The sequence below is a fragment of the Vidua macroura genome, chromosome 19, assembly GCF_024509145.1.
Source record: "Vidua macroura isolate BioBank_ID:100142 chromosome 19, ASM2450914v1, whole genome shotgun sequence".
Taxonomy (NCBI): domain Eukaryota; kingdom Metazoa; phylum Chordata; class Aves; order Passeriformes; family Viduidae; genus Vidua; species Vidua macroura.
This window is the reverse complement of record NC_071589.1, coordinates 8,984,121-9,055,516: the sequence shown is the minus strand read 5'-3', so window position 1 is coordinate 9,055,516 and position 71,396 is coordinate 8,984,121. Positions and strand designations below refer to the sequence as shown.

Sequence of the window (71,396 nt, the reverse complement as noted above, 5' to 3'; positions counted from 1 at the left end):
AACATTTAATTGGAAACCAGTTTAAAAGTCTGTGATTATATGTATTATTTTCCTTTCAGGGGATTAATTTGAATTGCTCAATCCTGCTGTGTATGTATACACACAAACACACTCATCCCATTTTCTCCTGCTTATGGATAGACTGATGTCAAGGCAAATGCAAATAAAAGATCTTGGGATTCTCTGCAGCCTCAGCAAGGGAGACAATGGGTTTTATGACTGAACTGAAGTTTCTGCCAATACTTTACCCACTTTCTTCTGCAGCTTGCAACCCATGGAATCTTCTTCAGTGTAATAACAATGACAAGAGCAAACCCATGCATGTTCAGAGCATTCAAAGTTGATTCCTACCATAATAAAATTCTTTAATGTCACAGATCAATGCTTAGTAAGTCTAAGAACGCATTTTATGTAAACCTTTTACAAGTGTTTGGATATATAATACTATCATTAATACAAGAGCATTCTGCTGATTACTCCCATTTTGTCACTTCATGATAAAAAGACATGGGGAGCAAATTCAGATCACATTTGTGAAAGAGTCAGGGACAGCACCAGTGTAGCCTCCTGCATTACTACACAATGTTAGCCCCCAAAAAAGCCAAAATAAAACAAAATACCAATGTTTTCCCCCTTATTTTAACAAAGATAGGTATTTTCTCTGTTTAATAGAGATTTTAGCGTCCTATACAGGACATTTACTATTTTCCCATTATTACAAAAGCAATACATTTTTTTCAGACTGGCAGTGAGGCTCAGATTTGATGATGACAATGCGAATTTACAAGAAGTGAAACTCTACTCAGGAACCCTTTTTCAGGGAAATCTTGAACTGTATCTAATACAATAAATCCCATCTTCTGAACTGAAAAATAAACTGCAGTAAGTACTGATGTCCTAAAGAGCCTGACCTTGTTATGCTAATCCAAAGTATTAAGAATAGTCAGAAAAGGAATTCATTAGTGGCTTCTTGAATCAACTGCTTTTTGTCCCAAATGTGAACATATCTCCACAGTCAGAAATTACCTACACAGTGTGATTGAAGCTTATTTATTTACTTACATATAATAAGCAACTGAACAGCTTGCAGCGCATGAAGTGAGGCTATGGAAAAGTACATTACAGTGCTCCTGCTTCAGGGCCCTCTCAGTCAGAATTTCAGTATATGTGCCTATTTTCTGTTCATCATTCAGGTAAAAACATTGAAACCCTATTCCCTCAGTCCACTTAGTGAGCAAGAAAAGATTGCCTGCCTTATATAAAATGGCTTAGGAGGAATTTTTAAAACAAATATTTACAAAGCTCTAAAAATATTATCTTGTTTTGTTAAGGTTAAGTGTGTAAGCACTGTACCTGTTACAAATATACCTCTTGTTATGCAGTGGAAGAGAGAAGGCAGATGGAGCTGTTGATAGCCTCAGTGACAATAGTGCAACATGCAGTTGCACAGGAACCAGTATTCACCTTATAAGGAGAATTTTTCATATTCCTCAATTTTTTTTTTCAGTCTCAAGTTAGAATTAAAATTCCGACATGAGAAATTTTCCATAGGAGGGTCATATTTAAAAGACCCTCTATATAAAAAAACCCCTTTACTTTGAATGAACTGACATGGATTTAAATGACCTGTGAGAGTATGTGTACGGTTGTATGTGCATGTATAAGGTTTCTTGTCCACTTTTGAGAGCCCAGACTCCCATCCCTCGTGGCAGTCTGCCAAACAGGCCAGGAACGTGAAGAAACTTGACTTTCTGGCACTGTTCCATGTGAGATGCCGGGGAGCTGAGAGCTGGGAAAAGCGGGTGAGCTGGCAGCAAACCAAGAACATTTCCATCAAAAATTTCATTGGAATAGACATTTTCATGCAACGTGTTAGGTTTTGGTGAACTGGCATTAGCTGAGAGAAAAATGTTCCACTGGAAAGTTTCCAGTTTGTCCTAGTGCTAAGATCTTGATGCTTGGACCTCGTATATTTCATTCAACTGAAAAATAGATTTTTATTTCCTGGTGTCATGCACGGAGACAGAATGTAGTTTACTGTAGTACTGATTGTCTAAAATAATTTCTCCTGATACTGTAAAAAGAAGCTTTATTTTGCCATCTGCAGTGAGTGCTGCTATCTCATGACTCTGTGATTTTTTGCCATCTCCCCATCCCTCTTTATCTCATCTAAATGGATCACAAGAAGGAATGTCAGCAGGCGAGGGACTCAGTTGTGAGAGCACCACTTTGTACTCAGAGACAGATTTAAATAACTATGTCTTGAACAAGATTTCCATCTTACTTTCTATATTAGCCTCAGTAGGAAAAATAGTACATCCCCACCGTGAAGTGTTATTGAAATTCATAAATATGGATTATAACAATAAACCTGGTACAGTTCTAAGAAATGTATAAAATATAGTAGCTTCAACTACTAAACTGCAGAAAAGTAAAGTATTTAACATTATATTGAGTACAGATGGCACAAAAATTGTGGCAGAAAACTGAAGTAGGGAAGGCTACAGGACTGGATGAATAGTCAACTCTATATTGAATGCAATGCACACATTTGATTTCACAGATTCTTTGACACAAAAAAAGTGTATGCAATATATATAATTTAGTTCATCTCATTCAAGCTGCATGTGTGACAATTCTGAGCTTATTGGAAAACTTGAACAAAATTCAGCTTTGTCACTGATGGGATACAACAAAGCTGGGCCAATTCCATGTGCTCAGCTTTTGAACCTGCCTCTCAGAACACTTATTCATATTGTACCCCATTCAGGAAGTGATCTCACTGGAAAATCTGAGCAAAGCATAGGACAGATTCCAGATTCAAAAAGCTAAGGAATGTTCTTTCCCCCCCTGCCACTTCATCCTCTTTTAAATGAATTTAGTCCTTGTGAAAATAATTGGATCAACAGCCCTAAGGACCAGGGCTCTTGTGGACACACAAGGACACATTTCCACTGTCCTCATTTCACATAAATGAATGTTCACTCTGAGCTCCATGTTTAACTTCCCATCTTGAGCATCATAGGACTTCACCCAAAACGAGTGCAGAGATAAGCACAGGATTCTTCAGCCTGAGAATAAATAACTTTATAATCACAAATAATCATGCAGTAATTCACCCTGTAATCTTTTGAGTTCTCAATAGCAGAAACGAAAGCGAAACCAATTTTCAACTGAGCTGTAATACATAATTGTTAATACTGGTACTGTAACAGTATCCTTTGGTCACTAGCTCTCTCGATTTTAAATATGGGCACCAAATTTGAGCTAAACCCAGCATTAAACACATACCTATAGGATTTCTATCTTGCTTTTCCTTACTGGTAATGAAAGAAGCATTAATGCAGTTAAAAAGTGTCGTGCAAGCTTGAGCTCGGTAAGTAGACTATATCCAAATCCTAGACATTGTACAGCATGTCTTAAGGAAGCCTCTGGGCATTCCAGGAGCTTCATGTGGCAGAGTTAATTCAACTCCGTGCCTCCATTTTACTCCTCAGAATTTCTTCTTCTGTTTGGAAGAGTAATCCCCCCCATTTTCAAACATATGAAAATTCTTCATCTCCATTTCAAGTTGCTGTCAATATTTCCAGGCTGTGTAACCACTTTTCTCAAGTGAAATTGGCAAAATTGACCCAAATAATGAATTAATTTTTCAGCAGAAGAAAATATAAAGTATTCCAAGCCTGCTGAAATTTATGTGAAACTATGAAAAAAAGTATGTGCACAGAATTAGCAATGCAAAAGTCAGACCTGTGGATACATGTTAGTTGATATCTCAAAACAGCTAAAGAACTCCAGCTGGTGTTTCCTGCCTCTACCTGACAATGATGCACATTTTCCACCTCCTCTGATAAGAGCTTCAGTTTTATCTCTGCTGTTTATTTCTGTTCTTTAGAAAATACAGATTCAGAAAGTTCTGCCACCCACTTGCAGCAAATTTAAATATCTAAACAAGAGTGAAGTTCAGTGATAGCACTGTGAGTGAAGCTGCTGAAGCATAATTATTCTCTTTACCATGAGCAAGTCTCTCATTCTGTGTGTAAGTTTGCACATAGAGGTAGACACACATACATTCAGATTAAATTTACTGTACTATGCTTGATTTGTCTTCACTGTAACTACTTTCTGTGCCATCACTGAAGGCATTTCCAAGGTATATATTTGCTCTGACACCTCTAGATATCATCATGTTCTCTCGTGCCCTTGAATGAGATTGACTCACTTCCATTTCTTCTGTTGCTGTGACAAAATAAACAGTAGCCACAAAGCTGTCAAAGAATTGGATTTCTTCTGTCTGCTTTTAATCCTTTTATCTATATACCCGAATTAGCTTGTTCTATCATCCAAGTCATATTCATATTTTACAACAACTCTTGCCCAATATTTTGCAGAAACTTATACCTGGCCCTTGTGTTACTTTCACCTTTATTAAGCCAGAAAAAAGAGCAAAATAAACCTGACTGACTACGTTTAATGCAGCAGCCATGACAAATTGCTCAGAAGTAAGAGTTTCAGAGAAGCAGGCCTTCTGGGGGTACTCCCGTCATCGAGCACACACAGGTAATACTCCTTTCTGTGTCTCATAAAGCAGAAAGAACTCCTAAAATTGAACTTCACCCACTCCAATCAAAATGCCACTCAACTGCTGATTGAAATATCCTTCATTCAAATCAGAGTGAGTGGCTTTAATGGCTACCCAAAAGGCTGTCAAATTAAATAAGAAACAAAATGCAAATAAATTAGCATTCCTAGCTACTGATATGCTATAAATATTTATGAGGAAAAAAAGATGCTGTAATTTCAAATGATACCACAGGCCTATTTTGTACAAACAGTTAAAACAGTTATACATGCAATACTGTACTTTGCAATTTTTTTCCATTTCACATCACCGTAATCACCTAATAAATATTTAAATGGACCCATTTGCTGTAACTATAAAAGAACCGTGTAAACTTGTTGTCATCTAGACACATAAGCCGCAGTGGAGTCAATGAATTTCAACAGTCACTTAATATTGCAAGCCACAAGCTACCTTAAACCTGCCAGCAACTGTCTGCCAGGAAGCTACTGTAGCACCATGGCTACCTCCTCCAACCCAGGACACGAGATTCATTATGAATGCTAGCATTGCTACTCTAATTAGGCCTGGGAGAGGTTTAACAACCATGCTACAGTCTTGCTGCTGACAAATATAAAAATAAAGCCTTGTTCAAATTAGCAATGTGAAGTGAGAAGGCCTAGAAGCAGCAACTGTCTGACCAGTAGTGAAACAGTTCTAATCTATAGTGAGGTTATTTTGCTTCATAAACTGCTAGTATGTTACCTGCAGGAGGTCTCCCTGTAAAATGAATTATAGTAAGCTATATGTGATAATTAACCGTGCATTAGCAAATATCTTGAAACAGGGGGGCTCTGTTTTCTCTGTATTTTGACTAATAAAAGCATGAATTTGTTCAACAAATGATCATTTAGGTTGTGGAATGCTAAGCATATTGGAAGAACACAGTAAGCAATAGAATATTGTAGGTGGACTAACAGTTTCCTTACAAAAACAGGCTGTTTAATAGGCTGGCTCCATACTACGTTATTCACAGTACTAAAAACCACAGTGTTGGGAAGACAAATACAATATACATTTAAAATAATATAAACCTTGTACTCATATTTACTTTTAAAATGCCATGGATGTGACAATAAAAAAAAATCCATAAGCAAACGTTTATCTCAGAAAGAGAAAATCCCAAATGACTCTTTCCAGAATGTAAACAGATAGTGAGGCAATTGGTATGGTCATCTTCTCTAGAGGAGAGAAAAATGTGGCTGAGTTTAAAATGTGAATCATATTAATGTGAAGCAAGGCAAAAAAAAAAAAAAAAAAAAAAAAAAAAAAAAAAAAAAAAAAAAAAAGAATTATGTATAGTGTTTAACACAATAAAAATAAAGTGGTGCTATAATTTTTTAAGCTTCAAAAGCATCTTATGAAAACATATCTAACTATAATGCTTTATAGAGCTGTGGCTGTACCAGCTCCCTCTTGGCTGTGAATCAGAGGTCAGAGCCACTGCAGCAGACACAGATTGACAGTCTGTGCCTCTTTATTCATACCATATGGACTGGAGCCCAAGATTCCAAACATCACACACCAAATTTCGTTTAACTACAGGTAATCTATCAGCTTTAGCCAGGCTCCATGTAGTAATGACTCATTATAGGATTTGACTGTATCATGGGTGGATACCCAGCCCCAGTGTCATGGGGATGAAGCACATGTAAAAAGAGAAGTTATTGGACAGTTCATAAAGATCAGCATTCAGAAATCTCTCAAAATATTGAATATCTTTAAAACATCAGAAGTGTTCTCTAAATATAAGACAAAGCCAAGCTCAGCTGTACCTCTGAGCTGTATGTGTCCATTTCCTTCTCCCAGCACAGCTCTCACCTGCCCTGTACCAAACTACACACCCCAGTGCCAGGTCTGTCCCCGCAGCACTGAAATAACTCCCTGATTTCTGAGGCAGGGAGCTCCCAGTGAGATACCAGAGCTCTGAACATGCAGCAGACATTCAGTCTGAGAGCATGGCAGGATACTCACATGGTCTGGAGACAACCACAGGGCTGGGACTGCAGCCTCCTGTGCCACACAGTCACCAGCAAGAACGCTCCTCACCAGCTTCCTGCAGCCTTACTTCTGAACATCCATTTAGTTCAGTCAAAGGATATTGGCTTGGTGTTGGCTTTCTAATATCTGTTTAAATTATTTTGGGGATATTTCTAATATCTGTTTAAACTATTTTGCAATCAAATTACAAAAGATGGGTCAAGAACACATTGCTGAGGAAGCATACAGAAAGTAAATAGGCATTCTTCTTGCAGAAAATGTTCTATGAAGTAAAAAAGTTCCCACAAATTAATGGCAAGCACATGGCTACAAGTTATTTCTTCTACTTCACTACCGAAAGATAAGAAATTATAAAACAAAATTTTCATTCCTCCAAGCTAGTATAGAGATATGTCTCAAGTTTGTAAGCACCAATCATCTGGTAACGGAGGATGAGTTTGAGATTCTGTTTTCCCCTCAATCTCCAGCATAAGCATGTTTGCCTTATGTTCATAAGCAATTTAAGTATATTAAGTTTTAATGTATCTCCCTCTCAACAACATGATTTTTCCCTCTAAGTAAGGGCATTAGATAATTTTAACCATCATAATCTGAAAGTGACCACATGTATCCATACTGTTGCAGTTAATGAAGTTTGAAAATCCAGTGACACTTTTAAAATTTGCTTTTCAAAGAGAAAACCAAACCCTTAAATGTTTTTACCATTGCACTAACCTTCAGCTCTCTAAGGTAAATGAGAACTTAGAAAGTAGTGTGCTGTATTTTCTTAGTTGAATTATATTTATAGACTTCCAGGCAGAGGGTAAGATTGCCCCCTTTTGGAATTTTTCAGAGTAACAGTCCAAATAAAGAATTGGGTGCAAAGCATTCCTAATCCCTACTCAAGATATGCATCTCATCAGGGATTATTTCTGCTTCATGCTGTTGTGTTCTCATGTTACTGTGTATGTGGCTTCACATTTCTTATTAAAGCAACAGGCACGAAAGAATTCAACTGCCCTTGCCAGCAACCACAAAGGCACAAAATCTGAAGTCAGATAAAGGTAAACATATGGAACATTCCAAGGAATGCAGTAGTAAAGATGGAACATATAGCTGAATTCTCCCCTTCTCTGCTCTGTAGGACAAGCTTTACAGACAGTAATTTGTAACTACAGTGTCCCATAAAGCAGCATTCTCTGATAAAATTCACAGAGACTGTAGCATTCTAAATAAGAAATGGAATGACTTAAGTGCTGGAAACAATCAGGACAGTTCTTCTGATCCCAGATTTAATTTAACAGCAAATTCATGCTTGGTGTACTGATCTAGTGGTTGGGCTTTTTTTTTTTTTTTTTTTAATTGTCAGCTTTAATGCCTAAATTGTGGTCATTAATCAAGTAAATTACTCCTTTAAAGAGATTGTTCATGAGCACAGGCAGACCATGCACAATAACCTGGAGTCTGAATGGATATCTGTATTTTCATTAAAATTTTATTTTTATTATTATGGTGCCATAATGCCAAATATATAAATAATTTGTTACTGAAAACGATGCAGGTTAGTTCTTTTAAATAGTTCATAATTAGTATTATTTGCAAATGAACATCATTGGTCTGTTACTTGACCTGCATCTTCTTCTAGTTTTAGAAAGCTTGTCTTTATATAATGCACAATTAATTGCATTAATTTGCATATTTTTGTTTCAAAACTTATTTCCCAGGGATGATACCTTTAAAGCTCTTTCAATTACCAAATTCCATTCATTCTCATATGAACCTGGTGGTTTAAAATTAGAAAAGAGTTTCATCTAAAGAAATATATTAGTATAGCTTCGACTAGAAGTGGTTCAACAGCCAGCTCCCCAAACATGGAGAGATCTCCAAATGGAGGCAGACTGATAGACTGACATGAACCAGCAATAAGATAGAAATCAGGGAGCATTAGTGGGAGCTACACTGATGTATCTCATCATAGCTGGAACAAGATGTCTGCTCAAGCAAAGTAAGAAGGACAGGCTGTCAGTGCACCACATCAGACATGGAGGAAAATAGAATATTTAAGGTGTGCAATTCTCTGAAAATCTCATTGCCCAAATTGTGTGGGCAGTATTAAATAACTCCATCCCATTCATCTGTTCCAGTCACAGATTCTATGGAATACAACATTTAGTTTTCCATTCTATTACAATCAAATGATATCACCAAAGGCTATTGTCTTCCAATAATTCAAGTATAGTTCAGTGAACTAAACCAAGATTACAGTAGTTCATAGGAAACAGAATACTTGAGTGTCACTACTGATTTTGAGCCCTACAGGACAATACTATTGAGCACTATTCATGTGGATGCTATAAAAACGTCACTGTGCCAATAAACTTCAAAGCAAGTGCCTCAGGAATAAATCATGTCACTCATATTTCAGTTTTTAAAAATTTTAAAAGCCATCAGTAACATTTTTTCTTGTGGTTAATATTTTAATATTCTTAATCTCTGAGATACCAAACTTTTAAGAGTGATGAAAACAATCCTTATCCCTTACATATGTTTTATCTTTTCTTCATGGTGAGTAGATTATCACAATAAAGAAGATTAGGCATTGCAAACTTTTATGTCTCCATAAAGAAGCTGAAGTCCCAGGTTTACTGAGTGGAACTCAGAGTAAAAACCACTATTACACATAAAGCACCAAGTGTAACAAGATGAACCGCAATGTAACTTTCCAGACTGTTTGCCCAAGCTGTTTCATGCCCTGTGTATTTCTGTTGAGGGAAAGTGAGAGCTTAAGTTGAATTATGTCCTTGCTGCTTTCAAAATACTTTAAACAGTTATTCAGACTGTAGCCAGTGTGTCATGCATTCCAATACAGAATATAAGGATCTGTGTATTTAGTATCACTGTAAGACTTAGAGTTTTCCTCTCAGTGCTATGGAGTTAATCATAAGGAAGGAATGCACATTCTGATCATGTTAATTAGCTCAGTGAATATGACTTCTAAAGGGATCACTTAATTAGTCCTCAAGGATGATGAAAACCATTTTATTAAGAGAAATGCTTGGTTTCCTTTACTGACACATTCATTGGACCAAAAGGCTGTCATTAAGTAGTCTGTAGCTGTCTTGATATCTATATATGGACAATGAAACCACTGCAGAAGACACACTGTAGATTTAATAACCATATTTTATAGCCACTGAAAAATATGAGGATAAGGATAGAAGCAGAATAGTCACTTATGCTTTCAGAAAATATAAATTTGAACTTCTTAAGGCATAATTTTTTACATATAAATGACATGAATCAGTGCACTGGATTGCTGAGCTTAATTCTGTGCTTTTATTTCACTTCTTTGCCCTTAATGAAGGACACAAAGAAGCAATGCCAACTGATATAGAGTTTTGATCATGGTTGCAAAAGTGCTTAAAAAAATTGTCAAATGCAATAAACTTTTTAACTGCTCCCTTAGGTTAAGGAAAAATGCCTCTGGGCTTGACCATGGCTCAGAAATTTTTAGGATATGTTCTTATCTTTGCCATATTTGATTTAGATTCATCTCATTGTGCCACCAAGTCCCTTTTTATGGAGTGGGGACTCAACATAGCCAAGGTCTTAATTCAGTTATTTTGCTTGGGTGGGAGGTTGGCCAAACATCCCCACCTACTGCTTCTATGAGGTTTTCTCTGCTCATTCTTCCAAAAACATGAGAAACAAGTTCCACCTGGTAAATAAACTGTGGTCTTCACTCCTTTTCTGTGCTCTACGGAGGCGTGGAAGGCATTGCACTTGGAACACATCCAGCTTCACTGCACAGCAGTTGTCAGAAAAACAGTGCTACTTGTAGGACAGGTAAGAATTTTTTTCCTTTTTAGAAGGAAAAAAAAATACCACTGCATCTTTAGGAATCCCTTCTGGAACCTGACTGAAGCACGTGCATGGGCTGATACAACGCCACAGAATCTGAGCATTTATAACAAAGAATGATTTGAAAACAAACTCTTTGTGAGTGTAGGAGAGAATGCTTATTATGTGCTTCCATAATCACATCTTTCATCCAAAATTAGAATATGTTGAATAAATCCCAAAACAATTAAGGACTTCTCTAGAGCAATTCCCACACTTCCCAATTGTTCTTCAGGCAGCTTAAAGGCCATGTAGCTCAGAATCTGATGTAGGCTGCAGAATGTTTCCATCTGACCTTCTGATGAGTTTCCACTTTGTTTTTTCAAAGTTGAAAACAGAGGATCTACTACTGGACTCATGAATACATCCAAATGCTGGAGACTGGGTATAAGAGATATCATAAAAGGATCGAAAGCTGTGTTTTAAATACAAAACTTTCTTGTGTCTATTAAACATCAAAACAGCTACTTGCCTGTATTTTTTCCAATATTCCCTGTATTTTTTTAATACCACTTAAAGAAGTCTAACAGTGTTTGCAACAAATCATATAATCAGCTGGGCCATTTAAGCAGTACATTTGGGTTGCAAAGCAGAAATTCTGCATAAGTGGGTGGGGAACATAGTAGAACAACATTTTTGCTTGTTTTTTTTTTGATAAACCATTGGGAAGTTTCACACTGATTCACCAATGGCTTACAGTTGATAAAATATTGTTCACCTAAAAATAAACTAAGCTAAAATGTAGCTCTAACTATATGAAAAAACAAATTTACAATCAGTGTTTTCTTATCCTTGTCCTGCCACACATCAAAGCAGTGCTGGCTAATACTGAGCCACACAAGCACTGGAGGCTGAAACAGTCAGAAGCATAAGAATGTTTCTCCAAGTTTAGTGAAAGTCTGTCATTTATGCCAGAATCACACACAAACACATTTAGAAGTATCATTACCCTGGCAATTCAAATGATCTCACACACCTGAATCCTGTTTTCAAAAATAGTGCCTTGAAAATGTAATACTTTTCATAATAAATGGATCTTTTCAAAGAGAATGAAACCTAAGCCCCCCTATTTCTTAGAGAGAAATCATAATCCAGATACATAGATTTTAGTATTAAAATGGAGAAATTAATTAGCTGTGTGATTTCAAAATACTTGATCTCCCAATCAAATATTCCACAAAGGTTTTTTCTGCCAATATCTATCTAATCTTTGCTTTCATGGAGGATCTGGATGTTTTTTTGATAGCTTCAGATTAAAATAAACCTTAAAAAAAAAGAGCAAACCCCAAAACTATGAGGGAACACTAGATGAAAAATTGTTTCTAGCTTTGATAGTCTCAGTTCTGTAACAAACAAAGCTTTAAAGTCTCTGAAATGTTTTTACAAGGTACATTCAGTTGCACATGGAACACTGGAACTGGAGGTAAACACATCACCAAATTTGGCACCTATAGAAAGACTTTCCCTCCCTAACAGAGGTACTGAAAGGGCATTGACAAACATTAGAAAGAGCAAAGAAACAGGGAAAGAATGGGTTTAAATTGTGGATAGAGCTTAGTTAATCTACTCAGTTGTGAGTTTAACCCTATCTGATCATCATTACTGATATTTCTTTTTTTGATAAATGCAGAGGCCACGAGAACACTATTGCAATGATAAACAACAATAGAACTTGCATTCAAAAGATTAGCAATTCCCAATTCCTTCACCTTAGAGAGTAATTAGTTTTCTACATCAAGTATTATTGAGTTTATGACTAACACAAAATTAACACAGTTGTTGTAAAAAGCTTTTTATATGTACTCCACAGTTTCACTGAATGCATTGACTTGTTCTATAGGTACACACTGAAAAAACAGTTTAGGGTTCAACAAGAATTTTGCATGGACTAAACTCTGCAAAATATCCTAAATATAGCTAACAGGTAAAGTTTAATATTATTTTATATAGGAACTTTTTCAGTCATAAATCCGTGGGGAAAATTGTTGTCACTAAAACAAAAATCTGTCTTATTTTATGGGAAGACCAAAAAGACTTAAAAAGAGCTGTACTTTTTGGATTTCACAGTAGAAGTACCAAAACCAATTTGATTTTAGGGGAAAGGATTTCTAGTCAGTCCTAATAATAGGGAAATTTCTCTGTCATCATTCAGTTTGGCTGAACAAGAAGTCCTCAATTTATTCTATAAATGCAGAAAGTACTTGTAAGAACCTATATTTACAACATCTAATAGCATCATCCGCTAAGTCTACATCAGGAAAGCTGCAGGAACAATAAAGGCAAGAAGTGCAAGAGAGGACCTGTTGAGATTAGCAGAGTAATTGGACATGCCGTCACATTGAAAACAAAGGAAATGGGTATGAATTCCTCAGTGAATTACTGGCTACCCTTCTGTCATTGCTTATATTGAGCTCAGTAGAAAGGTTTAGGTAAGTGCTGTGGAAACTGTTTAGTTACATGAATCACTCTTTATCTAGAGCCTCTGACAAGAGACAGTCAAATCAAAGTCTTTCAGAGAAGACATCCATGCAAACTTATATCCCTCTTTTTCACTTCCAAAAGGCATCTTAATCAGTTTGTGAAACATGAAAAAAGTCTAGCCTGTTGCAGTACCACATAAATGTTGTAAAAACCTGAAGTGCTGTTGCTATAGAAGGCACACGAGCTTTGAATCTGCTGCTAATAAACAGTGCTTGGAAAACATACTGAGAAGTGATTGCAGGTTAATAACCAGGTTTCAGAAATTCCAAAGGCTACTCTTTTATTCCATGTGTCATAGCAGTTTGAGTGTGCAGTACAGTGCAATGTAATCTTAATTAGCTTCCTTAATCTTCATTGGTTGGAGTTGATTGGTTCTTTTCAAAACTGGTCCCCTAAAGTTCTTGATAACTCCCAAAATTACTTTTTCTTTTGTTATCACGAACACACCCAACTACACACACACACACCCAACCTCTACATTTTTGTAGAGAACCAAAGGAAATAAGAAATTTTCCTTAAAAATAAACCCCAGTTTGTCTTGGACTATCATAAACTCTATGCATACTCATTCCAGGTTGCCAGTTTTTAGTACTGGCTTTGCTCATGTGTAAATCCAGGTAAATTATTGCTATTAACACCCTCCCATAAACTGACTCTTGAAGAAAACTGTAGAAATATAAACAGTTTCATAAATAGAAATTATGGACACCCAGTCTTAAATACGATGATTACTGGCTTATAAGTATGTCCCATTAAAAGGTATTGACCTCATAGTATATAGTATCAGTATCAGTATCATCACCATCATAGTATCAGTATATACTCAGTTTAAAACAGTAGCATTTACTTGGAAGGCATAACAAAAGGCATATTTGTTTTCTCCCCAACAAATAATTCAAATTCCATTCTTCATATAAAATATTCTACATATTCAGAGAACAGCAAAGAAAAAATCTGCTCATGCATCACATTAAATGAAATGCAATTTTTATTCTTCAAAGATGAAAAGTGATGTCTAGAAATGCATGTGGTATTCTGCTCATCAGGTAAGTGAACTGTCTAAGAAATTATTTGAGAATACTTACATACAGTGACTCCAGTGTGCTTTGCCCCTTTCTACTTCTGCTGTTATTCAAGCCTCAGCTGAAACAAACCATCTTTGACAGTTTGCATTTCCTCAGAGCTGCTCTGTCTGTCTGCAATTCCTGAGATGGACACTCTTCCAATAATTTATATCCCTATCAGAGTTCTCCTGCTCCCCAAGCAGAGGCAGCACAGTCGCTCTGTCATCTCCCACTTGCTGAGCTTCTGCAGCAAAGAAACAATAGAGGGGAAACCGACAACTGATAGTGTCCAACTGCTCAAGGAAAAGCAACCTGAGACCAGAACGTAACACATTAGATGGTAAGAGTAGACTGAAATGTGTCATCTGTCCTCCAGTGGCATTTTGAACCCTCAGAAAAACTGTAAAATACTGACAGTAAGCTTGGGAGGGAACAACAATGCTGGAAAAAGATTTTAAAGCAATCATTCTCATGAATATAATGGTATTCAAAAAGCAGATGTTCCTTTAAAATGAAATTATATCTTAATAAAAGGAAAAATTCTCAATTCCTCTTTACCAGGACAGCAGCAAAGGCTGCAATACTTCTGACAGATTCTATGTTCCCTTCAATAAGTTAAATGACACTGTTAATATTAGCACTATCACATTGACAATTATGTTGCAAGAGAATTAAAAGCAGTGTAACTATTTAAATAATAAAATTTCTGTTTTGAAGAAATAACAAGAAATAATTCTGATATTCTGATGAAGGGCCATCTTTTTAACAGTCTCTTAAATTTATTCTAGTGTATGAGCTACCTTAATTACAATAACTTCTGTGGTGAAACAAGTGAACAGATGAATTGTAACATGAATCTTCAAGGCAAGCTCTCCATCAAAGAGGCCTCCTCCTCAATATTCAGTTATATGAATCAATAATCATTCCCACAAGCCTACGTATTCAAACAGCGGTAAATTTCATTCTATGTACAGGAGTTCACAGAAATTTTATCAGATAGTACTGAGGTTAAGAAAGCATTCAATTTGGATGGACAGTTTGGATTAGAGTTTAAATCTCCATTGGAACATAATTAATGCACTAACATCTATTAATAACCACAAAAACTGCTAGAAGAGGCAGTTCTGTTACTACTTTTTGAGAGTTCAGTAAAACTCATTTTTATAGACAGGACTAAACATTTCTAACACTTACTTTACAGCCTCCTCTGGGATGGTATATACTGCTGCCAACTCGACACCACTTCCTGACACTTTAGAGAAAAAAGAAAGAAATATTAAGCACGATGGCAGAAGAAAAGTTTAAGTGCCTTGATTAATGTTTCTGCATTGGAATCTGGCTGAAATAACACAGTTTTTATAAGAGGGTATTACCTTTTTGAATTGAAATCAATGAGTTGGGATTTCTGCCCCCCACTCTTGTTGTAGAATGCACAGAATCAGAATCTTGACATTTGGATCATTTGTATTATTGGGAGGAAATAATAACTTAAAGACGGGAAACACATAAGGATATAAATTCAACAATGTCAGTACATTCTCAAGAAAATATTCCTATCTAATAGTCCCCAAACACAGTGCTCAAGTGCCAGAAGTCCTTTAGGACATAAAGTGAAGATATTAAGCAGCTAGAATCACTTAATACCATGACCTCATTCACATGGCAGTGTTGGAGAGCAAGGAGACAAAATAATTATGGTCACAAGGGTTTAAGTGTGACCTTCTATGGAAAAGTCTTGCCAGTGACAGGCTGTTTTCATCCCCTGGATACATAATAGGCAAAAGGGAGAAGGAAGGAGAAAGGAACCTGGTGGAAATGTCACTGTATCCCTTGTTTGAATGAAAGATTTTCTGGTGCAATCCAAAGAGAACCTATTTTGCTATAAATCTTTATTTCTTATGCCTCATGCAAATAACTGATAGAAGACAAACCATTTCACAGCATAGGTAAAGAAAAGCCTCCCACAGTCGAGCTATTTACAACTCTTAATAGAGCAGATCTTGGCATGCTAGAAATGCAGCATGTATAGCTGGAAGAAGTAACGGAACATGCTGCATCTTCTATTTCAGGGGGAAGGCAAAAAGCAAAAAGGAGACTGAAGTAGTTGCCTCTTGGAGACTCTTTTAGAAAGCAACAAAGTTCAGGCACACTCCAAATTGTGCTCAAGGCCCAGGGCAAAGGTCTTGGTCAGTGCACCTCACAGGAATTGCAGTAGAATATGCAATAAGTGAAGTCTTGAGAGCCCCAGCTGAAGCCTTTTCTAGATTTTTTTTGTCAAAGCACTCCCAAACTTTCCCCATCATCAAGGGTAAGTCATACTGCTGTCATCATATGAGGGGAAGGTCAATTAATATTTTCACACTTAGACTAGAATTATTTATTAAGAAGTTCACAAGGTTCTTGAGACCTTCAGCCAAAGAAGTTGAAAAAAACATATTCAGATTAATTTTAGCAATAGCCCACAGATAAAACTTGTAAAAATGTCAAGTCTAACTTTCAGGAGTGATTCAGTCAGATTAGGCATATAAATCACTTGGATGCATCTGAAATTTGTGCTTGAGACAAAGCCAATTTAAGGAAAGAATATATAATCAAGCTTTTCTTAAACAAGCACTAAGTAATGTAACTAGGTTAGAAAATAACAGAGATGTGAATATTGTTTCTTAAAAATCTAGAAGGGATTGCTATGGTAGGATTTCCTAGGACTTTATGCAATTGTCAGAAGAAAAGGAATGAGGCTAATTTTAAAGCAGCTGCTGTTTACAATGTCCTCCTTTAGATCTCCACTTCTAAATCCTAGCCCACAGTGCAGCAGAGACCCTCTGCTGACACAAGAAAATTTTTGAGTCAGTATTTTCCTTCCCAATCTTTCAGCTGACCTAAGCAGCTCCTAACACTTGCCAGCTAAGATGACTCAACACTACAGTTAGATAACATTTTTTTAATTTCTTCCTGAAGTTCAAATAATACAAACAATCTTTCACTCCCTTCAAGATCAAACATCAGCAGAAAACTTTCAGCTCCCTGCTTCTCTGAAGCACCAATTACTTGCAGCTTTACTAAGGCTCAGACAAGAATGAGTCAGACATTGACATCCAAAGAAAGCAATGTCCTGCTGAGTCTATCACTATACAGGAAAACTCAGACAGAAATTCCAGGCTCCCATGCCTTTGACATCCAACTGTATGCTTAAACAAAGCTGAGTTTTCCCTTTCTGGTCCTTCTGGAAGTCTACCAGCTGCAGCAGGCAATCCAGAACTGCTTTGCTGGGTACCAGACCAGACTCATTTACTCTTTTCATTAACCCTGGAGGCACAGTTTCTCAGGGCTCATTCAACTCCTCATATTCTCCAAATACAGTTATCAGAATTAGGGAGACATTAAACCTACTGGGATAAGACCAAAATAGACATTCTCAATTTTCTGAGTTGTTGTATATGTCCAAATGAAGGAAAATAAGTTCTGCCAGAGTTTTGGCAGATGTCCAATATTCTGGACCTGATCAACACCCACAGAGAATCTTCCACAGATTCAAAGTGGAATTACTGAAATATGCATGAAGCAAGTTTATATTATCAATTTCACCAGTCCCACATTATCCTAGTTTGTGCCAAGGTGAATGTCAGCCACTGAATACCTGCAGCATAACCTTATTCAGGAGTGTATTACCAACATTATGAAATCCCAAATCAATCCAACTGGGATATTTTCCCTGCCAATAAGAGCAATGATGTTTTTGTTTAGAATATCTGATCTTTCCAATTCAGGAGCAACTTGATTCTACTTCAGAGACGGGGAAATCAAGTCACAGGAAAGGTACTGGCTACATAAAAGTACCCAGTAGCTCAGTGGCTTAAGGCTGGATTAGCATCTGAATATTTGGATTTGCCACCCAGATCATCACTAACCACCCTCTCTAGCAAGCTGCCAGCCTCCCACTGTCCCACACCAGTTACAACTTCATCCCCAGTGGAGAAGCTCAAGCCCAGCAGCTTGAGCACAATACAATAGCTGTGTGTACCTTCCATAGGCACTTACTGACTGCAGGGGCATCTGAGCAGGGCTGGCTATTTCTGGCTGGTATTCCCAACTCCAGCTGAGCAGATTCTGGAGAGTTCATCTGACAGCACTGGCTCAGAACAAGGCTGACACAGACACACAACACAAACAGGAAGAAATGGAGAGAGAGACTGGGTGTCATTGATAAAAGATTGTATGTTTACTAGGCTAATAAATACAGTGTCTGCACATTCCTGTAGGTGTGTGGAAATCTCATTTAACAATGTCACATTCCTGAAGAGTGCAGCTGGCATAATGCAGATAATGCACTTTAAATAAAGCAGGCATTACCTTGTCATTTTGTAAATTAGGCTGCAGCAGACTTAAGAGAGGGAAAAGGTAATCCCATGGAATGCCTTCACTTCTGATGCTGGTTTAGCCACCATCATTCCTGTCAAGCCAAACTAATTGTTTTGTTTTTGTGGGCTCCTAGGGAATAACACACTTACAAATTTGGAAAAAATAACAACATTGACTGTGGTGACTTTTGATCAATCACCACCTAGCTGGGAATGTCAGACCTATTAAGTGTCCCTTCTTTGCCAAAAATTAATGAACCAAAAATAAGTACCAGAGTTTGGAACCAGCTCTGTCTCAGCTGTATTCAATGCCACAGTCACACTGGAAGATAGGGAAAGGGAAAAAAAGGAGTGAAAGAAGAAAGCAAAGGATAGTAATAATTGCAGCATGTTTTCTTTTTCTTCATTATTAAGTATGAGCAACTACTAGAACTCATAGTGGCCAAAGTGAAGATGGGTTATTTTCAATTTTATTGATCAAAGATTCAAAGAGATTAAAATTTAGAAATGAACAATAAATAGCTCTTCTTGTCCATCATTTCACATACACATGGAGTTGAACAGAAGAAGTCAGCCAAATGAACCAGCTTTTCATAAAACCAAATGCCAACCCCAAACTTCTGAAGCACTACAAATTAAGCTGTAGTTTTCCTTCAAGTTTTTAATTTTTTAGATCCTCATGAATTTTCAAGAGACTGTGTCAAAGTCTATGATAAGCAACTTTCTGATGAAAAAAAAGTATTAAACAGACTTTTTGTATTAAGTTTAAAAGAAATATTCTGGTGTCTAAAAATACCACCAATAAACTTTAAAGTAATCCAAAGAGGAATGATTTTTTAATTACCCAGATTTTATCAAATTTTAGCAGTAATATATGTGGGGTTTTTTGTTTGATTTTTTAAAAATTCAGTACTATTGCAGCCTCTTTTCCTTTTATTTCCCAAGATCTTTTGGCAACAATAAACTTATTTGATTTCCTTTTAAAAGAAGGTCAGATTGTCTCAAGACAATTAAAAGGAACCATGCTGTTTGAAGTAACACTGCCATGATCCTGCTAATGAGCCCTTGTAATCCTGAAGTTATGGTAGGAGCAAAAGAAATTTGGTACAAACAATGACAGTCAGTCCCACAACATTTTTATGTGCCATGTCAGAAGAAATTTGCAAGAGGAAATTGCATCTATTAAGATTATGTTCTTGAATCATTTAAAGGTTAATACGTTCAAAATAAATAAAAGGTCAAAAGCACTGCAGGTCTGCATTTCTCAGGTAAAAGCCTCAGACCGTGAGCCATTCAGCCAGAATGGTTTAGGGTTCAATCAAAGGCTCAAAGCACATATTTGCAAGAACCAAGAAAATTGTTTGGATTTATCTAATTATTTATTTAATAAGAAATTAAATCTGAAAAATTTCAGAATGCCAATTTTGCACCCACTTTCCACATGGAGTGTCTTACCTTTTTCTGTTTTAAACTACCATTAGACTTCCACATTTCTTTATAAATCTAAAAACTTAACAAATTTCAAAAATATTCTAGTGTGTTTTCTTTCAATATTGAAATTAGGAGGTGACTTGGCTAATCACTGTCCTTCACCATGGCTAGTTCTTCCACAAACTGTGTGAAATAATATTTCTATTCTTATATTTCTATAATGTTATTATAATATTTCTATTTTCATATTATTATGTTGTGTACAAGTATATATAGGCAAAGGTACATTTATTCCAAGCCTCTGAGTGGTCACAGCCCAGCTGCCATGAGAGCTGAGGCTCTGGGTGCCACCACAGCCCAGGCCACAGGACCAGAGCATTAAACTGGCAATGCCACCTCAACTATAAAACCTTTGCCTCTTCTCCATGTCACATTATACAGTTCAGAGAGGTATTGAAATAAATATTTACACAATCAAAATTGTGTATTGTGTATAAAATATTTGCACAAACAAACATCCTCCTGTGTGGGGCCGCCTGGAGGGTTTTCTGACCACATACATTTTGGTCTCATTATCTCAGCCACTACACCACCAGCATTATGGAATGGAATTTTTAAATGTAGCCATCACGTGGCTGAAGTTCAAAACTGCATCTTAAAATTTAAGCAGAGATTTTTGTGGAGGCTGGAGGAGTGCCTGTGCAGCCTCAGCAGCCTCAGCTCCCCCAGGAGTCCACACAGCTCCCAGCAACATCCACAGCCCCCAGCCCTGCCCTGGATCCCATCCCAGAGCTGCCCTCCAGCCCTGGGGACTGTACACTAAAGAAGAAAGATGTCTGCAATCTGGCTCTATCACCATTAACCCCTCAAAAGGCTCACTGCTATCCCAAAAATGTCCCTTGTGCTGCTGAGGCCCTGGTAATTAATGTCCCGGAGAGCACACTGCATTCCATGGCCTTACAGCACCACCCCTGGTTTCTGAGCTTTCTCACCTTCAGAATGACATTTTATTTTTGACAATACATCCCCTTTCTATATCCTCCCTTCCTCTGCTTTACCCCGTCATCTAGAGGAGACACTAAGTTGTACAAATATTTCAGAAACTTACTGGGAATGTGGCCTGCCAGAAGCCTTTCTCTCCCTGCCCTCCACCACATGTCTCAGGTGACAAGATTTTTCCCTTTTATGACAGCAGTGTTCCCTCTGTGACAGTAGTTTTCCCTCACTCACAGCAGTTTTCCCTCAGGTGACAGAAGAGGAGCCTTCCCTCAGGTGACAGCACAGGATTTTTCCATCAGGTGACAACAGTCTTCCCTCAGGTGACAGAAGAGGAGCCTCCCCTCAGGTGACAGTTTTCCTTGAGGTGACATTTTTTCCCTCAGGTGACAATAGTTTTCCCTCAGGTGACTGCCCAGGAGCCTTCCCTCAGGTGACATTCCCCCTCTGTTCAGAGCTGAATGTGTTCACAGAAGGAAGAATCCCTTAGGAAGGGATGAGGGAGGGGGATTGTTTATGTGATATTCTGTGTTTTAGCAGGTCACAGGAAAGAACCCTTTTCTGCCTGGCAGTTACTTTCTTTTGGTCTTTACATGTTGTGCTATTATTGAGAGATGAGCAAACTCCACCCTTTTTTCTGAGTTTTGTGGAGTTTGGAAGGAGTTGAGGGAGGCACTGCATGCACAGTATATCCCCTATCTTGGGCACTGGCTTTTTCCAGGTGGCAAATAAAAAGTGATTCAGCAAAAACAGTTGTAAAGGGGAAGGATGGGGCTGCAGTGTGAGACACGCAGTCATTGTCAAAGATTTATTTTGGTAACTGTATCTTTGCAGATTGAGCTGCCAACATTACATGGAAAATGTTGGAGAGGAAGGAAATGATCCCTTTCAATTTCTGCCATTGCATTTCTCTTGATTCCCTGGGGCTTTATGGGTGCAAATTGTAGTCAAGGCAAGAAGGGGAGCATGCTATCTGACTTCAGGCAGTGAAACCGAGGTAGGTATTTTTAGTTAATTTACTAAATACTGTGATCAGTGGTAGTTTATAGCTCAGGTATCAGCCTCTGGATCCCTGCCCAGTGTTGTTTTGCTTTCACTCTTACTTATAAACACATCTACATCCAGATAAAAGCTTCTTTGTAAATTTTATTTATTTGGAGGTTTCTACATGGGATGAAAAAGCTTTAAATGGTAGATGCAGAAGTAGCTTTGGATCTAGACAAATTTTGCACTCACCAAAACAAATTTGAGCCAAATTTAGAAGTAGTGCCATATGACATGCTCTTGGGGAGTGAGAGGCTGGCTGTAAGCCCAGATTTGACAAAGATCTTTTGCACATTTTTATCTTTATACTCTGTGAATAGTCCCACTGATCATTCTGTCAACCTGAAGTACTAAAACATCATCAGGCTGGCCCTTAAGTTTTAAAAAATTGATTTTTAAATGAAAGAACTTTTTTAAAAGGTATTTTTTACTTCACTTTCTGTTTACTGAGCCTTAAGGAAAAATTGTGTCATGTTTTCCAGTCTTTTTCTTTGCAATGACAGAAACCCTTTTTTTCCCCCTAAAATGAATCTGGATGTTCTCATGGAGACTTACAACTTTCAGAGATGGGATTTTAGGCAGATGTCATACGTTGTAAGATTCTTGGTAGGAACTGAGAGAGTTGGCACCACAGACAACACAGCAGTTGTTTAAAGTTTGCAGAATGCCTCGGATCATAATTTCTTTGGGGCAAGAGTGTTAATTGTGTTGTGGCTAAGTGATGCACGTGCAGTTGTATATAAGTGTGTGTAGCTCACTTTTCTGATGCAGTCTGTGTCTGCTTCAGTCTTTTCATTGCACCATTTTCAGTCCCTCATGCAGCTGGTCCAACGAAAGTACCAGTGAATTAAAGATAATTACAGGCCAATGACTAATGCTTTTATTCTGTGGAAATCATGGGAGAAGTGGGTAAGAAGGTGGCAGAGTCTGATTTAACTTCAGAGCAGGTGTCTTTTGGAGAAAGTCAGCATACCCACAGCAGCAAAGAAAAAAAGCTCTCAAAATTACTATGTAAAATCTCCAGATAACAACCAGAAAATTAAATTTTGTGTAAATGGGGACAAAAAACAATTAGCATGTAGCTGGAAACAACAGAGAAGCAAGCATTCAAAGGGTATTATTGATGTGCTTTAATTAAAAATTAAAGTAGCTTAGGGGCTGACCTGAAGTGTTGGCAGTGAAATCAAACCAAACCCAAGAATGTTTGTTTCACACACAGCACTTAGCAGCCCCAGCTGCTAATACTGCTACAAGGTTCTACAGAGAGTGCAGTTACATAGCCTCTGTCCCAAACAATCTTCATTTAGTGTGACAGACAGAGGGTGAGTTTTACACATGGAGAAATAAAGCATAGAAAAAGTGGTTATTCCTCTGTGAAATAAAAAATATTTATGAGAGGAGGTGAATACAGATTTCATGTCTGAAGGAAATATTATGCCTTCAAGAGCATTCTTTCTTGACACTCTTTGTGACAACCCACACTGTTACTTTTATTGTATAATGGAATATTTTTATTGCTGTTTAACTGAAGGGGTCAGTTAAGGACATAGTTACCATATTGTTTTTTCACAATTTGTCTCTGCCACATTTTTTATGTCTACATGTCCTCTGTGATTATCGTAGATGCCCATGGAAGGATAAGACATGAATTATTATAGAGAGAAGCAATGCTGTAGCTGCCCAGGTTGATGCATATTTATACATGGACAGCAAATCTTGTATGCAGTTTGAGTGACACAAATTACAATTCCTGGCTAGGCTATTAAAATCTATTTTGACAGCAAGCAAGTAGACAAAGGGAAATGAAAGCAGCTTTGCTGAACCTGCAGGACACAGATAAAGGTTGAAGCAGAACTCAACCAACAATTGAAGCTACAACTCAATTTTTGGTTGTAGCCAAAAATCCCCATGTCTATGGTCAGGTCTAGCAGAAAAAGTTAATAAACTGTCAAAAACATACACTGGAAGTGTCTATGTCTTTTCAGACTGCAGAAAATGTGTTTCCCCTTGCAATATACTCTCTTTAGCCAACCTTTCTTTCAGCTTATTAATGTACAGATTATAATTACTGATTTCCCCAGACTAATCCTTCTTTAAATACATCCTTCTTTTGGAGAAGACTGTGGGTAAAATTGTTGCAGCATCTTTGGGCGCTCTGTGTTGGTACAGCCCTGGCATTGCTTAGGACTGGCAAGGCCTTGGCACAAAAGTGATCTGCATTTCTTCCAAAGATCCTGATTAGCTAAAACTTACACAGGAAAAGGTAACCTCCCCAGAATCCTTGGGAAGTTTTCTTGTGTTTAAACTACTCTGGAAAAAACGTACAGAACTAATACCTGTGGACTGCAAGACTTGTTTCAAAGCTCACCAAACACAAGGACTTCCTTTGACTTTAAGACTACATTGGATTATTGAAATCATCATAAATGACTTAAGAATTGCTTGGGAAGGCCCCTGCTGTGTCAGGCCCCGGAGGCATAAGACTCAACGTTCTAAAAATTTGACCTAAACGTAGATTTTTTGGTTTTATTAGATTACTTGTGAGAGACCCATAGCAGGTTCTTTACAATCACTGAAGGGAAAGCCTAAAACATGTCTTGAAATGCAAGTCATGGTCTCTTTCAGTATAGTCTGCTCTATGCGGGCACTGGGCTAATAAATGGTTCTGCAACATCTTCTTTAGTTTAATTGCCGCTTCACTCAACAAAACCCTGATAAAATCCATAATAAGACAATCAACACACCATAAGCTTTTTAATTGTTGCAATATAAAGGGATTCCCATTTGTCTTGCTGGTATTTCATCCCATTTGTCTTGCTTGCCTTCTGCTACAGATAGGTTGGGGCTTAATTTCAGCATTTTGGGCCAATCCTACCAATCCTAAACAGTGCCCCATATTGTAGTCCCTTTATCAAAACAATTGGAATATGATCCTTTTGTAATTTTATGTAATATTATTCTCAAATAATAGTTTTCTAATGGTGCTGTGCTGTTGGCAATTGATTCTCAGTTGTTCAGCATTCTGGCACCTGCATATTTCTTATTGGTATACACATGCACACTTTTAATTACCTGCCAGATTAACATACTAAGGACCATGATAAGGGAGACACATTTTACTCCAATAATATGACCTTGTCAAATATTGTAATTGACCCTTTGCAAGTTTTTCCCTCCTGTAAAGAACTGTTACTTCTATTAAGATCTATCTTAAATATAAATCACAAAAACAAATAATTTCTTAGGCTGCAGTATCTAGAAGCACCAAGAGCACAGTGAATATTTTGTGAAGTAAAACGTCTTAAGAAGTTTGATTTTTTTTTTAAACTACCGTACTTAGATATTAAAAATTATGCAATTTATTATCAAGCAGAGGTTTAATATATATATCTTTGACTTTGAAGAAAGTCCTTCATACAGAATTTATTATACTTGTAGTTAGTATATTAACATTTTTCTCATCCAAAACTGAGGCTGAGCAGGAAAATCATCAAAAAAGAAACATTTTTTAAAGACAATGACAACGAAAGCCATTTTTATTTAATATTATTTTAATATTATAAATTTAAACTTAATCTCCATATAAATACCTTTATTTAGCTACCTAAGAAGCCAAAACAGCATTTATTCTGATGTAGCTTTCTGTCTTCCCTGTGTAAAAATCTTAGTAAATAATTTAAGGTTTATTTTTAATGTGAAAAATCAGAGGAATCTGGTATGAGTTGGTTCACCATTTCAGCAGTATTACCATGCTGCCCTCTGGAGTACACTGGCAAAGCATTGCATGGTAAAGTTTTGGAGGCATCTGCTGTTCTTCTTTGCATCCAAGAAAATTGTCACTGGGAAAAGGAAGCCTTGGCTAAACTCTTTGAAAAGCAGGATGAACATGTAGTGTTTTGCTTGACTTAGCCCAGACTTTTTTAGGCATGTTTTCACTAGATATGTATTACTATGCAGGAGTTCATCCCTGGCTAGACCCCAAAGCCTTTGATAAAAATGTGATTATTGTAGGATCATCTCAGTGCTTGTATTCTTTAAGAGTAGATTTTAATTTTAGAAGCACCAGATTTAGGTTTCTCAGCAGAACTGACTTTTATCATCTGGAGATGCAAGAGCAGTGTCAGATTGTCCCATTGAATCCAACTTTTGTGGCTCCTGTGTAAAATAAGCCTCAGAAATCCTGTGAATCTACTAGGAGAAAGTAGTAGGTATCAAAGACAACAATAAAACACATTTTCCCCTTACAAACTCAAAAAACCCCTGAGATGTTTGGAAGACATAGGCATCTGCTGTTTCCTAAATTAATTCATCTTTCTCCAAGATGTGTCTTGTGGAAGATCTAAAAATTCCCTTTCACTCCTCCCTCCTCTCCCTCCCTTCCCCAAATCACCTTAAAACCATATAGGAATGAAAACAAAGGTCAGGCATTTATGTTATCGCTAAGTTTTTTTGGGGAAAAAAAACCCAAACCAAAACACAAAAAATAGTAGAGTTTAGGCCCAGTTTGAATTTATTATCTTTTTTAGGAGTCTCTTACTTAATAAAGATATTTAGTATAAAGATTCTCAGTTGCAGATTGCTGATAGCTGGAATTGGGGTTCAAAGACAGCACAGGTCCACAAACAGAAAGTACAACAAACCCCTCCTTCTTCCTGCTTCTCCAATACAGAGAGACTTTAAATTGTATATCATTCATGATTATTTCTGGGTTCTTTCTCTCCTTCCACAGTTGGAAAAAACGCGCAAGTTAAAAGGAAAGGTTGTTATCTCCAAAAGTGGTTTTAGGGACTTTACAACACTTGGGAGCAGCTAATTAAACTGTTAGAAGCTATTAAATACCCTAAGTACTTTTCCATTGGTAGTCAACAGTAATTAGATCTCTTATTTCTTTAAGTCTCTTTTTAAAGTAAAAAGGTGCCTTTCTTTAGGTGCCTAAAGACTTCTAAAAATCTGCTTTTTCTTAAGTCTAGGGTTTCAGGTCAGGCAGAAAGAAAATGTAAGCTAAGTGACAGGAATTGTAGGTCACAAACAGACTGACAAATCATGAAAAATTAAGATCCTGCCAGGAGTCTGCAACATTCATTATGGTGAGAACATTAAACTGCATTTTGGTATAAGCAAGGAAAAGACCATCTATGGGAAAAGCTACCTGTGAAAATGCAGGCATTCTGTAGGGAAAGCAGAGAAGTCCCCAAGATAATGACACTGATGGAGACATCAAGGCACTGAGCTGATAGGGCATGAAGGGAGACAGGAACTGGCCGAGATGGTCTCTAATCACCATGGAAAACCTGGATAAAGGAGCATTCCCGGACTCTGAGGAAGTCAGATTTGAATTGTCACTGGAGGTGTCAGGGCAGAGAATTATGACTAGATACACGATTGTTTTTCTCAAAGGATACCATAACCTCTTACAAACATTTAATTAAATTGTTAATTACTTCACAGTCTTATGGCATAAGCAGCAGTGTAACTACTGCTGGCTCAAACAAGGAATCAGAAGCATCCTGAATTCTGTACCTGTTTAGATTTGCATTGGATCTCCACTGTCTGAATTCTATTTGGATAGCAGCTCAGTGTGTACATGAGTGATGATCAGGTTTTTGATGACTGGATGTTGATGGAAAAGGAAAGGAAGTAAGCCCAGGTGTTCTGCTGTTTACATTCTAAGCAGACAGTACTGCCTCCTTTATTCTGGAGTTTGACCTAGTGAAAACTCACTCTGACTTTTTAGAAGGCTTAAGATCCTAACTCCCTCTGGCAATTTTAAAAATACCACCTTCCATTTATAATAACCAATGAGAGAAGGTTTAATCTTATTAAATAATTGTTTGGGGAATTTGTTCCCCATACAGGTGAGGAATTATTTGCGTACATATGACCTGCATGGTGAAAAAAATCGACATTATTAGTATGTCAACCTTTTGGGTTTTTTTGAGAAAAGATCACATCAGCAAATAAAGCCACATTATACTGGTAAATATTTTCAAAGAGGATGCAAAACCAGATCAGAGCACAAAAATAGCTTTACTAACAGCTTCTACTGAGATTAAATACACATAAATATATGTATATATCTCCCAAGACAAAATACACAGCTTCATATAATCTGCTAAAGAGAAAAGTAAATATTTTGCAACCACAAATGAAGTCAAAACATAACATTGTGGTGAGACTTAAGAGGAGTTAACAGACCAAAATGTCTCATTATTTCACAAATTATAGCAGCATGAAAAAACACTCCTTTAGTTTCAGGATACTTAGGTCTATTTCATGAAATAAAAACATGTGATGAAAACAAAGCAGCGTTTCAAGCGCAGCTCCAGACGCTGGCTGAGCTCGGCGTGATCAGTGCAGCGTGAGTGACACTGAGCCCACACTGCAGGTATGACAAATGGTTCTGTCACAGAAACGGGCTGGCACATGGACACAGCTTCATGCACACCATCTTCTTATGCCCACACCAAGGGCTTTCTCAGGCAAGGTAATGCAGTGCATGCTTTAGGTTCCTTTCACTAATGCTATGGATTAAAGTATTAAGGGTAAAAATGCAACTGGTGGCCTTGACCTGGTTTGTAGTGGGTGCTGAGAGCCAAGTTCTGCCCTCAGTTACACCCTGTAGCTCCCCTGAAGTCCGTGGCGGTGCCAAGTGTAACTGAGGGAAGAATTCAGCTGTTCAAATATGTCCATGGTTACCAAGCCAACTGGCAGCAATTGCCAGGGAATAATAGGAGTGTTGAGGGCAAGAACCAAGGAGCCTTCGTGGGGCAGTCTGGAGATCTGCACAGTGCTTGTCTACAGACTGTCTGGCCTCATGAAGTCAAAGCTATTAGTTTTTCCTACTTGCTCTAATGTACTGCAGACAAAAAGGGCCTTTCACTGGTGAATGCTGATAAATGAAATGCTCACCAGCTGGGGCTCCTGCACCTCTTCGTGCATTGTAGCAGCAGCTTTTTGTTTGTGCCAGACCTAATCTTGAAGTTTCATGGGGAAGAGGGAAGATTTGAAAACATTTCAGATTCTAACACAGTAAATCATTATTGTTATTAATGAAGTAGAGCTGAATAGCTTCCAGACTATTCAGAAATATGACACAGAAATACTCATCTTTTTGCAGCACAGTTAGTAGTTATTTACTGCTTCATGTTACTGAAATTGGGAATAAGCTTTCTGGCTCATCACACTAACTTCATCTGAGGGAACAAAAGATGGCTTTTAATTTCCCAGATGAAGAATCAAAATCTGGAGTATCTGTCTGTACTCATATTGGAAGAAAGGAACTTAAACTCTGGTATCTTTAGCTGCAGTGCCTTTGCATATCAGGGATACACCCCTGACCAGCTTGTATTCCAAGAGCTGTGTGTGGCCTTGGTGAAGTCCTATAGCCACACACTTCCAGTGTAGAAAAACTTCTTGACACTGAATAACCTTGATTTAGGGTATTAAAATGGAAACCAAAACATTTATCTTTATATGGGACAAGTAGATTCTTTGAAATCCTGCTCATATAGCTGTATACTATTTTAAAAGTTTAAACTTCACCAGAACAGATTAAAATCCCTGGGCAGCCATTTCTGTTCAATTTCACGATAAAGATGTAATGAAAAATTAGTTGGACTGTTTCGATTGACAGTATTTTTTTTTTTTTTTGCAAGATCTTTAGATGGGCAAATTATTTAAAAGAATTGGATGGAGTCTCTAACCTGGAAAAGGTTAGAGTGAATTAACCAGACTTTCAGTTGAAATTAGTCTTTCTTGGTTTATTTAAAATAGTGGAAGTGTTTCAATTTGTACCAGTTCACTCTTTCCCATCCCTTGCATTACAAACACCTTGTCATATGAAAAGGTCTTAAATACAGTAAAATTAACAGGCAAATACAGGAATAAATACACTGTGTTTTGTGAGTTCTATAACTAAGAAGTCCATAATCACTGCAATAATTTCTTTAATGCTAAGTATGTAGACCCTTCCATTTCCTCTAGGGCAGATTCAAATTAACTGTTCCTTGCAAGAAGAGATTTCTCTCACCTCCAACAGGTTATTGCAATGTCTGCAGTTTCTGACAATTACTGCAGTTATGTAGAAAGAATTTGCACTTGTATGGTATTGTGCAATCTAAAACACATCAAAGGGACACTTCACGTGTAATATACAAAGACCAAACTCATACTTCCAGTAATTTCTGGAAGAAAACATACAAGCATTTTTCTAAAAGGAACTCTAGACTTCACTGTTTAGAATTTGATACAAGAAATCATTCAGTAATTCAAATCTGGAGGAGATGTGAAGTAGGAAGAACGTTAACTGCTTAAGCAAGAATTTGCCCATTTGATTAATGAATAAATTTTGCTTATCTAAAGCATGCTCTTTCCAGTGATCCAGAACTACATATGGTTCAAAAGGGAAAGACTGAGACATGCAATGTCTCAAACTGGGCCTCAGTGTTTCCTAGGCAGCCGTTGGACAACATGGTGAAATACAATACCCAAAGGTAGGAGGGCAGAGACACAAAGTACTCAGCTGTAAAATGAGCCCATTCTAATTATGCTAAAAGGTCCTGTGTCTTCAAACAGATAAATGTCATTTACTGAATCACTCCTCCTTGAAGAAACTGCTTTCTAATTATATTTTCTCTGGATGAAGATCCACCTTCAACTGCTTCTTTCTATTTTCATTGAAAAAGAGAATTATCTTTCAAGAAAAAAAAAAAAAAGAGTGGAAATTAAAACTACTTTTACAATTCCTATTTTTTTCAAGAAGGGATTGAAGGAAAATACTTTATTTAAAACAAAGGAAATAGTCCATTCCTTCCTCATTGTCCTGTTAAAAATGGAGAAGGGCAGTCAGAATGAGAATTGCCCTTTTTAAAAGCTGTGTTAAAGCATAATACTCTCCACATTACTGCATGAGGAGGACCAGTCTCAGATGGCTGACATTGTCAGAATTACATGGGAGTCAGAGCAGGTAGTGATGATTTACAACAGCATTAGGATTGTCTCAAAGGCCATAATGTTCGGGGTTTAGTGTGTTTGAGTTTATTTGTTTTGTTTTGTTTTTTGGAGGGGATTTAGCTGTTTCAGTACTCATCAGGATTATATTTTAGCATCTCAGTGCTGTGAAGTCCAGTTTCATGACTCACAGCATCTGTTACTGCATAGTGGCCAAGGGTCCACAGAAATTATTAAAATTGACCAGGGATGGAGAAAGGGAGAATTCCCTTTTTGTCTGGTGCTGAAAGCCACAGAGAAATGAAAGAGCATAAAGTCCAAGTTGCTCACAAAGCTGGGGTGGGGGGTTGTGTAGAAGCAACAGTCATAGGTGTAAATATGCCAAACAAACCTCTACTTTATACACAGCGTCGATTCTTAGAACAACTGAACAGCTTTTCTGTGACCACTGAGAATGTCATAATTTCATCCTCACTTTGTAGACTTGCCTGAGAAATACCTTGAAACCCAATATTGCCTCATTCTCACTGTAACAGAGACTGCATCCATATTATCTGTGCACAGAAAACACTTTGCCCACAGCTCTTATGCCTCCTGACAACCCTTAGAAGCCTCTGTATTCAGAAAATGGACATGGGACAATGTGAGGCTGGAGATATAAAGCATTCTGTGGGATGTAATGCACTGGTTCACCTCCAGCAGTCTCTCTGGGGAGGAGAATATCAAAGGTCCAGAGAAGAGTCAGAATGATCTAAAGAACAGTTTGGAAGACAGACAAGAACATAATCTATCAATATAGCCCTCTAAGCATTGTCCTGAAATTTTAATGATATTTGATTGTATCTTTCTTTTTAATCTGAATTTTAAATCATATCACCATCATTCTAAAGTGGTTTAGGATTAAGTAAACAGACATTAGTAGATAGGGTTTTAAGGGTTGATTTAAAAGAGCCGTTTCCATCAATGAAAGCATGAACACAGAATATTTTAATGGAAAAAAAAAGGGTTATTTTGCTTAGAACTGCTGATGAGAAATTTAGAAGAATACATGTTCCAGAGAATGGACACTCAGATTATAATCATGCTAATATAATAGAACTGCTGAAGTATAGCAGACAGTGTGGTGCTCTAACCCTGGTACAGCACAGCCATGGCAATGAGCCTGTTCTGCAAGTACAATAAAGCAGAAGCAACAATCAGCTTCCCATGCAGTGTCCATCCTGGGAGATAGAGCTCAGAAAATATTTTAAATATGCAGACTGCTCATGAGAGTTCTTATCTAGCTGGAGAGAAATTCATTACAGCGTACATAACATATACATGCACTCTGGGATGTGAAGGATTTGCTTCAAAGTGCGCCATTTATTCCAGTATTTTAGTATTACTTCCAATATTATTCCAGGGAAAAGACAGAACATTTTTGACAAATGTTAGTAATTTTCTGAGTGGTGGATTTACTTACAGTGATGGCGAGTTTACTGAGCTGCTGCTGGAATTTTTCTACAAAGGACACCTTGATATGCTTCATTTATTGGGAACATCTGAAATGAATCACAAGGAACAGATGGAATTTTCAAGAGAAAAAGAAAATAATAAAAATGCCCACCATAAAAACTAATTCTCTATAAATAATCTCAATCAGGAAAACCTTTACCCCTGAGACAACCCAAGGCTGCTTTTTTAGTAGCCCTTTCCCTTGTGACAAGAGCAAACTTTTCCATGCCACAAATCATTCCCATCCATCATTTTGATACAATCTGAAGCAAACTCATCCTACTGCCGCAATGTGCTCCTTTTATTCCAGGTTCAGATAGGGAAGTATTTGCGTATTTGGTCAGTAAAACTTACTGAGTTTACAATCAACAATTATGATTGTTCTGGCTGTTTTTTACACTTCAGACCAGCAATTTCATTTTTGTAGTTAAGTTCTTGCTCAATTGATTTCTCAAACTGAATCCATTTCTGGTTATATTCTTCTGGATCAGCTTCTGCAGTTACCATTGTGTTGCCAAGTTTATATTACATCAATTACTGTAGAAGAAAGATGTTGGTCTTTCCAAAAAAGATGTAGGATGGATCAGTAGAGGAGTGCTGCTTACTCAGGAATTGAATATTTGTTTTCTATTTCCTTGATGGAATGGCCTTAACTCTGTGAATTAGTCTGACTCAATCTTTTCTAGAAGCCGATTTTAGCTAAGTCTGATTTGTGGAACGGGCTGTTTCCTACATGCTTCAGCAGCCTCCCTGCTTGGATCACACCTCTTATTAAGGTCACAGAACAAAACCAACTTCAGATCCATCATTAACAGCTCCCAGGATTGCTACTTCTGTCCCTCAGTTTCTTATTCCATTGCCATGGTTGCAAAAATAGGAAAACGTTTGACTTGAAAACAATATTCTTGTACTAATGTGTATCAAGCCTATTTTGATTGCAGATTAGAAAAAACATATAGTTTCTCTTCAGTGGGAAATAACACCACTTGCTATTGCTTTGGCCTTATGTACATTGCAAATAAAAGAATCAGCTAATGGCCAGGTTTTTAGGTGCTCTTTTCAGTCTTTGGTAACTTGAGGGAAGATGAATCCTTTACCAAGCCAGGAGATTTGTATGCCTGGTTTGAGTTATTGAGTGAATGGGTCTGTACTGCACAAGGAATTCCAGTAATAAAAGGCTCCTTCCCAGCCAATGTTATTGGTCACCCATCTGGGGCAGATGCTGGGAGACAGGAACTGACACTGATGCTGGAAAATGTTGTATCAGAAGAGCCTGAATGATGATTTGAATATACACAGAGATGGGAGAGGGATCAGAAAGGGGAGGGATCAGCTGAGCTTGCAGGCCTTTGCTCAGGATGATCATTTATAGGTACATCACTGCTATATCCTGAGATGATAACACAGAGGTAAATGATTAGCTCCTGCAATCATTGCAGCAGCGAGGATGACTTGCAGGCTGAATGGTAAATCCAAGACAGGATTGATTCTGGGCTCTTCTTGCACACAGCAGTGCAAAATGACAGCATTCCCCTGGTTCTGATGTTTTATAAAGGTCATAAAATGTTAGCCCAATGCAGGGCAAAAGGAAATGAAGATTTGATCTGTAATCTGCTTCTTGTAACACCAAAGGGCTGTTGCAGATCTCACCAGCACTCCTGTTTGGTATTTTTATTAAATTCAAGAAACAAATGTTACAAATTTATCTTGGATTTTACCATTTTTAGCATTCCATTTGCTATAGGGTGAAGTTGGGCTGAAGTGTACTTGGCTACATGTTATTGTAGGGTTCTTGCATGTTGCAAGGTAGAAGTGTCTAAAAATAGATTTCCTTTGAACTATGACAATGTGTTGCTTTCCTCTGTGCTCTCTTGGAAATAACTCTGAAGTATGATTTTTACTCTAGTTCCAAGCTATGTAATTCAATTAACTGGAAAAATAGACAAAAAGTATTAATTCTTATTGTGTACATTCACCAAATAGAGAAATGAAGACAGCTACCTAAATTATATAAAACTGATTATACTAAGAAATTGTCACAAATGTCTTATAAATATATGAGTGACTGTATTTGGCAGCACCTGGTGTGACATTTCATCCTTCATCAATAAAAGAAAGCAGTTTTACAATATTGTGTTTTGGTGTAATACAGAATTTATCAAACTACTTAATCTCAGTGGGACGAACCATGAAATAATTATTCAGTTGCTTCAGTAAAAAGGAAAGCATAAATTAAAACTCATAGGTTTGAGCCAAAATAAAGACATGAGAGAAAATGTAATTTGTTTCATTTTTACTTTGAGTCATGTTTGAAAACAAAAACCAAAAAAACTCTGAATCCTTAAAAAACTTTAAATTTTAATTTAAACTTATAATTTTGCCTTCAGGGCTTAGTCAGATGACTACTGAAGTAAAAAATGAACACTTAAAGATTTCAGTGCATGTTGAATGATGATCATGCTGCTTACATTAAATTTATCACCTTGCTATAGAATATACTTTTAAAAAGAACACTATAGCTGAGGGACTTTTCCCAATACTGTCCAAATTGAGTGAATAATTATCCTAACCTTTCTAGTTCTTGAGCAGCATCTCTGTCTGCAGAAAAAGTAATGGCGTTTTAATGAGAGAAATGCAGAAAACACTTTTTTGTGAGTCTTCTCTTGCAGGTATTTTAACTCTACGCTGTCCATGCCAGTTATGAGCCATGCTTGAAGTTCTCTTTACACATTTTGAAGTACTGGCCCAAAATTCAAATCAAAGATCTCGTGGACTCTGGTAAGTTTTTGATCAAGTTTTGAACTATATCAGCATGAATATTTTTTTTTAGTTTCAACTATCCTCCTACTGCAGCAGTAACAATTATAGCCATCAATAAACATGAGATACGCAGTGCTGACAGCCAAAGTTATTTTAGTCACATCCTACCTAACTGTACCCAGAGCCCATGCAGTTCCAATGTGTTTTTCCTTTGGCAGCCTTTTATTTGTGGTTAAGAATAATTTCCCACCAAGTGTTTTATCAGCATCCAGAAGCTGGTCTCGTAAAGCAAAACTTTAATTATAATTCTTTTCATTATGAGTCGAGGGACTAAATATTGACTAAGAAATTTCCTTAGTCTTGAATGTTGACAAATTTTTCCCATATGATCTCAGGAAAACCTTGATGGGAAACCATCTGTAAGCCACCTGAGAGTTCTTTTATTTCATGAAGGGAAAGACAATCCTACCCTGCCTGGGCATTATTGGCTCACTGAACAACCCCTCTCCTCTGATGTTATCTCACGTTTTTGACGCAGTTTCTTTCATGCCTCTTGCCTGATTTTGGCGTTTTTCATTGTTGCATTCCCACTTTACTCCATATAAGCAGCAATCAGATCACAGGGCTTGACTAAAAGTCATCACGTCACTCCGCAGAATTCTAAAATAGAGAGAGCAGCGGATAGGAAATGTAATCTTTTAATCTAACGCTTCCGTGAGCTGTAATACAATTCTGCGTCCGGGCCGCTCGGCCGATGCTGGCACTAGAGGGCAGTGCCATATTGCACTTCCAGGGAAAGCATTCCCGGACACGGCTGGAAACGGAGAACAAGTGCAAAATACAGCCACACTTCGCCTCTGAGCTTGTTTCGGTCACCAGTCTGAAGCCGCTCTGAGATGCACACACACCCCATTCACAGGCTGCAGACAGCCCCTTCCCAGCAAGGGCCACCTGATTAAGCTCTTTTTGTGTCTGCCAAGAAAACTGTAAATATTGTTAGTTCAGACACCAGCAAAATCAAAGTGCTTTATGCCTGTCACCTTTAGGCAAATCTCTCATCATGAAATTGCACTGAATAGAAGATAAACGTAAATGATGTTAAAGACGGTGTACTGAAAAATACAGCTTCAATTTTCTTACATGGTTTTTTTTTTTTTTTCCTTGGGTGTGAATTGAAGTAACTGTGCAAGAAGCTCTGTTCTTATTGTCCAAAACAGATGTGGAATAGTCTGTGAACTGTTAAACACTTGCCTGGTTTCCCTGCAGAAACTCCTGCTGGTAATGTGCTGATATGGTGATGATAGATGGAAGATGGACATATGATTTCAAGAATATCCAAGCCATCTTATCAAAGAGAAACTTTGTCTCTTGCTTTCTCCAAAGCACCTCTTGATTGTGGACTGAGCAGACTTCTTTGCTGAGGCAAAGTTTTGACTAATAAAGGTTTGTGTGAGTGAACTCGGATGTTCTTGAGTGAAATTTAACCCAAAGGAGCATTGTAAAGTTGACCATATGCTGTTTATTTCATAAGAAAGTCAAAGTGTCTTGCATGGGTTTGTAGTGGCTGATTCAGAAAACTTGAGTTTAACTTCTTGTTCTGCCTTTGCCTGAGTGAAGCATTTTCTCTCATATTCTGTCTTTAGTGTGTAAATAATGCACATGTTGATGAAAGCACATCAAGATAAACTAATGAAAGCAAGTTTTCATTGCAATTACACTGACTAGTCTCTCATTTCATTTCAGCCATAATGAGGATTCTATCCAGTCCTTTGCACTTCATTACCCCACACTCCTTCAAGCAGAACCAATATTTTATCAACAGAACCAGTACACCCCTACAATTTTACATTGGTTCCTTTTTTCCCTCTAACTTTTCACAGATAGGGTCCTCACAGAGTAAATCTCTTCAGAGGCAAACTTTTATATGCTGTTGCCATGAGCTATGTGGTGACATATAATGTTATGTTTATATATATATTTGAGGGAGTGAGAGACCCTGTTCTCCTCAAATGAAGGCATTAATGCCAGAATCCATCTTTTGAGCCAAGTTATTGATGGATGAGAAAAGGTTTCAGTGTGAGACATTGGTGATATTATACTGTGGTAAGTCCCAGTGAGAAACAGTAAACTGTTAGAAACTTCCATGAATTATATTTTGGACAATGCTTGTTCCTTGAAATTATCAATCTTCTGCACAATAATTAGACCCATGTGAAAGGTGGTGTAAAGAGAAGCACACAAACATTAAGTTAACCTTTACAGGGACATAGTAAAGTAGTAATAGAATTGAGTCAACAATCCCATTCTGATTGTTCTGATGAACAACCCCATGACCTGCTGAATCTAAAGTCTGGATTTCCAACCCTAAATGGGATTAGCAAAATTTCCAAGCTTTTAATCCATCTAGTTCTATTCTTTTAAAAATTTGCCTGTAAAAGTACAGACACTTTGAAAGATTCATGTCATTAAATGTCCAGAGCCTAAGCAGATTTGGTTTGGGCCTTAATTTATTTTAATAAAGGGCCTTAATTTTAATAAATTTTTAATTTAAAAACCTTAGATCAAAATTTATTATATGCAAATTGAATGTACTTTAAAATCTGCCTTTACAAAAGAAAGTAGAGGGCAGCCAACTGCAGATGTAACATTGGGGATTTTGCATTTTCATAATTTGTATTAGAATGGGCTTCTCTGAAACTGTCGCATTTTGAATTTGGGGAGGAGCAGAAGGAATATTTTACATTTATCTAGACAGTTTTGACTAATAATCCAAAAGATGTTACCAGGTAGATGTTTAAAAGACAAAATAGCATTTTCATCCATTCTGTTTTTATTACTAGTAAACAAAAACATAAAACAGAGCCCTTCTCTGTTTTCATGGTGACCAGGAAAAAATCAGAACATAGAAAAAATTAAATTTTTTTGTCACACTGGACATGAACAGGAACTGAAAAAAGCCTGTGTAGGTGAAAGGCAAAGCAAAGCTCCCACTGTCTTAATGCAGGACTTCACCCGGTGCAGGCAGTTGTAGACTGTAATTAATATATCTAGGAAACAAGGTTGGCAATTCATCATTCTGCTGAGTTTCATTATTTGGGGAAGACTTAAAACTTCCAGCTGCCAGATCTCAGGGTGTACTTGGTTTTCAAGCATTTTTGCAAACCTCACAGCTAGGGAGCCATTAAACAAATATTCAAAGATGCCTAAGACCAGATGGGATGGGATTTGTTTATGCACATATGTGTTGGAGTAAGGAGGGATTTAGTGAGATTTTAAAGGTATTGAATTGAGGTTTCTGATTCAATTCACTGAGATAGTAAAATTGCAGGGTAAAAATTCTGTATAATATTTGCACCAGAATTTGCTTCTGTGTATGATTCTCACAAACTTGAGTGAGGTCCTTCCTAGGGACTGCTAGTCCCAACTCAGAATCTGCCTCAATGTTTTCTTCAGTGATGGCCAGATCCTAAATTTTTTTCATATACAAAAGTATTAGAGATGTACTTCAGTCTCTGAATAGCATAAATTAGGAAAATGCTTTTTTTTAATAGCTAAACAAAATTTGTTTTTTCATTTTTTTTCCGGTGTTTTTCCAAAGCTACATGAAACATCAGGAAAGTATCAGGAAAAAGGAAACCAAATGCTGATGTGACTTCTCAGATAAAAAAAAAAAAAAAAAAAAAAAAAAGGATACTGTGTCTACATTGCTCCTGTTGTCCCTGCACAGATCAGTGAGCGCTGTGTGCCCAGTGGTGCCCTTCTTTGTCACATGGCACCTGTGGCCCTTTGCAAATGCTTTGATATTCCTTCCTGGCTCTCCTGTTTTTGGTACCCAGTTTCCTGTAGTCTTTCCTCACTACTAAGCTCTATTTACTGCCCTTTTCCAGGTGCTGCTTTGCCCTCAGTTACTTCCCATGCATGCCTTTCTGTGCCGAGGTATTTTTGCTTTCCTTCCCCTCTGCTACATTCCAGAGTCAGTGATCCTGCTGCCAGCTGACTCACCAAGCTGCAGATGCAAGGTCATGCTGTAAGACAATGAGGCTGCCAATTTAGAGCATCACCCACTGGATCAGAACACAGCAGTTTTGTTTGTCAGCCTCCTCAAATGATCAGGATTTGCTGTCTGAAGTCTCATATTCCCTGTGCAGACATTGGTTTGCTCTCTGGGTAACTACTGAAGCCAAATTTAGGATAATGCAAAATCTATTTATTTCTATCCTGAAGCTCCCCTTTGATTCCCAAACTGGGATGTTCCAACTCATTCTGAGTTTGCTCCCTTATGAGACAGCATCATCAACACTTTGAAGAGATGGGTATTCCTGTACCTAGACTGTGCTGACCTGTACAGCCATTCTTCAACACAGGCAGAATCCACCCAGGGGAAAAGAGACAGGATTCTAAAGGATCTGCTGAGAGGGAAGTAGAGATATGGAGCAAAGCCAGTGTTAAAACTCTTAAGCAGTGTGAGAGGGGATGAGTCTCAAGTGCTGCCCATGCCACACAACTGTGAGAGGAGGAGAGGGTTATTTGCTTCTGCAAGTTTAATACTTTGCCTCTGTTTTATCCAGAGTATTAACTGCTCTGCAGCAGTGGAAAATGCTGATAGTAGTTGAAAAATGTTAAATTATTTCACAAAAGTAAAAATACTTTTTTCCTCATTTTTCAATGACAATTGGAACATTGTGCCCATTTTCTGCCCAAATCAGATTTATTTTCCTCGCTGCCATACCTTTCTTAGCATCTTTCTCTAGTTCCACTTTATTTTTAGAAATTAACAATTGAAAAGTGGGCATAAAATGAGGTGGGAAAAGCTTAAATATTTTGTATTTGCATTTGAAACAAATCCAATAACATTTTTAATGCATGTTTTAAAACGAGTGAAAAATTAGAACTTATTTATTAATGTAGCCTACTGTATTACAGATTTCCCCAATACTTGAAAAAAAGTAATTGCTGTTTGTGGGACAATGAAGTAGACAAAAACATCATTTTACTTAATAATCAGCAACTAACAGGGAGGAATCCAAAATGAAAGGCTCAGCATTTGTTCTTTTAACCCACCCAAAAGCCTGTGACATCAGAGTAAGCTTCTACTGCATTTGCAATTTCCTCTGATATCCCCAGTGAAGCAGAGAAACTGTGTGGATGTTTCCCTACCAAAAATAGACCCCACTGTCCAAGCCCTCTGGGATTTCATTCCTTTGAACTCTGTGGGAAACCACTGAAGGTGTTTTACTGAAACTACCATTCTGAGGAGTTAAAAAGGAACATTTTTTGTTTTCTTCCTTGTTTGCAGCTGTAAACAAACTTACTCCCAAACAAAATAATATTTGAGTTGGAGCCTCTGTGCAAGGCAAGGGTGGAGCAATGCAGATTATTATATTGTTTTTTACCTTTCAAAATATCAGGAGAAAACAGGAAACAGCAAAAGTCAAAGCTATCTTATCTAGAATGCCCTAAGAACTTGATGTTTCCAATAATGCCACTGTGCTAAACTAACACAGTTTTGCCACTTTACAAATCAGAAGATAGTCCCATTTCCTGGGATTCTGGCCAACATTTGTGTTTCTTCATTATTTGGCCCAGAAAATGAAAACATGCAATTTGCATATTTCAAAATATGTCTCTGCTAAATGAAAAAAGAGACAAATGCCCCTGAAAAACTGCCCTGTTGTTTAAATTGAAGATTTTATTATAAAATATACTGAATATATTTTATTAAATATTTTAAACAAAAAACGTAGTCTGTCTTCAGAATGCTCTTGCCCTGCTTAACACTGACCAACATTAATTCATATTTTCTACTGTCTTTTCAGTGCAGTTTTTATCCTTTCCCCTCATTTTTCTTAATTTCAACAGTTGCAAATTCCAAAAGATGTAATTCCTATTCCCATATAAATACAGATCCATAGATCCAAATACATGTTTTGGGAAGGCAACCACAAATCCATGCAAGATTTTTAAAATACATTAAAATGGAGAAGCAGCAACAGACATAAAAATAATAGCTGGGCAGAAGATGATCCTTGAGAGTGATGTTTGTGCTCGCTCTCTGGAGCAGGAAGCAGGGCCAGGTTGGTAGCTCAGTGGGCTACCATGTCAGAAGGTCAGATCACACACTAGGATTTGGGCTCATCCCAAATGTTGACACAGTATTGAAAGGGGAAGGGAAAGGGGAAGACATGTGACAGTAAAGGACATTGTATTCATCATTGTATTGTATTGGAAATATCCATCATTGGGATGGGGAAAGTCCACTATGGGATCAACACAAAGATTTGTTCTTCTTCTGTTGCTAAATATTGAATTGGGCTGGTAATAAGCACCAGATCTGGAGAAGAAGAGTCTACTTACTAACAGTAAATATCCCTTAATATGAATTTAATTTTAATTAAATGTGATTGAATATAGATTCCCATCTGACAAAAAGATAGTCCACCCTGCTAAAATTTTATGAGTGCTATTGGCTTAGCATGCTGTCCTTCAAAACACTGCCTTGATAGTTAAGGTAAAACTACAGGATCATCATGGAATTCTTACATATTCTAAATCTGCATTTCATCTTCTCTTTTGATTACATCTCAACCTTGCCCAGTTGGCCCTTTCCCAGCTTTTAACCTTTCAGATATGATCTGCAGCTGCTGGATGCAACAGGAAATGAGCAATAACAAATGGCACCAGTAACATTTCTGGGAGTGTGCAGCTCAGCCTCAGTTTGTCTGCTCTTGCTGTCCTTCTCCAAAGTTAGTCACTATGCTTTCACTCAATAATGTTATTGCTTATGTAATGTAATGTAATGCTTATTATGATATTGTTTCACAACTTATTTGCTTATTATGATATTGTTTAACAAAGACTCAGAAAGTCTGCCTTCATTTAATTTAGTTTAAATTTTCCAGATTTCTCACCAATTTCATACCAATAAGAAAGCAGCCTACAAAAAGCATCTTGCCAAAAATGTCTATGCACCTGTTTTGAATACAGATCTTGATTGTAGGTTTTTCATACACTTGTGTGTCTCATTGTATCTCAGTTGAAGTCAGTCTGTTAAATAACAGCATTTGGAAAGAAAAGAATGCTGCCTTCTCAGGATTCACACTGTAATCTCCTAGATTTATTAATATTGAAAATCTTGTAATAATTCAGCTTCGAAGGGACATATGGGATCATCTCATCATCCAATCAAACCCACAGACCAGAGCAGCACCAAATTTGAAGCTGGCTCTAATTTCAAGGTCAGATAAATTGCCCGGGGCCTTGTCCAATTCAGCTTTGAGTATCTCCAAAACCAGAGATTTCAGAGTCTCTCAAAGCAACTTGTTTCATTGCTGATTATCATCACTGAGAAAAACTTCCTTTATTTTGGCATAAAACATTCTGATATCTACTGGCCATTAAAAAAAAAAAAAGAAAGAAGAGCAAAATACAAGTTTGCTACACAAGTCATATTGTCACAACAAACTGGCAAGGATATTGAGTGTATAGAATTACAAGTCTGAAAGAGAGGATGGGTTAAGCACAAAATTATGAAACATACTTTATGCAAAGGAAGGATTTATGTGATGCCTATAATTGCATTTGGTGACCTGGTGGGTGCTTCTAGGCCTGTCTTTGCTGAAAGATCCTCAGATTACTTTTTTATTCTTACTCTCTGACTTGTTCCAAATGGATTTAAAAGTCGTTTTTCTAAATGCCTGACTGTCATTGTAGTGAATTTATCAAACTCATTATTCAGTGGTAATGCTCTCAACTTCATGGTTCCTAGAACCACACCTTAAATGTTATCAAAGGTCAGTTTATTCCCATGTTACAAGAAAAAAATGAGTGGAAGGCAACGTACACTTATACATGCCCACCTCACACTATGAGACAATAGGCCCTTCAAGTGTCACAGTAATTTCCTGCTGAAAGCATGTTCCTACTGTTTGTTTTAATTTGAATAGTTGAACAGCATCATGAGCCTTTCACAGGGTAAATGGTTGGCCAGGCAATTGGCCTCTCATGAGATCCACTCAAACGTACAAATCGATTATAAGGCTTCCATGCTGAGAAAACACATTAACTTTAAAATGCACAGCAGTAGCCTAATCTCAATAAAAATAATATTTAAAATCCACTCTTAAAATATAACTCCAAGTTGCAGCTGAATGTGAAATATCCATTTCCAGGCAATTACACACAATTTCTATAATGCTTTGGAAGAAATGTATATGCACCAGGAATAATAAAAGCCAAACCCCCCACAGCTCTGAGTGATCGAAACAGGGAAAGACTTAAAACCTTCCAAGATATGCAGAAATGCAGTGAGCCTTGTAACTTCACATCAGGCCTCTGGTCACATTGTGTACAGCACAGAGGAACCCTTGGCCTTATGTGTTGTAGAAGAACTGCTTCAATCCCAAACTTGTCATTCTAGGAATAACATGATTCATTCTCATGGGTTTCTCCCATACATGAAGAATGATAAGACTATTAAGCTTGGAGCAAAACCTGATTCTTACAGTCCATCACATAATCTCTTCTGCCTTGAGAGCTGAAACAGGCCTTAGAAAAATATTAGAACTTACAGGAAATACAGAGAGTGCAGATAAAGGCAAACTCACTTAAATCTTGATATTGCAGGTACTTGTGCTTACACTGCAGGAACAACTTTCAGTTTAACCTGTTTCACAGCTGGGATGCAGGAAATTTTTCACAAGCTAAAATGAATATGTGTGTTCAAGACCTTTTGACATGGTTATTAAGGCAGGTTCCATTGAAACACTAATTCACAGGATGCAGTCCTTACTTTGGAAATTAAGGTTTCCAGTGGAGAGTTCCCATTTAAAGTGTTCCTGTCTCACAGCAGGACTTCACGATACATTTATCATTCAGATTCCGAATGAGAATGATTGTTTATGGTCAAGTTCTCAAAGAACAGGGAATACTGAGCTATTATGTGTGCAGATGTAATCCTAATTAATATGTTCCTTGGCAGTTACAGAGAAGAATGAGTAGGATACTTTAACGCCTATTTTATTTACCTTATTGATCAGGACTCCAAAGTCTACAGTTGTAAACAAGAGTGGTATGAAAAAAACCAGCAAAACCAATTTTTCTGTAGAGATTTGTTCTTTTTTATTGCTCCTGAAAAAGCATTTATCTTCATGCAGTCCATCTGGATTTATAACAACTCTGCTCCTGCCACAAGCCTTCTTTTCTATTTTGGAAACTAACTTCTATGGAAGTTTTCAGTGTCTTTTAACTGAAATGAGTGAAAACAAAGTTTTTTTGTCTGAAAGTGTAGTAGTTTGGTCAGAGAACTACAGTGAGACAGTAAATTTGGCTATGAATTATCATCTTGGTAGAGGAAGGTAAATCTGTGCTTAGGGAGAAATCACTCTCAGCTGAGTAACATTTAAGTATCATTAGATCCCTTTTGAAAATGTTCTTTGTACATAGAAAACTGACATAATGGGAAGCAAAATTGTTGCTGGGAAGATGGATCATCTACTAGCATGGACTAGCATCAGCAGTCTATCCCCGTCTTCCTACATTTTTTGTTCCACTAAATTATAAAACAGACCTTCTTGAGAAGTGAAGTATCAACCAGTTGTTTCCTGAGCAAAGAAAACTTGAGCTTCCCTTTCCACATCATCTTCTAAGAGGCAGCACCAGTGACTGTGAATCTGACACAATTCTCTATATTGACTTTGGGTTACTGAGAATCTTTCCCTTACTTTACCTTCCAACTCAAATACATTCATTTTGCAGAGATTGCATGGAAAAATGAATTTGAACGGCTGGAACACATTGTGGAAGAATGGTTTATATTCATTTTGTTACAGCATCATTCCTTATGGAAACAGGGGATGGGGAACCAGTCATTCCAAAAAAAAACCAACCACCACTTCTTTCTGTGAAGAACATGCCAAAACATGTTCAGTAAGAGCTGCTAAATTTAGAACAGAAGTTCTATATGAGAATTGATCCAAAGCTGTTGATGATTTATGCAAACTCTGATATTGCACTTCCGAGCAGATGCCTGTTTGTTGACTGAAACTACAGCATTTTTCTAGTTCTATTTGGCTGCTGAGAAAACTTCATTAGTCCTTGTTAATCTGTAGTGTGATACTTCCCAATCTGTTAATTGGGGTGGATAGAGAAGACGAGAGGCTCAGTTATCACCTAACAGAAATGTTCATTCTTTTTTTATTTAATCATTTGCTTACAACAGATCACTAAAAGAATAACTTTGCACTCCAGTTTTAGGCAAGCTGATGAAACAAAACCAACTTCGAGGTGCTACATTAACAAATAGCATGGGAAGGGGGTTTCATGTTTTATAGCCCTGTGCACCAGAATTCAAAATGCATGGTGACTTAACAACTTTCACTGCAGGTAAATTCCTGCTCAAGATATCCAGAAAGGCTCACATGATACATGTATAATTTATGGAAGATCAATATTTAATCAGTCATTAATAATGTTCTAAAATGATTTAAGAATGTCTTTACATTCAAAGACTGAAAATACCAACTCTTCCAAGTCACAATCTTCCATTCAGATACGAAGCTGCATCACACAGGCTGGAACTTTTCTTCCCTGGTAATACAAGATGTGTGTAGTAACCCAGACTTCAACTGAAGTGTCACTGTATATTTATGTTACTTTAAAAGCCCACGGGGAACTAAAGACAAGATCTGATGTCACTTTCATCTCACATCATTGCTTAGTTGCTGGTAAACAGTGGAAAAGCTGGGTTTAGTATCTGCTATTTAATCAAACGTGTTTTAATTTAGAAAGTTGAGTATAGCACAAGAAGCTGCCTGTGCAATGATTTCAGTATGGATATGTGAGCAAAGGCCATGTATTCTACATGCTCAGTGCGGGGTCTGCAGGAAATCAAATTTTCAGCAGGATTGACAATGGAGCCATTCAGCCTCCTGAGCTCTCAGCCTCAGCACACTGCACACACATGGATACTCTGTCTTGGTAACAAGTAACTAAGACAAAGTGAGTTCATGATTATGAAATGCTTTCAGTCTTCCTCCTGCTTTCACTTCCTTAAAGACTAAACAAAATTAGATTGTCTGGAGAAAAAGAATGAAAAAATGACCTCTTTTGTACATGGTTCATCTCTGCACATACTCGGCTCACTAGGCAAACTTTGCTTGTAAACATTTCAACTCAAATTTTAAGGTAGGTTTACAATTACAGGTAGGTTTTGGACTATTGTGGCACAGAGTTCAGAATTTCTCAGAACGAACTAGAAATTAATTAGTCTGCATCACTGTTCCAGGAAGATCCATCCTCAGACAGTCTCCTTTTAAAATTTTGTTATATCATGTTGTGTAACACTGTAATATTCAATCCAGTGACAGTCTCCAAGTCAAACACATTGAAAAATGCCTGAACTGCTGGCAGAACACAAGAGTCCTGCTTAGTTCTAATCCAACTTTTTCTTTCAAAATCCCTTACACATAAGGCAGCTCACAGTATCAGCCTGTCATTTGTGACCTGCCCAGCATGGAACTCTTAAACCTAGGAGACAGAACAAGAACACTGCATGGGCAAAATAATGTTTTATTGGAAGTATATATTCACACAAGGTATAGAGGCAATAATTTAAATTGTTTATTTTTTAACAACACAAAGCTACTCCATTACCAGACTTATTCAGAAAGAGGATTAGATTTAGGAAAAATGTAGAATATTTTAAATCCCTGAGAATAACATCCTTGCATTCTTTTATGCACTCCCTGCCCACCCCCCTCCCCCTGCCCCTAAAAGGTGCTGGAAATTTCATTTCCTGCTCAGTTAAGCTTTTAGTGCATCACCATCCATTCTTTATATCAGCATGAAATTTAAAAATGCAGGCAAGCTCAAGTTCCACATCAAGCTCATCCACATTCAGTGGCAGGCACCCAGTTTAAAATTATTTCCAGTTTCAAGGTGGTATCCAAGCTGCTTTATAGGTAAGGCTACTGACTCTGAAGATGAAACTTGTTCCCCTTAAATCAGACATGCAAGAAGTCACCTCCTCCTTTTCTTCTAGCTGGACACAGCTAAAGGTTTTTACATTTCACACAGAAATATGGAGCTGTGAATGCAAGGCTTTAGGCTCACTCTTTTTACGTCTGGATTTAAGGGAGCTTAGCATCACAGACTTCTACTGCACATTTCTAGAAATTTCCTCATCCCTCAGCATTTTTTAGGTTTATATCAGGCAGAGAGTTTAAGAATGACAAACTTGGGTAGCAAAAGCATTTCCTCTGATGCAATGCAAGTTCCATTACTTTCAGTAATGGAGTTTCAGGAGGAAGCCATCCTGCAAGGTAACAAAGGCAGATCCAGGCATAACACATGCAGATAATTTGCAGTCCAAGTTCAGACATTTTTCTAGTAAGATTGTTGTCTCTTGTGCAAGGATGCAACATACCCATCACAGAACTCCTCTAGCTGACACCTGACAACCAGCATAAGCAAAGCATGGGGAACAAGACTAAACTTGAGTACTTTCAAAAGCTGCAGCTGATATTGGTGCTACCTTGACAGTGGCCAGCTCTTCAGTTGGAGATGGAAAAAAATCTAATAAAACTAATGGCATAACTCAACTAAAATAAAATTCTTTCCAATATTAGAGGTAGATTTTTTTCCAGTGTAATATATAACATCTGCTCCTGTAAGAGCAGAGATCTAGGAATTAAATGATTAAGATCAATTTCAACACCTATGTGCTCTTAGAATAAATAAGGCAAGCTTTTTGTATATCCTTCAAGAAAGCAGGCACACCACTCTGTAAAGAGAAAGGCAGAAAAGTTATTCTTGCATAATGAAATCAATAAAAACTATAAGCAAGATGAGAATTGCCATTATATAGATCAAGGATTTCAAACAGATACACAGTTATAAGATCTAATATACAATTGTCTATGATACAAGTCTAAGATCAGGTACATAGCATCAAGCCATTCCTTGAACACTTTGGGAACAAACTGTATTGTTGAAGTTTGCTTGTCTTGAGGCTATTCATATATAGCCTGAAACACAGATTATTTGGGGTTTGCTGCAGAAATTTACCTGCCATGTTGACAAACCAAAGGAATTTGACAGGAATTAAAATAAGTAAATAAATTAAAACCATTGTCATGAGAGTATACAATAGTGACACTGTAAATATGGGACCATGTAAAAGCTAGGAAGGCCAATAGATCTGTTTCAGAAAAAAATAATTCTGCCCAAACGTAGAAGATGGGTATGACTGCAGTGAATTCATTGTTTGAAAGATTAGCCAAAGATCATTGTCTGTAACCTTTCCTTACCTTGGCAGCCCAGTTGACCAGCCAGGATGGAATCATGCCACCAGGATTATCAAAATAGTACATATAGACTAGAGAGGAGAGAGAAGTTACCAGATGCCAGTTACCTGAGACTCAGCTGTAACACACTGTGACAGAAGCTATCAGTGTGCATCACTGAAGCACCAACTACCACAGTTCTACTCTAAATTCTGCACAAAAAATCCAACTTTTCCTGAAGTGAAATGTGAAGTAAATATAGGCATTCCCTGTTAACCTCTGGGAAGCTCTGACAGAGCCACAACAGGTATTTAGATTACTGCAAACCATTTTTGGCACCCTGTCTTATAAAATAAGACTGTCTTTAAAACATTAATCTCAAGATAGGAGTCAAGCTCAAGGCAAACCCTTTAATCTATACATCTGTCAAACACAATATTTGAATCATTGCTGAGTTAAGAAAATCGCAGCAGAGTCTCCCCAGCTGAACTGTCTGGCAGGAAAAGAAGTAAAGACTGGGGGTGGGATGGGAGGGCAGAAGGAAGTGGTCAGTAGACTATTCTTAACCACCCAGCCCAACTGCTAAATAAAAAGATTATTCACGGTAGTGCACTGCACTGGACATTTCCAAAGGTTTAATTCATTTTATAGTAACCCTTGTCTTAAAATTTCCAGTCCCCCTCTTTGTGTGTTTTGCTGATACATACATTCTTGGCTACACGACTTGTCACACATTTTCTTGACCTCTTACCTTTACATCCAGCCTTGCCATCACTTTCAATTACCAGGCTTTGTTTATAGCTCTTAACTCTGATAATACCAGGCTTCTCAGGGCACTGAGGAACAGCCACACTTTTTGCTAACACAACCCAGATCTTCCTCCCATGCACATCCATCTCCCGGCACTCCCGGATATAGACATACTGCATTGCAAGTTGAGGAGGCATGTCAAAACAATGTCAATTTGAGGGATGAGGAGTTGACAAGTGAATTCCATCACAAACAGGCCCTCCTTCAACTCCTTCAAGTTATTTCTCATGTCCCTTCAGGACTCAATCCTGCAGAGCAGTAATTCAGCTATGTGAGCTCTAGCTCTGTGTGGGAAGAGGCACCCACACTCCTCTTCATGCCATATATATTCATGTAACAGGAGGACTGCAAGATCTTAGATCAGTGCAGCAGAGTGATGGAATCAGCTCATTGTTGGGATTCCTGGATGACCAAGTGGTAAAAACTGCAAGAGGAACGAAAGCTTGAAAGGATACATCTCTGTTTGAAAGAGGAAAAGGGTACTTCACTTCCCAGTAGATTACTTTTTCACCATCATATGTTTCCTCATACAGTTCTACAGTTGAAAGAAGAAGACTGTTAGATATTTTTCAATTCTACTGCAACAGAAATATAGATGGGATCAAGAACTGCTCAGATTTCTGACATGAACACATTTTACATGCAACCCTGGTATCAAAATTGATATGTATGTAGAATTTTAGCAGTAAAAGACATTAAGAAGGTCTGTACCAGGATTGTTCAGGAATCAAATACACAAAAATAGGTGGCCTGTTTTTCTGAGGCTATTGGATTAATTGGTGGGAAAAAAAAAACAAAAAAAACCCGCCAAAAAACCCCAGAACATAAAATCAGAACAATTCCGAGGGCAGCAGAGTCAAATTCATTTTCCAACAGTTTGTTCATTCAAAACCTTTCCATCTCATAGCTTTTTCCTCACCTGTGCATGTTTTGCACAAGTCCAAGTCACAAGTACAATGTGCTTTTTCACAGGCATGTCATTACCCTTGTAAATTATACTGAATTAACATGGAACTAGGATGAGTGCAGCTTTCTAACACATGAAGACATCTTACATGAGGGATTAATGAATTTTGGAAAAGCTGTCAGGAATTTCACATGCAACAGCAAACTAGAATCTTGAGCAGGTTATGAGCCTTCATTACACCACCTTCAGTCTGCCTAGAAACTCAAATCAGAAGGCAGCAGAATATGAAAAAAGTAACCTAAGAATAGTGCCTAAAACATGGCAGTGACTCAGTTGGAGAGTAGTCTGGCATGAAGAAGAAAAATTAGTTCTAATCAAACCACATAGTCAAGGTTGAAAACCTATCTACAGCACAGCTTCCTTCCCTGAGGCAGCAACTGCCACTATGAGGGCAATGGACCCGATGAGCCATGGGGCTGAGCCAGGGTGAACTCCTGCTGTCTCAGGGCCTGGAGTAAAGACGAGTGTGATCCAGAAAGGTGGTTCATCTTAACAGTCACAGTGGCCTTTTCTTCCTTTACAGCAGACTTGTGCCTGAGGTGCTCTATATCCTCCAGAGCCAGGTTTTTGAAAGTGAGGCCAGAATAATTGGTGATCTCATTGACAAGGCAAGAACGGTGCCCCAGATGGGAGATTCTTTCCCTATATAATATATTCCAAACCAGGCTTCTGTTGGTATGCCCTGCAGATCAGCTGTCACCCACGGAAACAGCTTCTCCTCTTCTCCAGCTGGAGCAGTGCTGGATGCACCTGGTGTTGTAATAGCCCACAACATTTATGTTTTCCACCAGAGGTCACTGGAGCATTGGATTATTCACTTAACTTTCACTTCTAAACAGAGATTTCCTTTTTCAAAGGCACCATGACACTGTTTTAAAGACCCCAACACAACTGTTATTAGCTACCTCATTTACCTGTGTATCTTTGCAAACACAGGAAAAACACACAATACATAAACCACATCCCACCTGCATTCACTTCAAACCAGAATACAGTGCATTTTAATCAATAATCTGATTTCATTTGGCATCACTACAAGAGATCACAAGTCCATTCTATCCATAATAGACATAGCAGCGCTTACTGCTTCAACAGTCAGTTATTACTGTGAAATTGTTGGGAAGTCTGATCTCAATCAGGAAGGGGCTGTAATCAAGAATAGCAAGTTTCAGTATTGCTCAGGCCCAACCATTTTGCATCATGCCACAGAAGCACGTGGTACCTCAGTCACTACTCCACAGTTCAGTCACAACTTCCCTGCTGAATTGGCAGCTGCAGCACAAACCAGGCCTCAGGATATCCACATCTTGTGGATATACAGAAGCATGCAGAAGCCGTTGCCTTTTCAGCTAAAAAGGCAGCTGCTTCTGCTCTGGTCAGGTTTTTCTTTCAGTTCAGCAGAGAATTCTCCTTTGGACTGACACTTGCATGGCTGTAAGACACCAAGGAAAAAAAACAGTAACACCAAGAGCAAGAAGGCTCTCAATGGAAGTTTTCTGGGGTTTCTTCCTAAATGTGAAAGAAAAAGCCCAGGCTGAACTGGGGTTACGTTTAAAACACTGGCTAGCACCCTCATCATATGTACCATCCCAAAAAACAGGTGGGCTTTTGTCAATTTTTAAGTAGAAAGGAAAGCATTACATTATATTTATGCCCTGTAAGAGTTAATTTCTTTGAAATGGTGGACTTAAAACACCAGCACAAGTATAAATTAACAGCTGAACAAAACATGGTCAGCAAGGATATAATTGTCAGCTCTGCAACATTATCTAGCTTTTAGTTTAAGGGCGTAGCTTCCCCCAGCAGCTTCCTTTCTTTTCTCTATGAAGGAATTAAAAAAAAAAAAAGTGTTTATTTAAGAAGCATTAATTTCTCCTAAATGCACTTAAAGACTACTGAAGTACTAAACAGAGTATTTTTACATCCAATACGATAATGTTGAGTCCCACTCTCTTTGCTTCATTAATGGCAAAATGGCTTTTGCTACAAGAAAGCTACTGAGCATTTTGACAATTAACACTTCTTAATGAAGACACTACTCCTTAAATTTGACCAAGACTGACATGAGTTAAATTTATGGGTCTCTGTATCAATGCAGCCAATGGCATTATCAGCTATCATTCAACATGGAGCTGTCCTAAACCTAACGAGCACAATATTTAACAAGTCTTTGGTTTTTAACACTGCTCTTTGTTCAGTAAAACACTTGGACCACTTTTCAGTTTTACTGGCCTGCTCTGACTTCAAGCATAGGCTTAAAAAGAAAAGGCTACCCATCTTTAAAATAAATGGATTACTAGATATCTACATCAGCTGAACCCTTACCTTGTTACTGCTGACTTAAGATGTTTTAACACCATATGGATATCGAGGTTCAAGGCCCTTTTTCAGAGACAACATTAAATAAACTTAACTAAATTAGTTATTTCTTTCTCTGTGAAAGCCTGAAGTTACCACATATTCTCTCAATACACCCATTCCTGACTGTAAAAGGTGCCAAGAACAACCCATGCTTTCAGGAAAAGATATTCCATCATGTGTCAAACTGGTGAAAGCCTGAGGAAAAATTTTCACAGTGAGATTAGCCCTTGAAATAATCTCCCCAAGGACAAATTTTAAGACTCAGCTCACGATGGTGCTAAGCCATCTTGTCTTGACTGTGCTCTCACCAAGGAAGTTTGGACCAGATGATCCAAGAAGTCCCTTCCAACCTTCTATTCCACAATGCAGTGCTCCACTGCCATATGCAAAGATGCACAAAAAGTACTACCCCCATTTTTACCAAGACATCTACTAAAATTTAACCTAAGCATTACAACTAGAAGTTACAAGGTGCTCCAGCATAACCAGTGATGCCAATCATATGCTTTAACCAACATGGAAAGAATTCATTCCAAAGGAAATGGATCCCTCCACCAATCTCTAATGTTGAAACATTAGAGATTCCATATCAGTGTTTACTTGTATATTTGCAAAGTGCAACCTTATCCCAAAAAATATTTAAGTCTGATTCAAAGGTTCTGGAGGCAGTACCTTTGAAATACCTTTGAGGAACGTTTTAGTGGGAACAATCAATGTGGACTCCAGCTTGCTCTTACACTGCCTAGATGAGCTTACCTTTAACATACTGATCCCACTCTTTTCTGAAATCCAAGTCCATGTAGACATCTGCACACAATTTTGGGGGAACGTCAGCAAGACCACCAAAGATTTTATATTCATAAAGTCCTGATTGCTGTGGAAACAGAATGGAGAGAGGAAAAGTCACACAGGAAAGGGAAGTACTCTGCATCAGGGAGAACAGCTGAAGGAAGTTAGGTGGGGCACAAATTACAAATATGCTCAAGAGCTGTGAAAGCAAATATTCAGAAAACAATATAAGATTCAGTCTTTAACCTCTCAACTTTTTGATCTATACATGAAAGTGTAAATCCAGCCAGCCTGACCTGCCCTGCACAATGGCTGTTCCTTCCCTTACACCAGTACCCTTTTACTTCATCAGGAGTTCCAGAGGGAGCATGTTTCTTCACAAACACAGTCCCCTTTTCATCTCCAGTCATCAGTGTGGACTAAATCCTGCCCACACTGAGGTTTACCAGAAGCATTAAATTCTTGTGGCAAGTTAGTTACGCTTACACATCAGGCTGGGATACAAGAATGCTTTACAATGTCCACACTTATATACAATGCACTCATATCTGCCTTGAATATTTATCAGCTATTTTCTTTCAGAACACTGTATGCACTGAAGGGGTGGGGTGCAGGATATCTCCTGTTTTAATGTTACTTTCAACATATGGTAATTCCATCTGTGCCTATAGAGCAATATTTGTACCATTGTTAGAACGAGTTCAGGACTAAGTTAAAACAATGAGAGTTCAGGACTAAATTAAAACAATGAGAGTATTTCAAATATACAGTGTAGAAATCAAATCAAAGCATTCCTAAGGAAAGGAAAAGAAGGATTATACAACAAAAGAAGGATTATACAATAGAAGGATTATCTTCTCTTAGTGAATAGATGAATTTTCTTCTTTTCCTCGCCTTCACAAATCAACTCCAGAAAATGAAGATCTGAAGTACCAGAAAATAGTAATGTCAGCAAGAAGCTTAAGCTACTCATCTTCACTGTGGCTTCACTGAAGCACCAATCACCAGCTTCAAACCTGAACTATTCAACATCTGTGTAACCCCATGCACTCATCATCTTCGTAAGAGGCATCAACAAGAATTGCTCTTACTGTAAATTTTCTTGTGAGAAAAACAGCAATTTACAGAAAGAAAGTTAAAACAAAAGTGAAATGCTTCCATTTTTCTGAGGCATGTCATTAGGAGAGTCAATCAGCTTGGCTGGAATGCAGCACTGAGCAGGAAGACCCAGATCTATTTCTGCAGCCTGCAGAGAAGGTCGAAAGACAAGGCAAAAAGAGAAGGAAACAGGAAGAATAATTGCTGCTTTCAGCTTCCTGGACTACTGTTGCTACAGGGGAGTTGCAGTTCAGTAAGTGCTAAAAGCTAATTTTTCCAGTAACAACTTTAAACAAAGACCCTCCTTCTAGAGTTCATCTTCTCTTGTAGCAATCTGAAGCAACTGAAAGACAAAACAGGAGATTAATTTCCCAGGAGTCACAATATTGGACTTGAAAAGGTCCTTTGCATCCCATGTAGTCTGTCCATCCAGCCTAAACTAGGGGCATCGTATACTACACAAAAAAAATGACAGACACCTGTAAATGATTTTTTTTTTTTAGTTTCAAATAGTCCTTTTAGCTCTACAGTCCTTCTGTATAAAAGCACAAGAGGATGAGGAGGAGAAGCCTAAGCTTCTTTCCATCTCACCAGCTGCATTCATACAATAGCAGCCCAGCCACTGCAATAAGCCAGTGTTTCCCTGCCCATGTGCCTGGCTAAATCCAGCCTCCAGCTTCCCTAAGTTCCTTTGCCTTCATTCACTGCATAATGCATTTACAGGTCTGGGCTGAGCTCTGATCCTAAAGCCTCTACTTCATCCACTCCAGCAGGAACACCCCCAGCACCCTGAACTCCATCTACTCACAAATTCTTGCATGGATACCTGGCAGGCACCCCAGCCTCACCTGTGCTGTGAGCACCTACTGATAAGCTCGTCTTGCCATTGCCAGTCACCACATCCACACTGTAAACAGGGACCATTTATCACTGAAGAAAATTCCAAGGTCTATGAAGTGATGTTTTTTTCAAGAGGCTTTTTCCATCCCATTGCGCCTTTAGCACACCCCTGTACGCTTGCTGGTTTTTTCTAACATTACCATGTCTAAAATGATTTCTCAGAATACAAATACAAAATTGTCATGCAAAGAACAGCATGAAGTCCAGAAGGAGCTGAGAGGAAGCTATGATCACCCAGTTAAAAAACCAGAATATTTATATATATATTTCTTTTATATGGATTTAGAAGTCAGTATTGAATAATAAATCTGTGTCAAAATGGAAACACTGTCAATCACAAGTCAGTTCCTAAGCTACTGAAGCTCTTTAAAGAAGTTAGTCCCCCCAAAAGGGAAGAAAATTTCATTCCAACCCTTTCTGAACTACCTCCTGATTTTAGAGGTGGAAAATCAGTGTGAAGGGAGTTCTGGAGAGAGGCAGGAAGGGGCGAGGGCTCCTGGAGAGAGGATGCTATGACACGGGCGGGGCTTGGGAGTAGATGTTTAGGGACACGCTCCCCTGACCGCAAACCCCCTCCGAGGGGGTTCGGGGGGGTGGCACATCGAACCCCCGGGAGTTCCACATGCTCGCTTCCGCGGGGTCACTGCGGCCCAGCAGCTTTCCCATCAGCACTTAATGGCATTACCCGGAAAGCTGCTTTCTGCGAGCCTGGAGAAACCGAGCCCAGGCCTGTGCGGGGAACCGGCGGCTGCGGGCGGGGTCGTGCGGGCCCAGCATCCCCGCCACCACCGCCCCCATCCCCGCCACCACCGCCCCTATCTCCGTTACCACCGCCCCCATCCCCGCCACCCCCGCCCCCCGGCCGCCCCAGGCCGCGCTGCCCCAGCCCGCCCACCTCGTGGTACAGCCGGTAGATCCGCACGCCCATGGTCTCCACCAGGAGCTGCCAGGGCCCCGCCGCGGCCGGCGCCGGCTGGTCCAGCTCCCGGCAGGCGGCCCCAAACTGCTCCTCCGAGAAGCCCCGCGACATCGGCTCCTCCAGGTCCGGCGGCGCCGCCATCCCCGGCGGCGGCCGGGCGGGCGCAAGCCCCGGCCGGGCACAGCCCCAGTCCCCGTCCGGCCCGCCCCGCTCCGCCCCGGGGCTGGGCCCCGCCGAGCTGCGGGGCCGGGGCCGCGGGCTCGGGGTCGCGGCGGCTTCAGGGGACGGCCCTGCCCCGCAGGTGCGCTCCGTGCGCACTCGGGTTAGGCCGGGTCTCGGCGGTGGTGCCTTTGAGTGTGTGTGACATCAGCCTGGTGCCAGAACGGGGACAGGTCCGTGGGTGTGACGGTCAGGACCATCCCTTTGGGGTGTTCCCCAAGGACACTGAACACTATGGGCGCGTGTATTTTTGTATGTCTTCACATTTTGACAGGCAGTTTTCCTTGTGGACTGTGCATATGAGAGTATTATTATAAAAAGAACCTGTAACTGCTGTCCAACTGCTTGGCAGGTGAGCGTGCCCCCCCCCCCCCCCCACCGAAGCCCAGCCAGCCTGGCAGAGAGGGGGAGCAGCAGGCTCTGGCCCAGGCTCAGGCTCTGGGCTGCGCTGGGGTGCACTGGGGTGGACAGGGTGGAAGGGGACAGAAAACCTTCACTGGAATGAGCTCCCGGGCAGGAGGAATCCACTGGCAAGGACACGTTTTGCATCTTGCTCAGGCTCTGCAGTGACACCACCTATGACACTCAGCCAAGCATTAAAGCCTTTAAAATGTGACTATGGCAGGTTTTCTCCCAGGTGCTGTAAATCTGTTTTCATTACAGCTTTATTCTTCTAATTCCTGTGAGATTTTCCTGCTGAACACTGTGTCTTCAGAATAAAACAAACAGCTCTGAGCAGTGGGACGTCATCAAACCTACTGACTGGCAGCACCACCCAATGAATTTGGTGGTAACCTCTGTGCAAGGCTGGAATAATGTAGTGTTTCTAGCTTCCCTGCCAAGTGGCTGAGCTCTTTGACAAAGAGTTCACTTATGTCAGCTGTCTTTTCCAGTTCCAGTCAATTGGTTTGCAAGCAGAGCATGAGGATTTCTGGCTGACTGGTTTAGACATACAGGCTGACCCTCATCCTTGCACAGTCCAGAAAACTTTTGGAGAGAGCATTTTGGCAGAAGGCAAGATTGGATCTCACAAAATTCCTCCCAGTATGTAAATTTGATGCCAGAACTTGACCTGTACTATCTTAATAGAATAATGTCAGTAATGATAATAAATATCTGTTCATGTCTTACCTGTTCTTATCTCCCCACTAAGACTGCTGGGCAATCATTTCAGTTCTTTTATTTTTTGTAGTAATATTATGTGCATTATTATTATTATTATTATTATTACAATATTGTTATTCATATTATTACTAATATTTGTACAATATATACAAATATTTTGGCTTATTTTTGTTCTTCCTTTAAACATTAATTAAAATGGCATGCTCGCAGTGAGCCCAGTTGGTTCTCCAAATATCAAGGCAATACATTTCTTATGGCTGATCCCTTATGAGTAATTTCTTAGTTAAGTTGCCTTGAGTGAAGCTGTGCTGTCCACCCAGCTTAGGAGCTGGTCTTTAAAATGGAATATGAGGCAATGGCATGGAGGTGAGACTAATTAATTTTTCTTGCAGAAATACTTCTTTACTTATGCAAAGTTTTTATCAGATTGCTGTCGCACGTTTAAGTCCCATTCTTTCTCTGAAACACGGGTCAGTGAAACTGAAAGAGCTTGTGGCTCGTTTGCACAAAGGTGACTTTGACCCAGTATGAAAAAGGAGGAGTTGTAAGTCAAGAACTGATCTTTAACATGCAGCAAGGGCACGTGCCTGTGAGATTACATGATCTCCTTGTTTGTGCAAAGTGACTGACGTGATCCCAGCTCCATGTTGCCTATTATTTTAGGGTCAGTGTTTTGTATTATATGGTTGTCTACATGGCATCAGTAAGTTGGCTTCAGCTGCCTGACCACTCCCTCTTTCCCCAGCACTTTCATGGAAAAAGAGATTTATCTCACAAGGCCACTCTAGGGACAAAAGCTTTCAAAAAAGGCATTACTGTGTGACCTTTTTTCTTGGTAAATAAGGAGTGGTTACTGAGAAAGCACAAGCAGTTCTGAGAGTTTATTTTCTGTTTTCATGTATGTTTACGTAAGTGTTATTATTTATCACTTGTATTTCCATGTGTTGCCCTTAGCTTAGGGATAGAAGCTGAAGCTTGAACTCAAGTCCTTTAGAATCTTCACTTCTGGGTAGTGGCTGTAGGCTGGGATGAGTTCAGGACTGATTTTCTACTGCTCTGCTCCAACACTGTGGGACAGTAACTCTGCTGGGCCAGCTGGGTCTGGGAACACAAACCCAAAGGCAGCCTGGATGCAGCAAAATCCAGTCCCACACATGGATCAGGGACCCAGAAGTGAAAATAGAGGGTTACTATTCTGGGGCAATGAGGGGGAGTTTCAAAAGTGCCCATAACTTGATCTACATACTTGGTGGATCTCAGGCTTCAGGTTAGTTACCCTATAGTATAGTAGTTAGCATACCTGGCTTTCAGCCAGGTTTTTGGGTATGGGATGGTTTAGCTTTTATCCCTGGTGGTGTTTAAGGACAGGTTGGACTGGACTTTTAGCACCTGGTATAGTAGAAGGTGTCCCTGCCCATGGCAAAAGGTTGCAATGAGATGGGAAGATCTTTAAGGATCCTTCAAATCCAAACCATTCTGTGATTTTATGATTCTGTTTAGCTGCTGCTGCTCTGAGTGGGAAATATACCTCAAGACAACTTGCTGATTTGGGCTATCAGTGGCATTAATGTACCTAAATCTTCCACCTGTTTTTGAGAATGGAAATAAATCAGTATGAATTCCCCCCTAACACCTAACCTTTCTGCTACTGAAATCAGTGCTGGATAATCCAATGAATTCTGTGGCATGGAACAAAACCAGAAAACTGGACAACTCCTACATCAGAAAATCCTATGTGGCCAGAAGTGAAACCAGCAATGAATACTACATTGTTGTTTTCAGGCTCCAATATTTGTTTTGGATATGTGCATCCATATGTAGGAGAATGTTCCCAGCTATGTTGTGTTTTCCTCTATCTGTCTCTGTGTGGCACTGGTGCACTTTGAAAAATTCTTGAAGATTAATTAAAGATGTGGGATTTTGATGAATTCAACTGCTGTGCAGACATTTATATACTACTGTAATTCCATTTTACTCAGTGCATTCCAAAAACTTTGCAAAACTGCTGAATACTCCTGCCTTACCATTTATACAATTTGTACATTTGCATTTCTCATATACACAGCCAAAGCAATTATAAGCTTCTGCTGCTGTTGCTTTATTGACTTCATCATGTAAAAGCCTTTTTCACAAATTGTTTCATGACTTGTACAGTTTGCAAGATGATTCTTCATCCAAAAAGCTGAGAAGTAACAGCAGCATCTCCCATCACAGCCATGCATGTGTAAGGTAGTCCATATTCTCTTCTCTTGTATGAGTCAAAGGGAAATCTGGTTTTTCAACATTTTTAGAGCACATAGAAAATATAGCCTGTCTGCTACATAGCCTTTATATATTTTATATATTCTATATATGTTTATATATGTTTATATATATGTTTTTATTCCTAAGTATTTAGGCAGAGAGGGTCACCTAGGGTGATTTTTACAAAGAATTAGCACAAAACATGAGCTGCTTGAGCTGTCATATGTTGTAAATGGCTATTAAATACTGGTTTATAATGGCCTTCTTCTAGAGTTGAATTTAACCCCAAACTATGACTGTTTCTGTATGGAGTATCTGGTTTCAACAGAGTTCCACCCAAGTAGAAGAGGATTCAGAGGATAACTGGAGTTCTGCAGTTTTTCTGCCTTCTGATACTAAGTGTTTTCTACCTTTGGTAGATAGTTTATTATGCTGGACTCCTGGTGTCAGAACCCATCTCTTTCATTTGCCCATGTTTACTTTTGATTTACATCTTTTAGCCACAGTTTCTCTGGAAAGTAACACACTCCCAGTGCAAATAAACTGGAGATAAAGACGTACAACTTGACGAAAGAGGGGTAATTTTAAATTTCACTGTAGGAAAGAAGGGATTTCACCATTACTTGCATGACCTAAAATGACTCATTCAAAAGATAAGACAGCCTGTTTAGATCTTCACTTGGTTTGGTAAATGCTTATCACTACCACACCCTCTACTTTCTTAACTTGTTTACATGGATGTAGAAATATTTCTAAACATTTCCTTTAGCAGGTGATGCTAAAGCAGATGATATATATGAAAAGCTGTCTTTTGTGGGAACAGTAAGAACTGGTCTTATGGCAATGATTCTTTTTTTTTCTTTTTTAACTACCCTTTAGGTCAGACACTTGACTTACTGTAAATTTCAGACAAGTCATCTATTATGTAGGAGAAAAGCTGTGTATTTTAACTTTGTGCAGTATTTTAGATAGATCTTGTGTATAAATTTCTCCTAAGGATTGTAGTGAAGTAGGACAAAGAAAGACTCATCAGACAGGAAGTAATTCAGCCAATGGCCTGTATAGCTTAGTTTAAAACTCATCACTTTCTACTGTTGGAGAGTCAATAACAGCTGGTTGAAACACTCCATGTTTGTTAGACTGACCGTTTGCAGAGGGAACAGTGTAAGCTCTTTATACTCTACCTACTGAGAAGGGAAGCAAATGAAATGAAAATGTCTCTTGACAATACCCACTAACTTGGACTAGTCACTTTTTCAGCTTTTTGTCTGCATTTCCCTTCATGTCGTTAAGCCCAGCGCAGGTGGAAAACCAAGAAAATAGATCATTCCTATTTTGAACTTAAATCTCAGATGAATCTGCTGCATCCTACTGCAATAGTCTCTAATAAAAATCCTGGTTATGGTGAAATTACAGCGCTGGAGTTTGCTCCCATGCTTCCCCCAACTTGGCCAGAAAGCTGCCACGGTGGCTGAAGATTCAGAGGTTCTGTAACCAACTTATGCAAGGTTGAGGAATTGGCTCCTTGTGGTGTGATGCATCCCTCTGCTAATTAAAAGCACATGTCCACACAAGGAATGCAGCTCTTCAAATGGGAACTTCATGTAATTATGAAAGCAGTAGGAGATAAGAATAATTGTTTTCAGTTCCAGATATCCTGTCTTCTTCAGCACTGCAGGAAGATTAAGTGAAAGTCAAGGAAGGCAATAACGAAGTTCACATGCACAGCAGGATAACTGATGTTGACCAAAGCACTAGTAGGATCTAATGGTGTTCAAAGAAAATTCCTTTCCATATTCCCAGCCACCAAAGAGATTTCTCACAGTCGTTATAAGCACATGCATTTCATGAGCCTGAATACCCACAGAGTGGCTGGTTTACACAGCTATCAACCAACTGGGCTGTAAACTGTGTTCATGAGAGGGGAGCTACAACATTTTATGTGAAATTATTTGCTTCTCTGGCTTAACTGGCTTTGGGCTCCTTTTGGACTCCATTCCTCATCACAAAACACATACACTGCATGGCATGGTAAGGACAATTTATAATATATTGAACATGTTGAAAGGGCACTTTTTGAAAGTGCCTGTGTGTGGGCTTAGGGATAAAATAAAAGGAAAATTCAGTAGAGGGTTAGGGAAAAGGTAAGAAAAACGAAGTGAATAGGGAGCCCACAATGGTTGTACTTTGCCAGATTAGTGAGTCACTGTTTGCTGTGCTGTTGAGGCCCAGGAGACTGTTAGAAACTCAAAGGAAGCCATGAAGTATTGCAAGTGTGTTTCAGTCGGCAGAGCAACAGCATTGCTCAATTTAGGAGCAGAACTGCTCTCTCAGTAGGCGCCATGAGTTCCAGAATCACACACGCTTCTTGCTTATCAGCCCAGCTTTGGGGCTGCACTTCCCTCTAAGCAGCTGTGTTTAGGCCCCTGGGAGGAGATTTTGTCATTTAGGGCAGGTCCTAAAGGGGAGCTATCACTGAAGTCTGGCAGTCCAAAACTGTGAACCTGTAACCCCTCACTGCAGCTGTTGCTCAGCCCTGAAGTTTCCTCAGCTGTTTGCCCTGAATTTCTACAGGTGCCGAACATGCTGCTCCGGGTGTGTCTGGTCCTTCTTTCCTTACATCCTTGTTGAGCTCTGCTCAGAACACAGCAGGACCTTAAAAGGCAGAGGTAGTCAGTCATCCCTTTTTTAAAAAGGCCAGAGGGATGGTGCCCAAGTTGTTTTAAACCCTTCAATGCCTGAGTGCTACAAATCCATCCTTCTAGGGGAGAGCACACTGATCTCTCAGCACTAGAGGAGACCTCATTCCCATCACTTTTTATTACAGCTTCTAGGCTTCACAGCAAGGAATAAGAATTGCATGAGGTCTAGCAGAGTGCGTGACTTTTTTGCCTGTTGTTAGGGCATTTATTTGTACAGAAACATGAAGCCCAGCTTCGGTGCCTGTTTACGTGTATTAGAATAGCTCCTAAAAATCAGTTTCGTGAGATATCTTATGTAAAACTTTCAGTATTTTATGTAATACTTTCAGTAATGAAGTTGGCATGAAAAAATAAGAATGTACTACTGGAGCTGTGGATGGTGTAAGCCTGAGAGGGAGGTTCTCTGTCAACATAGGAGGATCAAATACTAGACTGGAAGGACCAGAGAGGAACTGATGTAACAGGGATGGGGTGAAATTTAGGTCATGCACACATGTGCAAACAGCAAGAATTTCTGATATTAAGTGAAAAATGAAACTGATGCTGGAGAAAAAAACAGACATCCTGAACAATCAGAAGAAAATTATGAAATGTTAGTATTTCTAGTAGGCCAGGAAAATACTTGCACTTCCATGGAAGAAGTTGGTAAGGCATCTGAAAAAAATGATTGAGAATAAGCCTGAGAGAGTTTAATTTCTCCCTCTTAGGGCGTTAGAGGGTTAATTGCCAAAAGAGAGAGTAGCTGCTTCAGCCAAATGTTTACTTGTCCATGTATAATTGTCTATGAACCTATTCAGCTAAAAACAAGGTTCCTAGATATCAACAGAATAAGGCTTGTATTCTCCAACAGCAGGAGTAGGAAACCTGGTTGTTTTCGAGGTGGAACTTGTCAAGTCTAATAAAGATATTACAGACACGTCTGCCTGTATTGGGAAGGACCAGGCAATGGTCTGGGAGATCCTGCCTAATGAAGATCCCCTCAGATCCAGTTTGTTTGTCATTTCTGCTCAAATGCTGACGTATTTGATGGGAGCACCAGCAAGTGGGGGGAAAAAATTGACAGTTTCTTGCATAAAGCTGTGGAGCTTTTCCAGAACCTGGTTGATTTGTCTGGAGGAGATGAACCCTTGGCAGGGTCTCCGTCACTGGGCAGTTCTTAACAACACACAGGATGAAATCCTGGCCCCTGTGAAGCTGATGGAAGTTTTGCCATTAATTTCTGTGAGACCAGGATTTCATCCTGGAGTCAAAAGTACATGCATGCTTTCACAGACAGAGTGGCTAATTAAATACATCTGGTGTACTGTTCTTTTATCAATCATTGATAAAATAGTGTATTTTCAATATGAACTTTGGTTTAGCTTAACCGCAAAGTTCAAACATGTCCTTTTACAAGACTTAAAAGCATAATTTGTCTGCTTTTTGTCTGAAGTAACAGAAATCATGGTAAAAAATTAACACACACCCACACCCATCTTCTCCAAACCCCTGTAGTATTTGATGTGCTGCAGAAATGAGTAATTAAAGCTTAGAAAAGCCAGTTAAAATATTTCTAAATGATACATAAAACTTTATCCTCTAAGAATGCCATCCGAAGCTATGTTCCTCCTCCTTTAATTTCTGAGCAGTTGAGCTAGGAGTTCATCTGGATTTCGGGAGGGACTGTGCTTTCAAGTGACCCAGCACGGCCACCCAGCGAGCTCAGGACAGGTACTGACCCTTACCCACTCTGCTGCAGCCGGGATGTGCCCGAACAGCCGGCACGGGGCTGGGCGCGCAGGAGGGCAGAGGGGGCTGCAGGGGTGGGGGGGGGGAAGAAGAGGCTGCGGGGGGGAAGAACGAGCTGCGGGAGGGAAGAAGGGGCTGCGGGGGCAGTCCCTGCAGGACGCTCCCCCGGCCCCATGTGTGAGACTGCCGCGGGCAGGGCGCGATGCGGAGCCTCCCCTCGGGCTGCCCCCGCCGTGCGCATCCCTGTGCGGGCTGTGAGCACCGCGGGGCGGAGGGAGAGGCCCGGCCCCCGGCCGGCCCAGCCCGGACACCCTCCCGGCCCCCCCGCCCAGCGCGACCGTCCCGCTGCCGCCCCGCCCGCCGCAGCTCCCGCCGCTGAATTTGCTCCGGTCCCTTAATTGCTTCGCTCTCACCGAGAACTTTGTTTACAGTCCCTTGTGCGGCGAGCTGCATCCCCTCTTATGCTGGCTGCGGGCTGGTGGCCGCCGCAGTCCCGCCCGGCGGCCGGGAGGTAAGGCACGGCTCGGCTTCGCTAGGCACGGCTCGCTATGGCACACTAGCCCATGCTATGGCACACTGGCCCAGCCTGTGGCAGGGACTGGCACGGCTCAGCTCGGCACGGCACGGCTCGGCTCGCTGGCAGCCCCGAAGCCGCGCCCCCCGCCGGCTCCCGGTGCCCGCGGGGCTCCGGCTCCCGTGCCCGGCTCCCCGGGGTGGCCGGGGCTGCTCGGGCTCCGCTGCGGCACGGGGCTCTCCCCGCTTACAGCAGCCGCGGGGGCTCGGCAGGCGGAGCCGCTGGCGGTGCAGGTCGGGTGTCCCGCGGAGCGCTGCCTCCCCGGTACCGCAGGGCTGTAGTGCACAAGGCTTTCCCCGCCTGCTCGCCTCTCTGCTCTCTTGCAGAGGTACTCGGGAACGGGCGTGACACGGAGGATTTTAGCCCAGGTGTGTGTGTGGCGTGCAGCAGGCGCTTTTGAAAGTTCTGCAGTTGGCACATAACAAAGTTGGTTTGTGGAGGGGTTGGATTGACTCCCATCCTACACCTCGGCTATGTGGGGAAAACGAAAAAGGTGCGAGAGTTTAAATCTGTTCATGATTTCACTTAAAAACTTGGTGAGAGAAACTTACTGCATCCTGAGGCAGCTGGTATGGAGGCAATGTGTTCTCCTATCTCTGTAGCTCAGGGCATGGTCCTGGAGTCTTGTAAGTACAAATTCTGGTTGTGTATTTTCCAGAAGCATTCACCTGGGGCAGAGCTGCGGGATTGTGTTGAGGATTACTATATTCTGTTGAATTCTGAATGAACTCAGGCTCTCCTCTTGGGACAGAAGGACTCCTTAGGCTATTTTCCGTAGTTACTTTAATGCATAGCCATAGTGTGAAGTGTGAGCATTATGATTCATTGGGATTTTACATAAGCAAAAAAGAGTGCATAAAGTATTGTGTAAGATAGAAAGAGTCTGGTCCAGAGCTTGAAGGCGGAAAACTCAAATGTGTCCCACTGGTTATAAGTAAAATATGAAAAAGAGGAAAGGGTTGTAGTGGCTCTTTGCCCTTGCACAGAGATACTCCATATGTGGGAAGCCTCCTGAGAGAGCACCACATTGAAATGATTCAGAGTTAAAACGATGAAAGCTTCATTTAGAGATTTCACGTGTTTCTGCTTCTCAGTTTTGTGGGGAGAGAGGGAAGGAGAAGGGAAGGAATTACATCTCTAAGAAGTTGCTCTGTCAGAATTTTTTATAAAGACATTAATTTAAAATAAAAATATCTAAACTGTGTGCAGTCAGGGATAAATACAAATAAATAACTGACAGAGCAATTAATCTTTTCCAAGCAAGATGCTGGCAGAGTGGCTTAGGGGGCACAATTGCACTGGGAAGAGCTTTCAAACAAATGTAACCTTGCTGGAATCCAAGTAGAAGTTGACTGCAAGCACATTTCAGAGGTCTGCGTTTGTTTTAATGAAATCTAGATTATTTATCTGAAGTCAGGATTTTTTTTCTGTATTTCCCTCCAAACTTTTCAGAAAGTTAAACTAATTGCTAGGTCCTGTGGAAAAGAATAAAATCAATGAGATAAACAAGTAGACTTCCTTATTATTAGCTAACTTCAGTAATCAGCTGAATATACTTTGGCAGCATCACAGGCTTATTCCAAGGATCTTCTGGAGAACAGCAGCAGTTTGTGCCGCAACACAAAATGTTTGTGTTTGTGAAATGTTAGCAGGGTCTAAATAACTTAAAAACAGAAAATCCCTTAAAATGTATCGTTATACAAACTTACTCTCATGAATTTACTCTCATCCCCACTTACGACTCCTGCTTCCATGTTGAAATCATCTTCCGTGATCATGCACTTCTAGAAAGGGTGTCACATAAGACTAGCAACATAAATCTGCTGCTTCATGAGTTTTACCCAGCTGCCTGGTGATTTCACAGCTGTTTCTGCAGTTGATAACAATTTCCATCGCACTGCTTTCTGCAGAGTTGTCACTGCCCTGCTGCAGGGTTTGCCTTGGCCCTCTTGGAGTTTTTGAAAATTCAGTAACAGAAATGAACAGCAGTAAATATAGTGGAGTTGTGTTTATTACAGAGAGTTCTTGTACTGTGTAAGTCTGCCTTTTTTTTTTATTCTGAGTCTTTGGGATTATATTACTTAGGTTTTCTAATAGTGGAAGAGATCTAACAGTTGTTTTTAGTGGTGTGTTGTCATAGTTCACATAGGAACAGGGAGATGGAATGATTTGCTCAAAGAAATTGGACACTTAGAAGAGTGTGTATTCTGAATCATTATTCACACAGGTGAGGTGAGCAATAGAAATTAAGTTAAATAAGATTTTTATCTGCAGTATTTCTTGTGCATTGATTTTTCCTGCCTGGCTCTTTCTGGGGACTTGACTGGGTTATGATACTCACTACTGCGACGTCACATCATCAAAGGAAAATGTTACATTGGGCCAGAAATGGGTGGCTGCTTCCAAGAAAAGAGGCAGAAGCCACTAGGAGTGCCAGAGGGAGAACATCTCCTGCTTTGGTTAGGTTAGGAGCAGGAGTCAGCCCACAGCAGAAGCTTTACACTCATGACTTTTATTCTTAAGAAGCTCATAAATATTCAACAACTTTTCTTGTAGGAAACTTCCAAGCTAGAATATTGTCACCTCCAGTTCATCATTCAGCAACATCTGACACTTCAAAGCCTTGAGCAGATCTTTCTGCCTTGAATTGTCATACAAGACATCTTCAGCACTCTTCCTCTGCTTTCTGAGCCAAGGATCTTTTACCATGGATTTCTCCCGGATCTGGTAGGTGTGCATGCTGATGGATTTAATGTCTTTTTGATAAATCTAAGCTTACCCTCACTAGTGGCTAAAACTTTTCTCTCCCCTTATCCAGGGTTAGCCACAGATTGCCACAGAAGCACATTCTTCCTCCAACTCAAAGTAGCTCCTTAAGATAGTACTTGTGGTATGATTAGTGAGAGGATGCTGGTGTTGCTGGGTATCTTTGCCTAAATTTCTTACCCTGAAACTTGAACCAAATCACCTGTTGGCTTAAGTCAGAAGTGACTTTGCTGGCAATGAGGATCCAGAGCCCTTTTTTCTATGGCTGGATACCTTTGCTTACACTTCAAATAGGTTCTGTTGTTTATTTCATTTAATAGTATTTCAATAGAGGGTTGTTTATTTGTTTTATATGAATGCCTGCCTTCTTACATCCTATTCCAGACAAAAACTGTGCTCCTCAGAAATTAACAGATATTTTGCCATTGACTTAATTATGATAGATTAGAATATTTATTTTTATTCCTGTTAGATTTGACTGTATAAATATATTTCCTTTCTTCATAAATCTCTGTACAAGAGGTCTAGGAGATTTTCATGCTCATTGAAGATGTATCTGAACCAGAGGGACAAGGACTTTAGAGACAGGAGTAAATACATTTTGATTAAAGGTTAACATTTTTTCAGAATAATAATGCTTATTATGGACTTCTTCAAGTTATTTGGCAGTTTCCCTATTTCAGTGACTGTTAGAGTACTTGGACTTTTAAATAGTTATTACAGTATTTGAGCCAATAGACCTTTTATATGCAAAATATTTAAATTTTTTTCTCCCTCAAATTTGATAATAAAGTGTTACACTAATTGAATGGTAAGATCAAAAAAAGGTGACATTTGGGGATCACATTCCTATGTTATGCTGAACTTCTGTAACATTTTATGGATAAGTAATGCAGCAACATAATGGCACCAGTGTACATCTCACTGCTGGGTCAATCACTGTTGAAAATGCAGAACTTGGGCTCAGATCCACATGGGAACAGATTGATGACACTTGAGAGCAAACCCATGGCTTTCCTGGGCTCTTTCTGTCTGATTTAAAAGGCATTTAATCATACATTATGATTCAAAGAACAAAGCTACCGAACCTAGGAGAATTTAGGATATCTAAGGTGTCAGCACAGATATATTTGCTTTGTCTGAACAAATCCCTTTCCTGCCCTTGGAGATACAGAGTACTCACAGAAACAGGCAGAATCATTGAATGGTCATGGTTGGAAGGGACTTCTGGAGGTCATATGGTCTGATCCCCCTATTGCTCAGCACCTAGGCAATGCTGCCCAGGGCTGTGCAGATGGCTTTTGATTATCTCCGAGGGTGGAGACTCCAAAACTTCACTAGGTTCCAGTGCTCAGTTACCCTCACAGTAAAAAAGTTTTTTGTGATGATCAAATAGAGTGTTTCAGTGTGTGCCTGTTGCCTCTTGGGCTGTCACTGTGTGTGCTTGGGTGTGTTGTGTGTGCTCAGCAGGGACAGGCTCTTCTGGCAGGGCTGAGCCCACAGGCAGCTCTGCACAGCAGATACAACAGGGAGCTGAGCACTCTTCCCCAGTGCAGTAGAACAAAAGCTTTGGCAAACCAGATCTGGGCTTTCCTTCTCTCTTGAGGGTTCAAGGGGACTTTGTATACAAAAACTCTGACTATATCTAGCATTTAGCCTGTTTGTGCCTGTATTTTTTCAAAAAAGAGTGAAATCCTTTTTCATGTAAAACCCACAGTCAGTTGTAGGAGGTACTGAGATATAAAACCAAGGGCTCTCCACAATGAACGAATATATCTTAGCAACAAGGGTGGAGTGGTGGGAAAGGAAAAGGAGAATACAAGTATCTGGCAATTAACTTCCTAGTCACAGATGTGAAGGTGATAAAAGTGATAAAAGCATTACTGCATTGCCAACGCTCTTCCTTGTTCTCTGCGTATCATGCTGCTCATGAAAGCAAAAGCGGCACAGCCCACACCAGAGTGGTGGAGGAGTCCTGGGAGTCCTATCCCAGCAGGACAACCAGTGGTTCCCAGTGGTTCCCCAGTGTCCCAGTCTCTGGAGTGTGTGTTGGGGTGCACTGAGCTGGGTCCAGGACAGCACATCTGTGGCAGCCTCGGTGTTGGCAGAGCTCACTGCAGGCCCCAAGAGTGACCCCACATCACCAGAGCCCCGGAGACAAGGCTGAGCTCTGACATGGCAGCCTGCAATGGTGGAGAGCTATGGGCTCCTCTTGCTCTGAGCAGGTGGACTCTGATTATTCCCTGGGCCCAGAGCCAAAAGGTATTTGTGTCCTGTGCATATGCAGTCAAACTGTGCATGCTGTCAGGACTGAGAGTGTGTTTACAGTCTGGAAACAGGAGGAAAACAACCTGCTGTATCTGAGATGAGTGAATATGATGGTAAATCTCCCTCCCACAGTAACAGGGATGTAATTTCATGTATTTACAAGAGACCCATTGCTTTTGCATGAAGCCAGTGTAAATAGCAAGCTGTCAGTCTGGCACTGATATTCCTGTAACTGGAGGTTCACAAGCCTTGAGCTGAGCCGAGTAAATCTGTTTGCATCCCCACTCCCCCCACATCTACACATTGTCATGACCATTTGAATTTTTTCCCTAAGTAGCACTTGCACTGAGAAAGAGCTCACTGTTCATCCTGGCTTTTGCTGGGCTAGTACTTAACCATGTTATTGTGATATGCAATGGAGCAAATCTGTGTAATGTGTTGTGTGTAAGTGTATAAAGAAACTGTGTGAAAAGTCTGTGAGCGAAAATCAAAACAGTATGTGAACTTCACCTCTTTGTGAGAAAATGTAATGCCATTGAAATCTAAATTATGTCCAGAAATACTGACTTTAGGATGTAACTTAATGTAGGATTTGGCCCACAACATTTTAGTGTTGATGTCTGTCTTAGTCTGTGACTCTCTTATTTCCAGAACTTACATACATATTGTTGAATACTGTAGGAAATGATTCAGATCCTTCACAATCAGTCGTGTCACTGTTGAACTTGTGCATAAATCCTTGTGAGGTCTGAATGTCTGGTTGTTTGTGATCCCAGGGGGATATTTCTGTGTCCCCATTTGTCTTATAAATTATTGGTAATTATTGGCTGAACTCATGCTCTTCTCTCCACAGTGCAGCACGTGCTCAGCAGAGCCTGCTCTAGCCTACGAACGGGCCGAGTCAAGACAATCAAGATGACAAACGAACCTATCAAAGAGATCCTGGGCACCCCAAAGCACCCTGATTCTGTACCCACAGAGAAGAGTAACAACAATGACTGTGTCATAACCACCATTCCTCTGGTCAGTGAGTGCCAGCTGACAGCAGCCACGGGGGGAGCAGAGCTCTCCTGCTACCGCTGCACCATTCCCTTCGGCGTGGTCATCCTGATAGCTGGCATTGTGGTCACTGCCGTGGCATACATCTTCAACTCCCATGGATCCATCATCTCTGTCTTTGGGCTGGTCCTCTTGTCCTCAGGACTCGTTCTGCTGGCTTCCAGCGCCGTGTGCTGGAAGATCAGGCAGCACAAGAAGAAAGCAAAGAGGCGGGAGAGCCAGACAGCACTCGTGGCAAACCAGCGAACCTTGTTCGGTTAAAGGCAGCCAAGAGAAGGCTGGACAGAAGGCAGAACCTTTGTAAGTCAACTTGGCTATTTATCAGTAGGAGAGACTGCAGGTTTTAATTTAACTGTGGAAACAAACTGAAATGAAAATGGAATAGATTAAGAAATACTTGTAGCAACTCCGCAAGTGCTCCCAATGTATTTCTTACTGCAGACTTGGTAGTGATTCTTTCCAAGACAGAGGAAACCCCATTTTTCCTTTCCAGAAAACTGCATCACATA

At 39.4% G+C, this 71,396-nt stretch overlaps 2 protein-coding genes and 2 long non-coding RNA genes across 6 annotated transcripts in view; 2 read left to right on the top strand and 2 right to left on the bottom strand.

The window, feature by feature from the left end:
* Nucleotides 1-14,023: 14,023 nt before the first annotated feature.
* Nucleotides 14,024-18,185, bottom strand: LOC128816926 (uncharacterized). Its single transcript, XR_008440055.1, has 3 exons — nt 18,085-18,185; nt 15,241-15,298; nt 14,024-14,290 (listed from the first exon to the last, which is right to left on the bottom strand). It is a non-coding gene; the product is annotated as an uncharacterized LOC128816926 (long non-coding RNA).
* A 2,409-nt stretch (nt 18,186-20,594) lies between these two features.
* On the top strand, nt 20,595-36,519 carry LOC128816925 (uncharacterized). Its single transcript, XR_008440054.1, has 4 exons — nt 20,595-20,999; nt 21,666-21,828; nt 34,988-35,096; nt 36,345-36,519. It is a non-coding gene; the product is annotated as an uncharacterized LOC128816925 (long non-coding RNA).
* A 10,108-nt stretch (nt 36,520-46,627) lies between these two features.
* PCTP (phosphatidylcholine transfer protein) lies at nt 46,628-56,391 on the bottom strand. Its single transcript, XM_053994768.1, has 6 exons — nt 56,179-56,391; nt 53,253-53,370; nt 49,624-49,703; nt 49,110-49,281; nt 48,383-48,450; nt 46,628-47,856 (listed from the first exon to the last, which is right to left on the bottom strand). Exons 1-6 carry the CDS (start codon nt 56,341-56,343, stop codon nt 47,791-47,793), a joined length of 669 nt encoding a protein of 222 aa, XP_053850743.1. The 5' UTR covers nt 56,344-56,391; the 3' UTR covers nt 46,628-47,790.
* A 42-nt stretch (nt 56,392-56,433) lies between these two features.
* TMEM100 (transmembrane protein 100) overlaps nt 56,434-71,396 on the top strand; it is a 15,480-nt gene continuing 517 nt past the window's right edge. Inside the window, exons 1-3 of one of the 3 annotated variants that reach the window (XM_053994770.1) lie at nt 56,434-56,524; nt 67,351-67,521; nt 70,682-71,396. The exon at nt 70,682-71,396 is cut by the window's right edge and continues 517 nt beyond it. In XM_053994770.1, the coding sequence (XP_053850745.1) occupies nt 70,744-71,148 (405 nt within the window). In that variant the 5' untranslated portion in view covers nt 56,434-56,524; nt 67,351-67,521; nt 70,682-70,743 and the 3' untranslated portion in view covers nt 71,149-71,396. Of the gene's footprint in view, nt 56,525-64,593; nt 64,732-67,003; nt 67,022-67,350; nt 67,522-70,681 lie in introns of those variants that run through there. The other 2 variants (XM_053994769.1, XM_053994771.1) reach the window with 2 other exon arrangements.

What these genes read in the sequence shown, in the direction of transcription:
- PCTP (XM_053994768.1), bottom strand. Translation starts at nt 56,343, where the DNA reads ATGGCGGCGCCGCCGGACCTGGAGGAGCCGATGTCGCGGGGCTTCTCG. An exon ending in TCTACCGGCTGTACCACGAG is followed by an intron (nt 53,371 to 56,178) that starts GTGGGCGGGCTG and finishes CTGTTTCCACAG; the next exon opens with CAATCAGGACTTTATGAATA. An exon ending in TGGTCAACTGGGCTGCCAAG is followed by an intron (nt 47,857 to 48,382) that starts GTAAGGAAAGGT and finishes TTCTCTTTACAG; the next exon opens with AGTGGTGTGCCTGCTTTCTT.